The sequence below is a fragment of the Orcinus orca genome, chromosome 3 (assembly GCF_937001465.1).
Source record: "Orcinus orca chromosome 3, mOrcOrc1.1, whole genome shotgun sequence".
Classification (NCBI taxonomy): domain Eukaryota; kingdom Metazoa; phylum Chordata; class Mammalia; order Artiodactyla; family Delphinidae; genus Orcinus; species Orcinus orca.
The window spans coordinates 23,502,078-23,574,166 of record NC_064561.1 but is presented as its reverse complement, the minus strand read 5'-3'; the positions used below and the strand labels follow the sequence as shown (position 1 = coordinate 23,574,166).

The following is a 72,089-nucleotide window of genomic DNA, read 5'->3' as shown; positions in this document are numbered from 1 at the left end:
AAAGTTTCGGAAACTGATTAGTTTGGGCCGGGTTGCAAAAATGCAGGCAAAAGAATGATGCTTGGTATCCTCACTTTCTACGTATGACCCGGGTTCCACCGCCCTCGATCTCTGAATTATAAATGTGGTGGAACTGAAAACTTTTATTGCAAAAGCTGGGGATGTGAAACTACCGGGGATACTAATTGGAAACCCACCTCAACTTGGGATTTTATTACTGTAACGGCTAATTATTCTCATAATGAGGATACCGGACACCGGAGTAAATGTTCAGGATGGTGTCATCCCCTTAAAATTTCCTTTAGTAATCCCGGAAAAAGAGATAAAAAATGGGTAAATGGCCACTCATGGGGCATTAGATTTTACAAGAATGGATATGATTTGGGAATATTAATGACTCTTAAGCTAAAGATTGAGACTCCTGCTCCTATATCAATAGGCCCAAATCCCGTACTTGGCCCCCCTTTGCTTCCCCCGGCCCCTTCAACTACGTCAACAAAGAATGAGACTAATGAAACCTCTGGATCCAAAGAACCCACAGTTAAGCCTGGGACTCCTCAGGATAGGATGCTTTCTTTGGTGCAGGCAGCCTTTACGGTCCTTAATGCTACAAACCCGGAGGCTACAAAATCATGTTGGCTCTGTTATGCTGCCCCTCCCCCTTATTATGATGCTATAGGATATAGTTCTAATTATATTAATGTCAGCTCCCCGGACCATTGTCAATGGAAACAGAAAGGGAACAGTAAATTAACTCTGTCTTCGGTTTCTGGAAATGGTACTTGTATAGGAACACCTCCCCAGTCCCATCGACACCTTTGTCATGATTTCAGCCTCCCTTCAGGCTCGGGATATCTTGTACCTCCCCAAGATGGATGGTGGGCATGTAACACGGGGCTAACCCCTTGTGTCTCTCTAGAGGTTCTCAACAATTCAGCTGATTTTTGTGTGCTAGTGCAATTAGTTCCTAGACTTATCTATCATTCAGATTCGTCCTTAGATGAATACGAGGGAAAAACAAGAAGGAAGAGAGAACCTGTAATCCTCACATTGGCTGTCCTTCTAGGACTAAGAATATCTGCCGGGATAGGAACAGGAACCACAGCCCTCATACAACAACCCCAGTATTATGCAAGTTTAAGACAGGCTGTAGACATCGACCTTCGAGCATTAGAAAGTTCCATAACTGAACTAAAGGAATCACTCACCTCACTTTCAGAAATGGTGTTGCAGAATAGAAGAGGCCTAGATTTGCTGTTTCTTAAAGAAGGGGGATTATGCGCCGCTCTAAAAGAAGAATGTTGCTTTTATATTGATCATTCAGGAACCATTACCAAAACCATGGATAAACTCGGGGAACGCTTAGATAAAAGGCAAAGGGAGAGAGAAAACGAAAAAGGATGGTTTCAGTCATGGTTTGATAAATCCCCCTGGTTTACCACCTTAATCTCTACTCTGTTGGGACCTCTTATTGTTTTATTGTTGATTTTAACTTTTGGACCATGTGTTCTAAATCGCTTGATAGCATTTATTAGAGAACGTGTCAGTACTGTACAAGTTCTAATGTTAAGACAACAGTACCAAAGTTTACGAACAGAAGGTTGAGATTCCATGATTGGAATCAATAGTCACAAGAAAAAGGGGGGAATGTGGGACTCGAGGGACATTGTTCCAGCTAATGATTAAGAACTCTCCAGACAATAGGGGCTTCTTAGACAATGGGTGAATTTCCAGGATGTCCGGCCCCCTTCCGAGAAGGAGGGAGATAACAAAATGTAAAAAAGGTGTCTGTCAAAGACCAATCAGGCAGCTGGGGACAAGTTCCCTCTCTGATCCGAGCCTAAGCCGGGACCAATCAGCAGGAGAACACAACCAAATCTATAATTTACATACGGGGAAGTGGGAACCTATAAAACTGACATATTCGCGCCCAAAAGGGTTCCTTCTTCGACCTCCTGCGTGAGGACCAAGGAACCCCGGTGCACCGGCCTTCAATAAACCTTGCGTTTTGCATCGACTTCTGACTCTTGTTGTTTCCTGGGCGAGTCGAAACTCCTAGGAGACCGCGCAGGTCTAACACGGCCACTTGGCTTTGTGTTAATACTACCCACAGTCATGATAGTTACCATTGTCCAAGCGTTTGCTACACTGGCCGAGCCCTTTACATGCGTTTTCTTATTTCAACTCAGCAGTCGTAGGAGGGAGGCACTATTGCCCATTTTATGGATGAGGAATCTGAGGCTGAGAAGGCAAGGGACTTCACGTAACAAGTTTCTGTTGCAGCTGACATTTTAATCTTAAGTCTTTCTGTCCCCAGAGCCCGTGCTCTTAACCATCCCACCAGTAACACTCAGGTCTTGGCGCAGACCCCGACCTTCTCTCAGGGCCTCAGTTTCACTCTTCTGGAAAATGGATGTGCGGTGGAGGAGTGAGCACCATACGTTCTTCAGCTCTGACTTGGGTGGCTTCAGGGGCTCCTCCAGTTAACTGCCAAAGCCTCACCCCATCTGGCCCAGATTCTAGGTGACACCCCTGGACTGGAGAGAGGGCAGGGCTTAGCACTGAGGGAGCGGAGCTGAAGGGGGGATGCCTGGGGTATCCAGACCACTTCCTGCATTGTGTGGTGGGGAGGCTGAGGCCTGGAGAGGAGCAGCAAGGGCCCAAGGCCACACACCCTGTAAGCTGTAGGGCCCCGTGGGATCCCAGGTCTCCTGGCCTGTTGGAAGGGCGGGGCTGGGAGTGGTGCCAGAGCTGGGAGGTCACCTCCTCCTGGACTCCACCCACCAGCCTAGCTTCTGCCCTGGAGGTTGTGAGCCCCTACATCCTGGGAGGGGGCAGGGGGCTGTTGGCCACCTCTTTAGGGCCATGCCCCTTCCCCGTCAGTCTGGGCCCGTAGTGTCAGTTGATCTCCTCCCTTTGGGACCCATTGGGGTGGAAACTCCCTGGCAACAGCTGATGGATGGGTTAAGGCCTTGACATTGGCCTGGGGCCACAGCATGACCCTGGAGGGACCAGGCTAGGGCTGGGGGGCTTGGAGGGGAATTTAAGGGAGAAGAATTAGGGTCATAAATCTTGGAGCGTCTGGGTTCTCTTCTCCTCGACCTTAATCTCTTACCAAACCTGCTCTCCGGCTGCTCATCCAAGTCTGAGGGTTGAGGGGGGTCCACCTGCCCATTCCCCTCTCCCTCCAACTGATGCCTCCCCCCTCCCCCGAAATTGCACCCCCTATGGGGAAGAACAAGTTGCAGCCACTGCCGCTGGACAGAATTAAGAACTTGTGTGTCTAGACTACTGGATTTGGCCTCTGATTCATAACGGTAGGCAGGGCAGAGAGCTTCACTGCCTCAGTGTCCCCAGCCTTGGGTTTGAAATCCTCTCCTGGTGCCTGACTGCTCAGTCAGGAAGGAGTGCTAAGACCAAGAGGGATTTCACAGCTGCGGGACACATGGCCCTGTCCTCAGAAGCCCCATTCTGAGATAAGCAGCACAGTCCTGGCCTTGAGAGCCCTCAAACCCAGAGGTGAGGTCTTGAACTCAGGCTGGGTGTGCGCTGAGGCTCAGGTAGGGAGTGGGTGGTGCTGGGTGGCTGGTCTGTTTTCTGAAGCAAAGGCCGAGGCTGGGGAGAGGCCAGAAGAAGGGTGGAGGTTTGCCTGGGGGCCTGAGGAGCCGTCTGTGGTTGGGGGTGGGAGCCTGGAAGGGTCTGGCTTTCCCATAGTCCCGGGCAGCTGTAGCCTGAAGTTCTGGGGCCCTCCTAGCTCCCCAGGGAACCCGCTGCTGCCCGGCCCTGGGGACCCAGGCGTCCTGGCGGGTGAGGGCGGGTCTCCGGCAGGCGCCCTGCCAAGCCTCGCAGCCTGCTCACCAGGAATCTTGCTGCTGAGAGGTGGAAGATCCAGGTCGGGCCTGCAGCTCATCTCTCCCTTCCGGGAGGAGCAGGGGCCCAAAGATTCCTTCCTGCACCCGCCCTCCCATCTGGGGCAGGGCCCTCCTCAGCAGTGGGTGGGGCTGGGGTCCCAGGACAGGCCTCTAAGGCTCCGTCACATGTCCTGGAGCCTAGCCCAGCCAGCAGTGGGCACCGGGGCACTCTGGAGGCAGAATGAGCCTGGTGTGGCAGAGGAGAGGTGGGGGTAGGGTGCTGAGGCCACAGGGGGCCCTGCATAGGGGCCTAAGCCTGGCCCTGGCCCCCACTGGCTCCCCCAGGGCGGAGGGTGAAGAGTTGGTTCTCTTCCATTATGGGAGCGTGATTTTATTCCACGTGTCACGGAGTCTGAGATTAACTTGCTCACCAGTCTGTGACAAACCCCTCACACCCAACACACACATACACACAGGCAGAGACACACGGAGATCCTTGGTCTCACAAACGCACCTTCCACAGACACACATAAGCATTTCCATGCTACAACGCATGGCAGACTCTCACATGCAGATGCACAAGCACACACCGAGATACAGTGTGTAAAGATACACCGAGATCTAGATCCACAGTCTCCAAAGCACAACGTTCTCCCACTCACACTAAGGCCACACAGACAGAGATACAAACAGGCGGTCCAGGGGGATGCTCGCAGCTCTACCTAGACATGCACAGATCAAGGACGCCCGGTGCCCCACAGGCACAGATACACATAGACACACACAACCCCAGACACAGTCTTGTGGGCAAGCCTAGACCAACCGCCACACACACTGAGACAAAGGCCCAGATACATACAAAGACAAGCACAGACACACAGCCGGCAGCACGCACACAAGCACAGGCGTGCACACCCGGACACAGACAAAGACAAATAAATGCCCAGAGGTTTTGCTGTGGACAAAATGTGAGGCGCACACACACATCTGGGCCTCCTGCTCGACCTCTCTACCTGGGGACGTGGTGATCTGGCGCCCGTGGCTCCAGGGAGAACTCTGAGGAACCTTCTGCTTGGTCAGAGCCCCCCACCCTGGGCCCAGGGCCAGCCCGCACCTCTGGCTCCCTGCCCGTGGCCGAGGCCATGCAGCCACACCCTCAGCAGCGCCCTGACATCCTACCTTACCCTCCGTGTCGTGCACACTCACGGTCACACCGTCTCCTCCTGCACGTGCTCACGACACCCTCCACGCCCGCACACTTATGGTTTCTCCCTCACACCCCCCTCAGGTGTCCCCTCCTTGTTGTCTTTCTCAATCACTGTCCCCACCCCCTCGCCCCGCAGACATGCACAACCTCCAGCACAGCCTTCGTGGCCCACACCCTCGCCTTCTCACGCAGACCCCCATGCACAAATAGAACGCACGGGCTCTCCGCCACAGACCCACAAGCCACGTACACGCGCTCCTTCACATACTTCCTCAGCACCGCTCTCACAGACTGATTCACAAATGCAGCACACTCACACACGCACACTCCCCCGCATACATCCCCACCGCCTTCTCACATGCGCGTGTGCGTGCACACACACACTTTCAGAGCCTCCCTCACACCATCACTTTCCTTCCTCTGTCTCTCACAAACACTCCCTCTGCCAAGAGCGTGGCTCTGCTGCAGAGCAGCCCCTGAAGTACTTGTCACTGTACTCCACCACGTCCTTGGCCTTCCTGGCCTCAGTCTCTTCCCTTCCACCTCCAGCCCTGCATACTGTGGCCTTGTATTCTTTTGCCATTTCTCTGTTTAGTCAACAAGAATATAGAGAGTATTCATTTATTCATTCAACAAATGTTGACTGAGCACTGATTATGGGTTAAGCATTGGGGATACTATGATGACACAGGTCCTTCCCTCGTAGAGCTCTCAATTTTGTGTCCAATTCGTTTGCTGCTTGTCTCATCTGACTAGAATGGAAGGTAACCCTTGATCTTGGATGTTGAGAGATGTGTAGGAGTTCACAGGAGGAAAAGTAGGGGAAGGGTGTTCTAGGCAGAGGGCAAAGAATGTGCAGAGCCTACAAGTAAATCAAGGTACAGTAGGCTGGAAACTGAGATGATGCTCAGAGACTAGAGGAGAAGCTGCAAAGAGGGAAGAAGCCAGATGTCACAGAGTTTAGATGCCATGCTCAGGGGTTTAGATTTTGTCTAGTGGGCCACAAGGAGTCATGGGAAGTCTTTAGTGACAGGACAGGGTGAGGAAATGATGGTGGTCTGACCTAGAAGAGGTGAGTGGGAAGGAAAGGAGACTCATTTAGGCACAAGAACCAGTGGGGTTCCAGTTCCAGAGCTGTGACCTCAGGAAAGTCACACAACCTCTGTGACCTGGGTCCATCACATGAGGATGGGAGACAGTACCAGAGCCGGGCTTATGGTATATGCTCGGTAAACAATAGGCATTATTGTCAGTTATCGGTAGGACACGGCAGGGCATCAGATGAGGAGGAGATTTTACTGAGCACCTACTGAGTGCTGGGTACTGCGCCAGGTGCTGGGGCCCAGAGGGGAGGTGGTCTGCGGCTTCAGGAAGCTCACACACCGTAACCACAGCTCACGTGGACAACAGAGCGCGGGGTGTGAGGGTAGAGGAAGCACCTCGGAAGGTTAGAGGAGCATGAGGACTCTGGGTGGCTCACGAAGGAGCTGGCATTGAGCCGGACCCTAAAGAGGCTGGTTGAACTTGGGCAGGCAGAGGTGGGAGAAGGAGCTTCGGGGAGAAGGAGCCCTGTGAACGACAGCCTGAGGGCAAGGGGTCTAATCCGGCTGTTGTGCGGGACACAGGAAGGGGGTGTCGTGGGATGGGATTATGGAGGCGAGACCTTGGTGGCCAGGCTAAGAGGGGGGGTCAGCACGGGCTGAGCTGCACTCTAGAAATCCCATGTTTTGGTGGTAACATGGAATGTGTCCATTAGAGACTCTGCTCCAGGCTCCGCCAGTAAGCCGTTGCCCTCTTCGACCTCAGTTTCCCCATCTGTGTGATGAGTTCAGTCTTGTTTAGGAGGGAGTTCCGGTATCATGTCCTGGGGCTGGCCTAGCCTACTTTGTTGGGCATCTTCTGGCCTGGGATTCTGGGTCTCAGCAGTGCTTCCTTCCTGAGCACCCTCAGCCAAAGAAAGGAGCAAAATGAGGGGTTCCCCAGAGGCAGGTTTTGGGCGCTGCAAATGAGGGGCCAGGAGCTCCACACGGAAGGGTGGGGTCTTTGCCTGGATCTGACTCCAAGCCCCAGAGGGAAACCAGAAGAGAATGTCAAGGTCCCTCTTCCCTCTCGCCCTGACCCGTGTGGTGGCAGATGTGGGCCATGTGCCCAGTCCCTGGTCCCAGGGGGTATCAGGACTATTCTGCCCACTGACAGAGGAGCAGGGCTTGGGTTCAAGAATGTGGCCCAGGGCTTAGAGTCCCCTGGGGTTAAGGAGCCAGGAGGCCAATCTTAGGGTGGCAGAGCCAAGTAAACGCCCATGGGTAACAGGGTTCATTTATATTTGGTGTTGCCAGGAGTTGTGGTCTAAGGCAAGTCCTGATGACACCCAAAAAAATAAAAAAAGAAAAAAAATGCTGATTTTATAAAGACTGCTTTCTTCCATAGTTGACAAACTTATGATGGTACCGATGGTTGGATACTACTCTTAGAGATGAAAAAGGTCTTAAGGAATCTTCCATATTCCATTCACCAATCTGTGTTCTTGTTCAAAGCAAAATTAATTCCTTTCAAAATTAACGTATTAGCTTAATAATAATTTTTAATCTTAAAATAATCTATCTGTGAGAATGGGAATTTTGGGTAGGAAAAAGTGACAGAAGATGGGACAAAACGAGAATTCATAGAAGGACAAAACAGAATTTTTTAAATGGTGGGTACAAACTTCTGTTTCCAACTATATCAGTTTACCTTAGGAAAACATACTAGAAAGGCCAGATAAATCATAAGCAACATTTGACTGTGAGCGTTAGAAAGCTACTGAGGTAGCCATGACCTAGAAAAGTAAAATAGAGAAAGAAACTCACTGAAGTGAGAACAACATTCTGCACATGCGTTTCTAGCCCAGTCACTTAGAAACTACTGATGAAGAGCAAAAGTCTGAGAAACCAAATGTGGCTCCTAAGAGGTAGAAAAGCCAGTAGAACGTAGGACAATGTCATAGGACTAAGGAAACCAGAGTTGGAATTGAGAAATAACAAGGCAGCTAGAATTTTAAGGACCAAAATCACAGAGAGAGTAAAGATTCAGAGAACGGAGCTGCATTCAGCAACAGTGTTCCCTTGCAGTATTTTCCATGTATAAAAGGTAGACAAGACAAGATGCTAAGAAGTCAAACAAAAGCTAACTGAAGTCAAAGCAAAGACTTAGTTGGCTCATAATGCTGAAGAGACAAAATTGGGGTTCAGAACCTATGAAAGATTTGTGGCCCAATGGAAAACTAATGATACGAATTAGGACACTGGAAGTCTCTACATATGTGTGTGTGTGTGTGTGTGTGTGTCTGTCTGTCTGTGTGTCTGTGTGTTAGGAAGGTTGATGCAACATCTACATTGAACCTTATAAAGAAGGAAAATGAGTATGAAGTTGGTCCAGGTGACTGAGGTGATCTTCCCCTACCTAAGAATAGGAAATTCTCTCCTCAAGAAAATACAGTTGACCCTGGAACAATGTAGTATTTAGAGCCGCTGATTCCCTGTGCAGTCAAAAATCCACATACAACTTTATGGTCGGCCCTTCTTATCTGTGGTTCTGAATCTGAGGATTCAACCAACCACAGCTCATGTAGTACTGTATTACTTATTGAAAAAAAAATCCATGTATAAGTGGATCTGTGCAGTTCAAACCCAGGTTGTCCAAAGGGCAACTGTAATGTCATTCAGATTCTCTACAACTTGTCATATCCCAAGTCTGGTATTCACTGAAGAACCACCAAGACTACCAAGAAAAGGAGAATTAGAATAAAAAACAAAACAGAATCAGAATCATAGATGACCTAAACATTAAATTTCATACATATTTTGGTAAATATTATCAAGTTCAAGAAAATAGATGACAAGGTGAAGAATTTAACTTGACAACTAGAAACTAGAAACTGATTGAAGTTGAACTGATAGAGTTAAAAATTATACGAAATTTAAAACTCGGTAGTGGATTGGACACAGGTAAAGAGAGGTAAGTGAACTGGAAGATAGAGTAGTAACAATATAAAGACTAAAGCACGGGAAACGAAAAGAATAAAAAGTACACATAAGCGCATTTGAGACATATGGCCACAGTAAACATTTTTATCATATGTGTAAACTGGAGTCCAAAGAAAAAAGGAGAGAGAGATTGGGATGAAAACAATATTTCAGAAATATTAACAGCTGAGAGTTCTCTAAAACTAAAAGGAATATATGGAGCCTTAAATTCAACAAGCACTAAAAAAAAAGCAACAAGAACAAATACAAAGAAAACCACACCTAAGATCACCACAGTACAATTCATGAACAGCAAAGAAAAACATGACATCTTAAAAGCAGCCCGACGAAAAAGAGAGAGATTACTTTCAAAGGAACAATAGGATTAAGATTACAGTTTACTTCTCAACAAAACTGAATGGATACTAGAAAATAATGGAATAACATTTTTAAGTGCTAAAGAAAAGAGCTGCCCGTTGGGAATTCTAGAGGCAGAGAAATTGTTGTTTGGAAGGAGAGATGCAATAAGGAAATTTGCAGACAAACAAAATTTAGAAAATATTTTCTCATCAGAACTGACTGAATTAAATTATAAAGGGAGACCTGCAGGCAGAAGGAAGATTATCACAGATGAAAATAAGGACTTTATAAAGAATTATGTATAACAGAAAGGATAAATAAGTGGATAAACCTAAATAAAATCTAACAACACAAAAGGGTAATAATAAAATATATCAAAAATTAGAATGCATTAAAACAAATGGAAGAGGAAAATATAGTAAAAGAAATTTAAGATTTCAGCATTGCCTGAGAAGCAGTAAAACAGCTAATAAGTCATGATACATGTGTAACTGCTACTTATATAAAAATAACAAGCTAATACAAGGCAAAACGGAATTTGAAGAAATCTCAAAGGAAGAAAGAAGAGCAAAAGGAACATAACAAGGTGGGACAAATCGTAAACAAGGAGTAAACGATCTGTAAGAAAATACATTAACTGTAAATACTCAAATGACAAGGATTATTGAAACAAACAAAAAACCTAATTCTATGCCACCTACAAGAGACAAGAGTCAGATTGAAAATGAAAGGATTCAACAATTACGTCATAACAACAATAAGTAAAATTGAAGAAGATTTTTTAATGTTAACATAGATTTGAAAGCAAAAAGTATCACTGGCGATAATGCAGGATAATAAAACCCACTGTTACTTTACAAGGAATATATTATAAATCTAAACTTCAATGCAATATATGAAGGGAAATTCCAAAAATCTAAGTAGAAATAGAAAAATCTGAATTGCCTAGATCAGTAACATAGAACCACAACAATAAATCAGCAGATTATAGAAGATCTGAATACCATCATTAAAAACTTTGGCCTAAATTTACGTAAAACACTGTACCAACAATGATGGAATATATATATCCCGCAGAAATTTTTAGGTGCACGTGGCACATTTATAAAATTGACTATATTCTGGTTATAAAACAAGACTCCGAATAAGCAAGAAATTTAAAACTATATAACCAATATTTTAGCAAATAGTTGGATATTAAAGACATACTTCTGATCATTATGTAGGTCAAAGATAAAGTTGCAATGGGAATTAGAATTTTATTAATTGAATGATAATGAAAACATGCCATAACAAAACCTGTGGGTTGCAAATAAAGCTGTGGTCACAGAGAAGTTTATGTATTCCAATTATACTCTCTAAATGTAAAAGGGAAAGGAATAAAGCAACTAGAAGATAACCTATCACCCTGAGGTAGGCAGCTCCTGAACTGTACCTGGTGGGGAAGGCAGGGCAGAACTTCAGGAGGCCAGCTGAGAGCACGGTGAACACCATGTCAGGAGCAGTCTCCAAGAAAGAGAATTTAATGTACAAAGGGATGACTAAAATATATTTAAGAGCTAGCACCCTGACCCTTCTTAAGGATGACTTACGTTGCTGGGGAAAAAATAAGAAGTGCTCGATGTAGCAGGTGAATAGCTTTATAATTCCCAGGAGAATCTTGGTACCAGGACCACACAATGAAGAACTTGGAGTCCCCATGGCTAATCCAGCAGAGAAAAAAGGAGGAACAGAGATGCGAGAGAAAATAAAGGGAACTCTTGGTGCAATTCGGTGCTGCTGCAGGCCCAAGTCCAGGTATGTGCTCTGTATCTCCACATCTTAAATAAAAGCCACCATGTTCCTCAGTCTTTCAGGTACTTAGAATTTCTCTTTAGAACCTGAAAATGGGGTCACGTTTCCGGTCTGCATTGCTAGAGTACAAAATAGAGGCAGGATGTTTGAAATAGTTCTCCATCTGGCAGAGGAGGCCTTGAAGCTGTGAGCCACTCGCTGCAAACCAGCAGGACATGAAGGATTCTTGAGCAGATCTGAAGCTACTGGGAGGCCTTTGAGGAGTTAAATCCCATAGTAAATACTGTACCTTCAATGGCCCCTTCTCCCTCTCTGTCCAGCCTTCCTCCACTCCCGTGGGGGCCCAAAGGGGTTAAATGAGCACTCTTTGACTTGTACTTGGTGGTCCCAGAACTTGACTTGGGCTTGGAGACTTCCAGGAAAAGTCTGCCTTCCATCTACTGGCTTGGGTTTCTTGGGCTCTCTGCTCCAGGCTAATCCCTTCAACCTGCTTTTCCCATTTCTGCCAATAATCCCCCTCTCCAGACCTTCCTAATGCTCTTCTGGGGCAGGGGGGAGACTTACTGAGGGCAATATTTATTTCTAGAGGGAGAGGTGACCACATGACTTCACACTGGTCGTCCCCTTGATTATTCAGTTTCTGTCTAGATTAGTCGTGGGTGTTTGTGCACCCCAGCCTCACCCCCAGGAGGCTTTAGAACACTGTCCTTATCTCAGCACTGAGCCTCTATCTAGCCTCCTTCCCTCTCTCTCCTTACCCATCTTTACCCACAGACTCGCAGGCTTTCTGGACCTCAGAGGAAGATAAGCACTTCACAGAACCTCTGCTACAGAACCAAACATATTGAAATGACTCTTTACGAAGATACTGAAACAACAGAAAAAGAATACATGATGATTGTTTCTCCTGAGGGTTCAGTTACCTAGGGGGCCTTTAGCAAACTTTGACTGATAAATCTAACCTTTCCTTCCTTGGCAATAGTTGATAACACTGTGAGGAAAACAAGTTAGAGAATGGAAAAACAATATTTGGATTTCAACGAAATAATAAAGATGCAGGGGCTATCTTTGACTTTTGCAAGGTGAGAAGACAGTTTACATTTTGATTATTTGATGGCAGGAATCCCATTTAAAACAGGGCCAGTCTGCATGATGCATTTAAAAATCAACCTTTTCAAATATAGCCATAACCCCCACAAGATTTCTTGATTTCTCTGGGGTCAGATAAACTGTCACATTTCACAGTGGTGCCCTGTACATGAAAATGATAAACATAACCTGGAAGCACGGCAGTGGCTAAAACTATGGAGCTGGCAGCCATTCGCTGAAAGGATTTTTTGCTTTTAATTCATTGCATAAAATGCTAATGTCCAAATTCAGGCAGGTAGATCTTACCAACCATCAAGAGCTTCAACCCTGCTAACAGCTAAGTATGCACTTTTAAACCCTACTTTGACTGCTCCAGAAACTTACTGGGTTTCGTTAATGCCTCTGTTACTATTTCCTTTGTGTCGTTTTGTTTTTCTTTAAAAACACAGCTGTGTGATCTTGGGGAAGTTATATTATTTCCTTGAGACTTGGTTGCCTTCTCTGTGAATATCTGGGTATAATTTTAGTATTGCTCAATAGAATTTTTGGTGATAATGAAAATATTCTATATCTGTACCATGCAATGCAGTATTCAATAGCTACATGGAGCTAATAAACATCTTTGAAATATGGCAAATGCAACTGAGGAACTGAATTTTTAATCTTATTTTTAAATTTGTTTAAATATAAATAATGCCATGTGGCTAGCATCTGTTGACAGTACAGATCTACATAATATTTTAAGGACACTCTCCACTCAAAAACTCTACCATTCATTAACTCAACCTAAATATTTTTGCCCTCTGACAAACAAAAAATAATTTATGCTTCCCTTGAAATTTTCTGTCAAGACCTTTATCAGTTCGGGGACATTATATTCTTAAAATTGACTTTGCTTTATGAAACTTTAATAATGCTGGAGTTTCCTGCCCTTGGTAACACCTTTGTGTTGATGGGAAATATTGTGGATGATCAAGGACCATTTCAAGAGACCATGGAGAGAAACCTCCTTCTGGATTTAATTTCATTATGAGGATGTCAAAATGCTACATTACTTAAAATAAAACCCGTACCGTTTTTATGCTAAGTTATATTCTACATGTAGATGGAAAAATGTTAAAAAGATTTTTAAAGAACTGCGCATCTGTTTTTGAAGCTGCTTTGCCTCTTCAAGGCTTGCTAGCACTTTATCCATCTCAGTACTATTTCACTTAGTAAACAAATGCAGTTGCCATAATTGCTGCTTAGGTGTCTGTGTTCCCTTCTAGGCTATATGTTTTTGAAATTAGATACAATATTTATATCACAGGCCCTATGTATAGCACAATACCCATTGCTAATTCAGATTGTGTTTTAAGATATGAGACAAAATGTAAGACTTTTATTTTAGTCATAAACATCTAGCAAACCAACCAGAAAATAAAAGCTAGTTTTCAGTTGGTTGGCCGAGAACAAAAAAGTGAAGAATACCTAATGCAAAACCATATCTCTAATAACTACTGTTGGATTTAGAGCACACACATGCTAAAAAATATCTTCTTATCAAAGATTTGAGGTTGGACCTGAAAAAATTATATCAGAAGTGAAAATAATCATGTGGTCTGACCAGCGTGGATCACACAAAGTAAGTGTATACTATGTATAAAGTAGATAAACTATGAGGTCCTACTGTATAGCACAGGCAACTATATTCAATACCTTGTAATAACCTATAATGGAAAAGGATCTGAAGAAGAAATACATATATCGGAATCACTTGGCTGTACACCTGAAACACAACATTGTCAATCAACTATACTTCAAGTAAAACAAAACAAAACAAAAAACTAAGTGTAAAGGGAAGTATAGTTTTATAAATTCACCTCTGATATCCAATGGACCAACTGAAAGACAACAGAAACTACAACTATCTAGGAGACAGGACATGGCCGGCAAACCAGGCCGTTACCCTTGGTAACGGTCATACCTGCCAAAAAATATACAGACTAGCCTGCATTCATGAATACATAGGAATTCTTCATTTATCTGGCATTGTTAGGCAATGAGGTATTGTATGTTAGGAGAAGTTTTTTTAAAATGACAAATTGAAGAGGAGTTATTTTAACCTTCACTCGGTAATGTTTTTCTAAAATTAAGAAATGTATCTACTGGTGTATCTAATGTTTCCTTGATAACTCGGGGTCATCAGTTCAATCAACGTTTGCATGAATAATGCAAATGGAAACAAGACAGGCATGCTTACTGAAACTGAAAATGACATAGCAATGGCTGGAATAACTGATGAGAGAGCAAGAAAAAAGCAAAACTGAAAACAAACCGTGATCAAGAAACAATCAGTCAAGTTCTGACTTTCCGTACTTAGTTTCAAAAAGAGATACCACAAATCCCAGCGAGAGACTCCAGCATCATTAGCTGTCTTTCTGCTTTGTTTCCACCTTCCTTTCCTTTTCCTTCTACCCTAGATTGTTCCAGGAAGTGTTTATAGCTCCTTGCAAGACAAATTCTAATACTTGCTTTCTCTCACACAAACTTCACAATATGTCCATGTGACAAATAGTGTGGAGGTAAAAGACAATTCATCACAGGGACAGCTCCTACGAAAATAAAATTAGAAACTAGCTTCTAAACATGCAGAGAGAAGGGCGTGGTGTCAGGCACTAATTTCCTTGCGAATTCCTCTCCATTTCTAATAGACGTTCTTCTTTACCAAGATCCCTTTTTATTGGTGTCCTGTTCCAGACTGCTCCACTCCGCCCATCCTCATCCTGTAAAATACATTCACACTCTTTTGTGACCCTACTTATTTGCCCATTAAATAATCAATCATAGAACTGTCGGAATTAAATGTAGAGTGAAATTAAAATACTGGAGTCACTTGGAGGGTTTAAGCAGCTCCACCAGAAAATACTGGGCATGGATTTAAAAGAGGCTGCGTGGGACTTGCTCTTGTGCAAGTTCTTTCTCAAGAAGTATCTGAAATAAGCCTAAATTCAGAGTTAATCAGACTGGCCTGCTTTCTCAGGTGGACTGGAATTCTGCTCTTTCCTCTCAACTCCCTGATGTCAGTGGTACTTTCCGGAGAGGAGGTGGACTTCTCTGCCTACTGCAGAAGCTCAGTTCCCCCAGGACCCACTCCCCGTCTGAATCCCACACTGGAGGCCAGATGCCAGCCTTCCCAGAACATTCGTGGCCTCCTTTCAGTTTTTGACCTGCTCAGATTGAGTCCCTCTAGACTCTTTCTGGAAACCTGATCTTCAACCCCTTTCCCTGACCTCGATGGTTACCTTCCTACTTTAGGCCTCAGGTGTTTTAGCTATAAAATGATATAGTTGCCCTTAATTCTAAAGTCTTCTTTCTAAAGCGCTACAATGTGGTGGCTCCTTGAAAATGTTTCTCTTTGCTGGTTTTAATTTTGTAGAGAATTAAAACCCCAGCCACTCTAAAAGACAGTAAGTTACATTGGATAAGGAAAGTGTGCTTTTGTAGTTAGATTAACAGGGATGGAAGACGACTTAGTATGTTTTAAGATACTCATGATCCGTTCTCGTGAGAGTCGGGGAAGAAGGGGAAGAGAGTTAATAAAATACCAAACAATTGTGACAAATTAAGTTCACCAAGATGTAGCTGATTAGTTACTACTTGAATAAGCCACACAAATCCAATTCAAGTTGTCCTTTATTCTTCTAAGGATCCCAGTGAACTGAGTCCCATGTTCCGTGACTCCACGTTCAATGGCTTAGTCTTTAAAAACTGTTATGTTGCTGGAAGCAGAAATATTGCCCAGCAGTCCTAATTGATGTTTAGCTATCACGCACATTTGAAATAAATTTATTACTTTGCCTGATCTCAGTGTAATACATTCTAAAGGGGCAAAGAGCACACGAAAAGTTATGGAGTCTCCATCTTCTACACTGAAGTGTGCAATAAATTACATATTATTTGGCCGTGAAATTCACAAGCCATAGAAACCACACCATTAGCAATGTATACAGTGGTAAACAGCATGTAATGAGAATGATATAAAACCAAACAGACTGTGTAGGTTGGCACTGCTGCCAATAAAGCAATTATTAAATGCATTCATATGCATCTACGCTAGGTAAGCTCTTTAGGGCAATTGCTATGAGTTCTACATACCTATCAGGATATTATATATAGCCCAGTTTCTATGGCGTTTATTCAAAGACGCTGAGAAAGGGTTACTCTGGGTAAATTCAGACCTTTTCTGAATATAGAATTTGGTCAACATGCATTCTGAACAGCAAAATTTCACAGTATTTTCCTACACTAATTGTCACCTCAGCAAATGCAGGATTAAGTATAATGGATTATAAGAAGTTAGAAAGGAAAGATGGAAGAAAAGAAGGAAGGTAGAAAAAAGGTGGATATGGAGTACTTCAACATTTATGTAGAGTGGACCTAAAACTAACCTGAGGTTTCCCTGAATTATTAGCATACGCTATAGAAACTTAAATGAAAAAATAAAAAAATCCAGCAAGGGAAACTCAAAGATTCTTTGCTTTTTCACTTTACTGCATATCCACGTCCATCTTAAACAATCTATATGCTTATATCCAACAAGAGAGCATTGTTTTGCAAGACTGTTTGGGTTCTATCAGCATGTAAAGGTCAGACAACTCAACTTTAGCAGAGTCAGCTTTCAGGTGAATAACTGTTTCTTTCAGGTTGCGAGCATTTGAATTCTCCAGAAATGTTTCCCAAAATATGAAAATTAAAAGAGTCCTAGGACAGCGTCCTTTAGAAGTTTTATAGTATCAAGGTTTTTGGAGGAGGAGTATCCTTGTCCATTATCAACACAATGATTCCAAGCAGGTCAATTTTTGCTGAGAATATCATATAACAGAACCCACTTCACCTCCATTATACTGACAATGATCTTCCTTACTTCAACCTTGTGCTTCTTATAAAGTTGAAAATACTGAGCCAAGAACAGACAGTGACAATGCCAGAGACTCAGATGTACCTATAGGTGCCTTCAGACAACATCAGCCACCCAGGCTAAAGTCCTGGTTTAAAACATCCCAACATGAATGAATCTCAAAAACCATATGCTGAGCAAGTGAAGCCAGATCAGAAGGGCACCTACTGTATTATTCAACTTACATGAAATTCTAAACTGGGCAAAAGTCATCTCTAAAGATAAAAAACAGATCCGTGGTTGCCTTGGGGTGGGAGATGGGGATACTTTTGCAAAAGCCTAGGAGGAAACTTTCTAGGGTTTTAGAATTGTTATCTATCTTTATGGGGGTGCTAGTTATACAAATGTATACATTAATTAAAAGTCACTGAGCCGTTGACTAAAAATGTCTGCATTTTATTGTATGTAAATGATACCTTAATAAGGTTGATTACAAAATGAACCAAAACCAAAACAAAGCAGAAGAAAAACCTCTCAAGACCTTAAAGAAAATACACTGTTTTCTTCCAGGGTACCAGATTGGAAATGAGGCATTGGTCTGTTCTACCCTCAGATTATCCCTAGGATTATCTAGTCTATTTTAAACCACTAGAGTCCCCTATCAGGAAAACTCACCCCACGTTTAATTACTTTGATTTCTTCTGTGCCTCTTCTCCCAACACAGTGAAGCCATTCACGGAAGAAAAACCAGCTTTTTCCAACTTTGCATCACCATATATTATTTGCAAAGCTATTATTTATAGAATAAAATTTGGCTACACTTTGTAAAAATCTAGCTTTTTGAGGCTTACAAATCTTAACAGTTAACCTATTGCCTCCACTGGAATTTGGAAAAAAAATTATATTGAAAATGAATAGCTGAGAATTGACATTTTTGCTTTTTGTGATTTTCTCTTCCCCTAAGATAGAAGTGAGTAGGAATGAGAAACACATACATAAAGAAAAAAAAATTGTCTTGCTGCCTTTGCATGGTTATAATTTATAGGAGGCCCTTTTCAACAATAATCTATTATCAGAATCAATAAAATATAATCTCCATGAAGGCCAGGCCAGGATATTTGTCTCTTTTTCAGCACATTGCAATACAAACCACATTCATGGATATGCTTCTTGATGATCTTTGTAATACTGGAACAGTTGCCCATTTCCTCATGCCTCTTCACCTTAACTTCAACCTGGTTTTTCACTGATGACCTCACATTTCCTTCCCTATCACTTGTTTGTGGGCCTCTTTTCCAACTCCAACTCCAACTCGCATTTCACTCTGGAACCAAAGGAAGACTCACACCTTCCTGCTTTTTAGTGATACCTCAAGGTCATTACCGTATTGTGATCACCCTGAAGAATAGCCAGACAATTGTTATTTCAGAGCCATCTGACAGTTTGTAGCTCTAAAAATTAACTAAGAACCGCATTTGTCAAAAATATCCTAGTTTAAGATTTTGGTAATACAGCAACAGTAATTCCGAAGTCATTTATGACAATCAGTGTGGGAAGCACCCTCCTTCAGGAAGATCCTTTGCCATACAATACTCTTTCCCTGTCGGGTAATAAGGAAGAATGGCCGTGGAAAGTAACCTTTTGTGGAAAGAAATACTTGGCTTCGAGAAGGCTTGCAGTTCATATCTTTTTCTTAAATTAGATTCCCCATTAATTACTTTATCCACAAAGAGGTAATTATCAGAATTATGTAAGCAATTAAGGAGATGCTACTCCACATCCTTTCAGCTTGTTGACCTTTCTCACTTTATTTCATGTGGCTATCTGAAACATCAGTGATTTACATGTCTGTCTTTTTTTTAACAGATTTCTGTGTGTGTGTGTGTCCCCATGATGAAAACATCATTAAAGTAAAATATCATGAATAGACTCTTAAGAAGCAGAGTCTACTGAAAGTCCTGGAAAATATGAAAGCACTAATATTCATGGACAGCTCTACACTCTGAAAGTTACTCCAAATTTTGTTGATCTCTCTTTTGTCTAGGAGTTTTTCAAATTTTCTACCATGATCATTTGTTAGTTTTATAATTACATAATAAAGGCATTACATCATACAATCTTTTGTTATCCATTGCAGTTTTAAAACTATTCCTTTCTTTGTCCTCAGCAGATATGTCATAGATTATTAGTACACAAGCAAAGACTTTCAACGTAACAGTACTTTATAGTGAGAAGAACTGTACTGAGCTATCTCTATCCTAAGACAATGCACTAGGAAAGCACTAGGAATTCTTAAGCACTAGGAATACAGAGACGATCAAGTGGCAAGTTCCTTGCCTTCGAGTATACATGATCATTATAGCAAATGCTTAAATAGCACTTAGTATGTAACTCACCACAGCAGTCTTATTATCCTCCTTTTGAATAGGTGAGCAGAGGAAGCCACAGGGAAGTCATAGGGTAAAGCCAAAATTTGAACCTAGGTAGACTAGTACACTCTCCACGGCTTTAACTACTACATTTATATATATATATATATATATATATATGTTTTTTTAATATATATATATATATAAACTCCAAGTATTCCAAAGTTACAAAACACTTATCTACCAAAACTCAAAAAGGAGCACACAAACTTGCATAGAAAATAAACATGTAAAGGTTCATAAATAAACCACAATATAACCTGCTCCACATAATATACTGACTGCAGTGTCCTGGGCCTCTCCCATCCTTAGGTAGCTGGAAATTACAACAAAATAATACTTTTCACCTTTGGAAGCCACACCATCTCCCATACCAACCAACCAATTACTTCCTTAGAGAGAATAGGAAATTAACCTGAATATCATAAAATATATATATATATATATAGCATTACTGATATAGAATCTTTGTTTAAAGACAATAACTTCAATAGCAGAGGGAACGTTACCATTGCAGGCTTCCGATAACCTCTATATTTCTCAGATTTCATGCTAAATCATAAAATGCCATATTGTGTCTGAAGCTATTTTTTCAATACTCCATTTTCTTAAATGGACTAGCAATGCCATAAATACTGAGGAACATTTTGGCTCCCAAATCCTAAAGCCATTCTGATTATGCCTGGGTGATCATGGGGACGTCATCGGAACTACCAGAGGACTGGCTGAAATACCAGTGTTCTGGCCAGCTTACAAATTAGAAATTATACAGAATCCAATTTTATTTTTTTGTTAAGTAATTCCTATGAGGCTGTTGGGATGTCAATGTAAAGTCCTTTCATGTGTAATCTTTATCCATTAGATAGGGAACAATGCCAATCCCCGTCATAAATACTTTCACAACCTGACGTTGAAAATCCACTGTAGGGCATAGGACCTGCAAATAGGATATGAATCACACACATCCACTCATTCAGACAATCCACAAATATTCATTTTTAAGTCTACTATATGCCAATAATGTACCGGCCTCTCAGATGCTAGACCATGCTAAATGCTGAAACAGACATACTCAGTTCGGGCCCTCCTGGAACTTATTACCTACAGAAGTGCCTTCATTGTAAATGGTCAGGTCTCAGCCAATGCTATTATCATCAGCAGGTGACCAAATGATACAGCTTGCTTTCTAAACAAGCTCCACACTGTTTGCTTTCAACATATTTGCTTTCCTTCAAGGCACATAATCCAGTGGTCAGTTTCTCCCAGTTAGTGAGGTTTGGGGAAAAGGTACCCAGTGAACAATTCCTCGTGGCCTCACTCTTTCCTCACACTCTCCTCTGTGCTTTTGAGCTAAAGAGACCTGGATTAAAGTCATTTGTTCTAACCTTATTATTTTAAAATACGGCTGCTCCTGCTTTGAGGATTTCCACTGGACCAACAGAGCAGCAAAGCAGCACTGAATCAGAAGCAGGTAAATTTCAAAATGACAGCTCTAAACATATCCACTCTCCTTTTGTTCTCCTCCTATCCCTTTGCTCTGAACACCTCTGCCCTGAGGCTTTGCCTTTACCCTTCTCTGATTACTGCTCCAAAAGGGTTTCCAAGAGCAGGGAGTATTTATGGCTTCATTTGCTCCCAAGTCCTTGGTGGAAAAGGATGCTTGCTTCCTGATTCTTACTAATTCCACACTCACATCATCAACACAAAAATCATCATTAAAAAAAAATTTCCTCAGCTTCATATTTCTTCTGGGCCAACACTGAAAGAATATTTTCAAAGAAACAATATCCTCTCTCCTTTGCTCTTCTGAGTTTCACGTTCTTACCTCCAGTCTCATTTTCAACCCTTATTATGGGATGCATCACAAAAACAGAAGAAAGTTCATTGTGCTTTCCTGTACCAGCTAATTATTCTAATTTGTTCTGTCTCTACCGAACAGAATGCGAAATCAACACAAAGCCTGATTATGCGACCTCTTCCAAGGGAATGGTCTGAGAGTTGTCTATTTACTAATGAAGCTCAGTGTGTATTAAGGGTTGACTGAAGCAATCATCAGGAATTTTCATCCCTTAAATTAGTCTTTTCTACCAGATGCACATCTTTCATTTCGGATAATATAACTTTTAAGTTCAGGATACAACTGGACAAAAGAAAAGAAAAAAAGGTAACCAACACAACATTTGCAGTAATAACACAGTAACAGCTATCATCCTTCCCTGAGGAATTCAGCCTACTTTATGGACACAATTTAGTACAAACTCATAAGAAAGCTAACAAAGCCCCAAACCACTTCACAAGAGCGTAGAGAGGTAAAGGTCAGAAATTATTACCGCCAGACCCAGCAGACAATGGCACCTACCGGAAAGAGCACAGGACAGGAAAACCTGGAAGCCTGTGTTCCAGTTTCGGTTATTCCTTTAAGCACTAGTACGATCTGAGTGAACTCAGCCTGCCCTGCTTTTTCCGTTTATAAAAACCTACATCATCCTCTCAGTAGAATGAAATGCCACATCTGAAAAGTTGCAGATCTCTTTAGGAAAGAAAAAAGCTCATGCTTTCCAACCAAAATGGAATAATTCAGTCAATGGAGACTTGATAAAAATTTGCCATAAAGCAATTGTTTACTTGAAATCTATCTTTTGTGGTATATTTATTGGGGTAAGGAGTGTAAGCAAATCATAATTAGAGTTACCGATTATTCCAGAAATCAAGGTCATTGAGTTCAGATTCCAACTTTGACCCTGACCCAGGCTTACAGAGATGTAAGATGTCCCAATACCTCATACCCACCATACATGGGAGAAACAAGGTATGCAGACAGATCCTCTTATAAATATCCCATATGTAGTGGTTTTAATACAGGGTCTCAGATTCACTGCCATTTTTCGCATCCAGATGTGGGTGTTTTCCCTTGAATTTAGGCAGGCTTTCCATGGCTTCAAACAATAGAGCAGGGGTCAGTAAATTATGGCTGGTGGGCCAAGTCTAGGCCTCTACCAGCTTTTATAAAAATGAAGCTTTATTGGAACACAGCCATGTTCCTTAGTATATGTATTGTTTGTGTCTGTTTTCACATCACAGCAGCAGAGCTAAGTAGTTGCAAAAGAGACTGTATGGCTTGTAAAGCCTAAAATATTGACTGTCTGACACTTTATGGAAAAAGGTCTCCAACGCCTGCAATAGTATATAATGAAAGTGATGCTATGTAACATCTAAGACTAGGTCATAAAAGGTCATGCAGCTTTTGCATGATTCTCGTGGAATGCTTCAACCCTGGACACTCATTCTCTTGGGATACTCTATCTTGAATCCTAACTACCACGTTATGAGAAGTCCAAGCCACCTGGGCAGCCATCTATAGGCACTCCAGTCAACAGTCCTTGTTGGGCCCAGTCTTCAAGGGCCAGACATGTGAATTAAAATTATCTAGATGATTCCAGCTCCAGCCATCCGAATCCTCATGAGCTGAGGTTTCAGATATCAGTCATGGAGTAGAGACAAGCCATCTCCTCTGTGTACTGTTTGAATTGCTGACCCACAAAATCTGGGCACATATTAAAATTTTTGTTTATTTCACCACTAAGTTTGGACTTCTTTATTATGTAGCAATAGATAACTATAGCACTGTGTGTGTACACAGGATATCTACATTTCACAGAGCACAGATTTTTAGATGTGAATGTTGACTGCTCAATTTCTAAGAAGAACGTATACACACACATAGGTACAAAATGTTTATGCATATGTAAATATTAGACCTATATAAACTAATCTATATTATCCATAAAATGAGGGGGCCTTGATAATGGCTAACATTATTTTTCGGTATTTATTGTGTTCCAAGAACTGATAAATTCTTGCATTGTATGAATTTTCTCTTTCACCCTCATAGCAACTCCCTGAGAGAAGTAATGGTATCTCTATTTTATAGATGAGAAAACTGAGGCAAAAACAGATAACATGCTCAAGAGTACTCAACAAGTAAATTTTAGAATCAAGATTTGAACCCAGGTTCTCAAGTTTTAGATCCCTTACTCATACTCACCAAGCTATATACTGAGGAAGGGGATGAAAGCTGACACCATTACCTCATGCTCAAGAAGTTAGACAGAAACTTAGCAGGTATGGTTGAAAGAAGACAGAACTTGGAGTCGTAAGTCCAGAGCCTGAGTTATGAGATGAATTCTCCTCTCATCTAGATATAGGTTTGTTTTTAGAAAATGAAGAAGGTCACTGCATATTTTGATTGTTAATTTCTGTACTTAATGATTACCAAAGAATGGAATTTTACCAGGGAGCTATTTTGCAATGACATAAATTATTGATTCAAACTCAAACTTTTATTATAAATTATTGATTCAAAATCAAATCTTTATTAAGTCTCCCTTGCATCAGAAGTTTTTCCCACTCTTCATTTCTTTGAAACCCTTTCCTGTCTACTCTTGGCCAAAGCTTGAAGCCTAATTTAACACTTGGAAATAAAATAATGAAATAGTCATAACACAGCAATTCCAATGCCTACTGAAATGGAAGCTCTAAATAATTTTTCAGATAATTTAGGAGATTAAAAATATTTACATCATAGATGCAAAGACAGAAGTTAACTTGTGTAATAAATGGTGAGACAAAAAGTTTCTGGTCAAGTAGATTTGTTTATATATGATCACTAATCTGAGTTCTACCCCTGTGCTAAAACCCAGTGACAGGTTGCATACAGCTTCTAAAGGGATACTGCAGTGCATTGGGTCAAATTCATGCCATAAGATGTGGTATTAATAGTAGTACTAGAAGACAGAGTGACTGTCTTCTTTGGGACATAGATGAAGACCCCAAGATAGACAATATCAAGGACAAATTATGTAGAATAAGATATTATCTCAGTCCTTGGAACATGTCATCCAGGATAGAACAAGAAGTAGATTTATTATCAAGTACATGAAGCCAGAGACAGTAAGCAATGAGTGGTAGTTGGTTAAAATAGACAGGTTTTAGAAGTAGAGGCACGGATGTAGAAAACAAACTTAGGGTTACCAGGGGATTGTGGCGGGGAGGCTAAATTGGGAGATTGGGACTGAAATATACACACTACTATACATAAAATAGATAACTAGTAAGAACCTGCTCTTCTTATTAGCCCAGGGAACTCCATTCAGTACTCTGTAATGGGCTATTTGGAAAAGACTCCAAAAAAAAAATAAAAGTGGGGCTTCCCTGGTGGCACAGTGGTTGAGAGTCCGCCTGCTGATGCAGGGGACACGGGTTCGTGCCCCGGTCCGCGAAGATCCCACATGCCGCGGAGCGGCTGGGCCCGTGAGCCATGGCTGCTGAGCCTGCGCGTCTGGAGCCTGTGCTCCACAACGGGAAAGGCCACAACAGTGAGAGGCCCGCGTACTGAAAAAAGAAAAAAAAAAAAAGTGGATATATGTACATGTATAACTGATTAACTTTGCTGTACACCTGAAACTAACACAACACTGTAAATCAACTATACTCCAATAAAAATTAAAAAAAAAAAAAAGGTTTTAAGAACCATAGTCAGGGAGCAGTGTGGATTGGAAAGACCTGGCAAGAAAAATTTCTGCATCCTCAGACAATGCTCCCCAAGCTGGCTATTGCAAGGGTGAGCATTTAAGAGATCTTTGACCTAAGGAGGACATGAGATTAACAATCTATCCCAATGTGCATGAATTATTCTCCTCAGTGCTATCAGAAATCAGATGGCATCCTAGAGCAGGGGTCAGCAGATCTTCTTTGTAAAGGGTCAGATAGTAAATATTTTGGATTTTCTGTACCATACGTCTCCATTGCAACTGCCCATCTGCTGCTGTAGCACAGAAACAGCCATGCACAATACGTTAATGAATGAGTGCGGCTGGGTTCAAGCAAAACGTTATGTACAAAACCAGGAGTCAAGCGAGATCTGATCAGTGGGCCAGAGTGTGCGGACGCCAGTTCTGGGTCAGTGTTCACAGCTGAATGAATCATGAGGCCTTAAGTTCCAGTTCTCATTGTACTACTTTCTACCTGGGTGAACTTGGGTTCATCCTTTTATTTATATGGGCCACTGTATTAGTCAAGGTTCTCCAGAAAAATAGAACCAACAGCATGTGTATACAATGTGCCCATATATACTGACAGATATAGATCTAGATATCGATATTGATACCTAGATCTATATCCATATCTATATAAAGATAGAGAAAGAGAGAGAGATTTTAAACAATTGGTTCACACAATAATAGAGGCTTGGTAAATTCAAAATCTGCAGGTTAGGCTGTCTAGAGACTCGGAAGAGTTGCAGTTCAATTTCTGTAAGTCTTCTGGCAGAATTCCTTTTTGCGACAGGGAGGTCAGTCTTTATTAAGAGCTTCACCTGATTGGATGAGGCCCATGCATATTATGGAGGATAATCTGCTTTACTCAAAGTCCACCACAAATTTAATTATGAATTTCATCCAAAAACACCCTGGTGGCATAGTGGTTAAGAATCCGCCTGCCAATGCAGGGGACACGGGTTTGAGCCCTGGTCTGGGAAGATCTCACATGCCATAGAGCAACTAAGCCCATGCACCACAGCTACTGAGCCCGTGCACCTAGCGCCCATGCTCTGCAACAAGAGAAGCCACCGCAATGAGAAGCCCGCACACCACAACAAAGAGTAGCCCTCGCTTGCTGCAAATAGAGAAAGCCCATGTGCAGCAACGAAGACCCAATGCAGCCAAAAATATAAATAAATAAAACATAAAAATTTTTAAAAACACAAAAACACCATCACAGAAATATCCAGAATAATATTTGACCAAATAACTGGGCATGGTGGCCCAGACAAATTGACATGGAAAATTCACCACCTAAGCCATAGTTTTGTCACCTTTTACTGAGAAATATGACTTATCTGAGCTATTTTGATACCTAGAAGATACCTTCTAGAGGTAATACCCTCAGTATTTTACATGGTAGGCAGTAGAGGGAATGAGCCCATTTGCCCAGTCATATGACACCTAAAGGATAAAATTCTGTCTTCTCTCTCCAACCCACAAGGATGAATGCCAAAAATACATCACTTATATCTGCTTTAGCTAACATAGGATAGGTCTGGAACAGACCTATGCTCCCAGTAAGTCTCATGAAATGCTGTTTCACTAAGGAGAGACTTTATTTGCTAAGATTAGAAGCAAAAGAGGGTGGTGGATGAAAAACTGCCCAAGGATATAAGCTCATGCAAGGAAGCAGGAGAGAGAATGGGTATCCGAAGATGTGCGCTCTGAGCCAACACTAATTCCACAGCATCAGGTTATAATTCAGGGAGCCCAACCGCTGGGGTTTTTTTCCCCTTCTTCTTTTCCCCCAAAGAGGGACAAGCATACTGACAAAGGAAGAGCATCAGTCACCACAGATAAATTGCTTTTTAGAGCTGATCTCGCAAATGATTTGGCTCAGTGTAGACTATGATTTGGCTCCCCAAACCATAAGCTAGAGCATTTCATTCCAGGTCCCTCCTCAAATATCCATGATAGGTAAAACTTTGGCATCAAGTAGGTCTTGAAATCTCCCCAGGTGATTATAATATGCAACCAGGGCTGAGAATCTGGAGAGGTAGAGCAAATTTAAATTGAACTTTAGTTAAACAGTAAAACAAGCTCTGACTCTACTGGCTGGAGCTAGACAAGGGATATGGATTTAGTGGGATGAGAAGATAAAGGACACCAGGGAGTAAATCAAATGCTTTACACCTGTGCTTAGCTAATTGTTACTCAGATAATTCAGACAATCTTACAGCACCTGAACCCTGAAATTCCTTAGTTCTGTTTAAAAAAAAGTAACTCTTCAAGTAACTGAACTCTGAGAATCATGCCAATCATAAAGAAAAAGAAATCTTATTTTTTGAATTAGTTGATTTCATATATACTGTTTCACTTTCATGATATTAACTAGTTATCTTTCTTTCCATTTTATGTTTGAGGAAAGTAAGGCTTTAAAGTCTCAGTAATTTTCTCAAGGTCACTTGTTAAGGGTGTGGTAGGCAGCATAATGGCTCCTAAAAATGCCCTCACCCTAATCCCTAGAACCCAATAATATGTTACCTTACATGGTAAAGAGGACTTTGCAGATATGACTGAAGTTATAGGCCTTGAGATAGAAAGGTTATCCTGGATTACCTCATGGAACAAATCTAATTGCATGAGTCCTTAAAAGCAGAAAACCATTCCCAACTGTAGAAAGAGAAAGAGAGAGATGTCCTAATAGAAGCAGAATCAGAGAGATGCAACATTTTGGGGTTTGTAGGTGGAGAAAGGGGACTCTGAGTCAAGGACTACAAGTGACCGCTGGAAGCGGATAAAGTCCAGGGAACAGAAACACCCCTAAGAGCCTCCAGAAAAGAATGTAGCTCTGCCAACACTTTTTTTTCTTTTTTAACCATCTTTATTGGCGTATAATTGCTTTACAATGGCGTGTTAGTTTCTGCTTCATAACAAAGTGAATCAGCTATACATATACATATATCCCCATATCTCCTCCCTCTTGCATCTCCCTCCCACCCTCCCTTCCCTATCCCACACATCTAGGTGGACACAAAGCACAGAGCTGATCTCCCTGTGCTTTGTGGCTGCTTCCCACTAGCTAGCTATTTTACATTTGGTAGTGTATATATGTCCATGCCACTCTCTCACTTCATCCCAGATTACCCTTCCCCGTCCCTGTGTCCTCAAGTCCACTCTCTATGGCTGCGTCTTTATTCCTGCCCTGCCCCTAGGTTCTTCATAACCATTTTTTCTTGTTTTTTTAGATTCCATATATATGTGTTAGCATATGGTATTTGTTTTTCTCTTTCTGACTTACTTCACTCTGTATGACAGTCTCTAGGTCAATCCACCTCACTACAAATAAGTCAATTTCATTTCTTTTTATGGCTGAGTAATATTCCATTGTATATATGTGCCACATCTTTATCCATTCATCTGTTGATCCTGCCAACACTTTTACTTAATTGAGACCAATGTCAGACTTGTAAGGTAATAAATTTACGTTGTTTTGAGTCACTAAATTTGGGATAATTTGTATGAAAGCAATAAAAAAAAAACAGAGGTCCTACAAGAGCCAGGCTATATATTTATACTTAAGTATTTCTGAAATGAATTTAACCTTGTGATTGACAGCAGCAGCAGCAGCAGCTTCCAAGGGATCCCACCACACACCTGAGGCAAAAGGAGCCTAATACAAAGTAGTGACAGCAGCAGGTCACTGCCCCACACTTGGGGTAGAGGGGGACTTGATCTACTGTAGCAGCAGCATAGCCTGAATGGGAACCCATCCTCCTGTGGCACTAGTCCCATCAACATTAGTCTAATCTGCTAGCATCTGCTGTGCCAACAGGCCCAACGTATACAAACCCTCCAACTCAGTAGCATTAAGTGAGCCAGGCTCAGTGTTTCCTGAAACTCATATCCAGTTGCACTGGAAATCCAAGATATCACCTACTGTTATGAAAACATAAACAATAACAGAAGACTGGGAACTTCAGAAAGAAAAGGGGAACAATGGAATGGGTGAAAACAAATGGGGTAAATATAAGAGACTATCATTAGCCTCATGAGTTTCTTAAATTCTATATGATGGTCAAAGCAAAAATGATGACACCATCTGATGGGGTTCTCAATGTAGAGAAAGGAAATACTACAGAAAATCATACTTTAAAACTGGGGAATATTAAGAGACCTAAATGGAAGTAAAATTTTGAAACTTCACTTGAAGTAATGAAACGCTGATTCCAGTAGGCTATGATAAGTTACATATGTATACTGTAATGCCAAAAGCAACCACTAAGAAAACTATACAAACAGTATACACAAATGATTATAAATGAATTAAATTAAAATGGACTTATTAAAAAATGTTTAAGTAACCCACAAGAAGGAAAAATAAGGGAAACACAGGATTGAGAAACTAAGGTAAAAGACAAAACAAAAAATAACATGGTAGACCAAATCTTTGACATGGCAATAATTACATTAATGGTAAATGATCTAAATAACCAAGTCAAAGACAGAGATTGGAAGAGTAGATTAAAAAATCGCAAGCATGATCCAACTATATACTGTCTATAAGAAGCTTACTTTAAACATCATGATATAGGTAGTTCAAAGTAAAAGGATGAAAATGATATATCATGTGAACATTAATCAGAAAAAGCAGGAATGGCTATATTAATATCAGACAAAGTAGACTTCAGAGCAAAGGAAATTATTAGGGGCAAAGAGGGTCATTACATAAAGATAACAGGAATAATCCACCTAGATGACCTAGTGATACTAAATGTGTGTGCACCAAACAACAGAACTTCAAAATGCATGAAGCAAACACTGAAAAAGGTAAGAGGAGAAAGTTTTAAATCCACAATTATTATTTGAGACTTCAACACAGCAATTTATACAACTACCAGAGAGAAAAATCAGCAAGGATATGGAAGAACTGAAAACATCATCAATCAACAGGATATAACTGACATTTAAAGAACACACTCAGTAAGAGCAGAATACATATTCAAGTGTCCATGGAACATTCACTCATATACCATATACTGGGCGATAAAAAAACATTAGCAGATTTAAAAGAATTAAAATCATAGAGAGTATGTTCTCTAGCCATAATGGAATCAGACTAGAAATCAATAAGAGAAAGACAACAGGAAAACCTTCAATCACATGAAAACTAAACATCACACTTCCAAATAACTCATGGGTAAAAAAGACAGCATCAAGGAAAAAATTTTTAAATGCATAGAATAAAAGAAAATGGAGATATAACAGATCAAAGTTTGCGGAATGAAGTGAAAGCAATGTTGAAAGGGAAGTTTATAGCACTAAATTGGGAAAGAAAATATTTCAAAGCAATAATCTAATTTTCTATATTAAAATAGTAAAAAAGGAAGAGGAAAAAACACTAAACAAGCAGAAAGAAGGAAATAATAAAGATGAAACAGAAATCCATGAAACTGAAAACAGGAAAATAGGGGGGGAAATCAATGAAACAAAAGGCTGGTTCTTTGAAATAAGCAATCTAACCAATAAAGATCTAGCAAGACTGATAAAGATAAACAGAGAGATGGCACAAATCACAGATATCAGAAATGCAACCAGGGATACCATGACATATCCTGCAGGTTAATGAGGGACAAGTTACTATGAACAAGTCTACACTATAAATTCAAAAATGTAGATGAAATGGGCCAATGTTTCTACAACCAAAACTACCAAAACTCAGCCAAGATGAAATAGATAATCTCAATTTTCCTGTAACCATTAGAAACACTGGTTTTTCATTTAAAAACTCCCAAAAGAAATGTTCAGGCTTAGATGTTTCACTTTTACCCAAGACTTAAAGAATTAACACCAATTTTACATGATTTGATAAGAAATAGAAGTAGAGGGAACAGTTTCTAATTAATTTTATGAAGCCAGTATTACCTTGATACCAAAACCAGACAGGGATAGTATAGAAAGAAGAAACCTACAGACCAATATTTTTTATGAAATTGGCTGAAAAACCCTCAGCCAAATATTAGCAAATTAAATCCAGAAATATATGAAAAGAATAATATACCATGACCAAGTGGGATTTATTCCAGTTATGCAAAGTTGGTTAAATATTTGAAAATTAAACAGTGTAATCCACCATATCCAATAGATTAAGGGGGAAAAGTCATGTGATCCTATCCATTAATGCAGAGAAAGCATTTGACAAAATCCAATCCCATTCATGATTTTAAAAAAAGAAGAAAAAAAACTCCAAGCAAACTAGGAATAGAAAAGGAGCATACTGAAACTCATAAAGATGATCTACAAACAACCTATACCGACATGATATTTAACTGTGGAAGACTGGATGCTTTCTCTGTAAGATCAGAAACAAGGCACCGATATCTGCTCTCACCACTTTTATTAAATATATCACTGGAGGGTCTAGTAAGAAAATAAAGCAAAAATAAATAAATACATAAATTTAAAAGTTAAATTTTTAAAAAGTTTATTTAAAAGATAAAAGGACTATTCCTACTACGTTGCATAGGAAGGAACATATCCTACTGAATGTTGAATAGTAATATATCCTATTATACTGAATAAGGAAAAGTAAAACTGTCTGTATCTGAAGATGAGATGTTAATCTAAATGGAGAAAATACCAAGGAATCCACAAAAAGCTTGAGAAATAATATTAGTTTGTAAATGATTTAGAGTACAAGATCACCACAATTTTATCAAATTATATATTAATAACAAATGTGTAGAAGCTTAAATAAAAATATGTGATGCCATTTACAACTGACCTAAATAAATACCTAAATATAAGCCCAATAAGACATTTATAGGACCTCTATACTGAAAATTACAAAATGCTGATGAAGAAAAATTTTTAAGTCCCAAACAAATAGGGAGACATACCTTGTTCATGGATTAGAAAACACAACATGGTAAAGATGTCAATTCTCCCCAAGTTAAGAGGCTTAACACAATTACTCTTAAAATGCCCTCAAGGTTTCTGTGGATATAGACAAGCTTATTCTAAGATTTATATGGTAAGAAGAGGCTGAAGAATAGCTAAAACAACTTGTAAAGGAAGATGAAAATGGGAGGAATTAATCTACCCAATTTCAAGATTTTGCAGTAATGATGGAGGGTAGATACATAGATCAATGGAATGGAATAGAGAACCCAGAAATAGACTGACATAAATACATATAACTTGTTTTTGACAGCAGTGCAAAAGCTATCAAGGAAGAATAGACTTTTCAAAAAATGGTACTGAAACAGTTGGACATCCCTCGACAAAAACAAACAAAAAATGAACCTTAACCTCCACACCTTACACAAAAATTAAATCAAAGTGGATCATAATCTTAAATGTAAAAGCAGGGCATTTTTAGAAAAAAAATAGGAGAAAATGTTTGGCATCTAGAACAAGGGGAATAATTCTTAGACTTGACACCAAAAGTATGATCAATAAAGGCAAAACCTGATAAATTGGATCTCATCAAAATGAGTTAAAAATGCTTCATAGAAGATCCTTTTAAGTGGATGAAAACTCAAATTACACAGTAGGAAAACATATTTGAAAATCCCATATGAGACAAATGACTTGTATCTATAATATACAAAGAACTCTCCAAACAACTTAAAAAAATCCAACTAGAAAATAGGCAGAAGACAGGAACAGACATTTCATGGAAGAGAATATACACACGGCAAAGGAGCACATGAAAAGATGCTCAGCATCATTAGCCATTAGGGAAATGCAAATTAAGACCATAATGAGATGTCAGAGAGTAACTAAAATTAAAGTATAGTGACAACATCAAATGCTGGCGAGTACATAGAAAAATTATATCACATCACTGGTGGGAAAATAAAATGGTTTAGCCACTCTGATCAACAGCTTGACAGTCTCTTTTAATCCTAAAAGTAGATTCACCCTACAACGCAGTAATTGTACTCTTGAGCATTTATCCAAAAGAAACAAAAACTTAATTAAGTTCCCACAGAAACTTACACATAAATGTTCATAGCAGTTTTATTTATAATAGCCAAAAACTGGCAACTACTCAAATGTCTTTCAGTGGATGAATGTTGAAACAAATTGTGATAAAATCTGATGATAGAACACTACTGAGCAACAAAAAGGAACAAATTATTTTTTTAACATCTTTATTGGAGTATAATTGCTTTACAATGGTATGTTAGTTTCAGCTTCACAACAAAATGAATCAGTTATATATACACATATGTTCCCATATCTCTTCCCGCTTGCGTCTCCCTCCCTCCCACCCTCCCTATCCCACCCCTCCAGGCGGTCACAAAGCACCGAGCTGATCTCCCTGTGCTATGTGGCTGCTTCCCACTAGCTATCTACCTTACGTTTGGTAGTGTATATATGTCCATGCCTCTTTCTCGCTTTGTCACCGTTTACCCTTCCCCCTCCCCATAGCCTCAAGTCCATTCTCTAGTAAGTCTGTGTCTTTATTCCTGTTTCACCCCTAGGTTTTTCATGACATTTTTTTTTCTTAAATTCCATATATATGTGTTAGCATACGGTATTTGTCTCTCTCTTTCTGACTTACTTCACTCTGTATGACAGACTCTAGGTCTATCCACCTCATTAAAAATAGCTCAATTTCGTTTCTTTTTATGGCTGAGTAATATTTCATTGTATATATGTGCCACATCTTCTTTATCCATTCATCCGATGATGGGCACTTAGGTTGTTTCCATCTCCGGGCTATTGTAAATAGAGCTGCAATGAACATTTTGGTACATGACTCTTTTTGAATTATGGTTTTCTCAGGGTATATGCCCCGTAGTGGGATTGCTGGGTCATATGGTAGTTCTATTTGTAGCTTTTTAAGGAACCTCCATACTGTTCTCCACAGTGGCTGTATCAATTTACATTCCCACCAACAGTGTAAGAGGGTTCCCTTTTCTCCACACCCTCTCCAGCATTTATTGTTTGTAGATTTTTTGATGATGGCCATTCTGACTGGTGTGAGATGATATCTCATTGTAGTTTTGATTTGCATTTCTCTAATGATTAGTGATGTTGAGCATTCTTTCATGTGTTTGTTGGCAGTCTGTGTATCTTCTTTGGAGAAATGTCTATTTAGGTCTTCTGCCCATTTTTGCATTGGGTTTTTTGTTTTTTTGTTATTAAGCTGCATGAGCTGCTTATAAATTTTGGAGATTAATCCTTTGTCAGTTGCTTCATTTGCAAATATTTTCTCCCATTCTGAGGGTTGTCTTTTGGTCTTCTTTATGGTTTCCTTTGCTGCGCAAAAGCTTTTAAGTTTCATTAGGTCCCATTTGTTTACTTTTGTTTTTATTTCCATTTCTCTAGGAGGTGGATCAAAAAGGACCTTGCTGTGATTTATGTCATAGACTGTCCTGCCTATGTTTTCCTCTAAGAGTTTGATAGTTTCTGGCCTTACATTTAGGTCTTTAATCCATTTTGAGCTTATTTTTGTGTATGGTGTTAGGGAGTGATCTAATCTCATACTTTGACTTGTAGCTGTCCAGTTTACCCAGCACTTATTGAATAGGCTGTCCATTCTCCACTGTACATTCCTGCCTCCTTTATCAAAGATAAGGTGACCATATGTGCGTGGGTTTATCTCTGGGCTTTCTATCCTGTTCCATTGATCTATATTTCTGTTTTTGTGCCAGTACCATAATGTCTTGATTACTGTAGCTTTGTAGTATAGTCTGAAGTCAGGAAGCCTGATTCCTCCAGCTCCGTTTTTCGTTCTCAAGATTGCTTTGGCTATTCGGGGTCCTTTGTGTTTCCATACAAATTGTGAAATTTTTTGTTCTAGTTCTGTGAAAAATGCCAGTGGTAGTTTGATAGGAATTGCATTGAATCTGTAGATTGCTTTGGGTAGTAGAGTCATTTTCACAATGTTGATTCTTCCAATCCAAGAACATGGTATATCTCTCCATCTATTTGTATCACCTTTAATTCCTTTCATCAGTGTCTTATAATTTTCTGCATACAGGTCTTTTGTCTCCTTAGGTAGGTTTATTCCTAGATATTTTATTCTTTTTGTTGCAATGGTAAATGGGAGTGTTTTCTTGATTTCACTTTCAGATTTTTCATCATTAGTATATAGGAATGCCAGAGATTTCTGTGCATTAATTTTGTATCCTGCCACTTTACCAAATTCATTGATTAGCTCTAGTAGTTTTCTGGTAGCATCTTTAGGGTTCTCTAGGTATAGGATCATGTCATCTGCAAACAGTGACAGCTTTACTTCTTCTTTTCCAATTTGGATTCCTTTTATTTCCTTTTCTCTCTGATTGCTGTGGCTAAAACTTCCAAAACCATGTTGAATAAGAGTGGTGAGAGTGGGCAACCTTGTCTTGTTCCTGATCTTAGTGGAAATGCTTTCAGTTTTTCACCATTGAGGACGATGTTGGCTGTGGGTTTGTCATATATGGCCTTTATTATGTTGAGGAAAGTTCCCTCTATGCCTACTTTCTGCAGGGTTTTTATCATAAATGGGTGTTGAATTTTGTCAAAAGCTTTCTCTGCATCTATTGAGATGATCATATGGTTTTTCTCCTTCAATTTGTTAATATGGTGTATCACGTTGATTGATTTGCATATATTGAAGAATCCTTGCATACCTGGAATAAACCCCACTTGATCATGGTGTATGATCCGTTTAATGTGCTGTTGGATTCTGTCTGCTAGTATTTTGTTGAGGATCTTTGCATCTATGTTCATCAGTGATATTGGCCTGTAGTTTTCTTTCTTTGTGACATCCTTGTCTGGTTTTGGTATCAGGGTGATGGTGGCCTCGTAGAATGAGTTGGGGAGTGTTCCTCCCTCTGCTATATTTTGGAAGAGTCTGAGAAGGATAGGTGATAGCTCTTCTCTAAATGTTTGATAGAATTCGCCTGTGAAGCCATCTGGTCCTGGGCTTTTGCTTGTTGGAAGATTTTTAATCACAGTTTCAATTTCAGTGCTTGTGATTGGTCTGTTCATATTTTCTATTTCTTCCTGATTCAGTCTTGGCAGGTTGTGCCTTTCTAAGAATTTGTCCATTTCTTCCAGGTTGTCCATTTTATTGGCATAGAGTTGCTTGTAGTAATCTCTCATGATCTTTTGTATTTCTGCAGTGTCAGTTGTTACTTCTCCTTTTTCATTTCTAATTCTATTGATTTGAGTCTTCTCCCTTTTTTTCTTGGTGAGTCTGGCTAATGGCTTATCAATTTTGTTTATCCTTTCAAAGAACCAGCTTTTAGTTTTATTGATCTTTGCTATCGTTTCCTTCATTTCTTTTTCATTTATTTCTGATCTGATTTTTATGATTTCTTTCCTTCTGCTAACTTTGGGGGTTTTTGGTTCTTCTTTCTCTAATTGCTTTAGGTGCAAGGTTAGGTTGTTTATTCGAGATGTTTCCTGTTTCTTAAGGTAGGATTGTATTGCTATAAACTTCCCTCTTAGAACTGCTTTTGCTGCATCCCATAGATTTTGAGTCGTCGTGTCTCCATTGTCATTTGTCTCTAGGTATTTTTTGATTTCCTCTTTGATTTCTTCAGTGATCACTTCATTATTAAGTAGTGTATTGTTTAGCCTCCATGTGTTTATATTTTTTTACAGATCTTTTCCTGTAATTGATATCGAGTCTCATAGCGTTGTGGTCGGAAAAGATACTTGATACAATTTCAATTTTCTTAAATTTATCAAGGCTTGATTTGTGACCCAAGATATGATCTATCCTGGAGAATGTTCCATGAGCACTTGAGAAAAATGTGTATTCTGTTGTTTTTGGATGGAATGCCCTATAAATATCAATTAAGTCCATCTTGTTTAATGTATCATTTAAAGCTTGTGTTTCCTTATTTATTTTCATTTTGGATGATCTGTCCATGGGTGAAAGTGGGGTGTTAAAGTCCCCTACTATGAATGTGTTACTGTCGATTTCCCCTTTTATGGCTGTCAGTATTTGCCTTATGTATTGAGGTGCTCCTATGTTGGGTGCATAAATATTTACAATTGTTATATCTTCTTCTTGGATCGATCCCTTGATCGTTATGTAGTGTCCTTCTTTGTCTCTTCTAATAGTCTTTGTTTTAAAGTCTATTTTGTCTGATATGAGAATTGCTACTCCAGCTTTCTTTTGGTTTCCATTTGCATGAAATACCTTTTTCCATCCCCTTACTTTCAGTCTGTATGTGTCTCTAGGTCTGAAGTGGGTCTCTTGTAGACAGCAAATATATGCGTCTTGTTTTTGTATCCATTCAGCCAATCTGTGTCTTTTGGTGGGAGCATTTAGTCCATTTACATTTAAGGTAATTATCGATATGTGTGTTCCCATTCCCATTTTCTTAATTGTTTTGGGTTCGTTATTGTAGGTCTTTTCCTTCTTTTGTGTTTCTTGCCTAGAGAAGTTCCTTTAGCAGTTGTTGTAGAGCTGGTTTGGTGGTGCTGAACTCTCTCAGCTTTTGCTTGTCTGTAAAGGTTTTAATTTCTCCATCAAATCTGAATGAGATCCTTGCTGGGTAGAGTAATCTTGGTTGCAGGTTTTTCTCCTTCAACACTTTCAATATGTCCTGCCACTCCCTTCTGGCTTGCAGAGTTTCTGCTGAAAGATCAGCTGTTAACCTTATGGGGATTCCCTTGTGTGTTATTTGTTGTTTTTCCCTTGCTGCTTTTAATATGTTTTCTTTGTATTTAATTTTTGACAGTTTGATTAATATGTGTCTTGGCATATTTCTCCTTGGATTTATCCTGTATGGGACTCTCTGTGCTTCCTGGACTTGATTAACTATTTCCTTTCCCATATTAGGGAAGTTTTCAACTATAATCTCTTCAAATATTTTCTCAGTCCCTTTCTTTTTCTCTTCTTCTTCTGGAACCCCTATAATTTGAATGTTGGTGCGTTTAATGTTGTCCCAGAGGTCTCTGAGACTGTCCTCAGTTCTTTTCATTCTTTTTTCTTTATTCTGCTCTGCAGTAGTTATTTCCACTATTTTATCTTCCAGGTCACTTATCCGTTCTTCTGCCTCAGTTATTCTGCTATTGATCCCATCTAGAGTATTTTTCATTTCATTTATTGTGTTCATCATTGTTTGTTTCATCTTTAGTTCTTCTAGGTCCTTGTTAACTGATTCTTGCATTTTGTCTATTCTATTTCCAAGATTTTGGATCATCTTTACTATCATTATTCTTTATTCTTTTTCAGGTAGACTGCCTATTTCCTCTTCATTTGTTAGGTCTCGTGGGTTTTTATCTTGCTCCTTCATCTGCTGTGTGTTTTTCTGTCTTTTCATTTTGCTTATCTTACTGTGTTTGGGGTCTCCTTTTTGCAGGCTGAAGGTTCATAGTTCCTGTTATTTTTTGTGTCTGTCCCCAGTGGCTAAGGTTGGTTCAGTGGGTTGTGTAGGCTTCCTGGTGGAGGGTACTAGTGCCTGTGTTCTGGTGGATGAGGCTGGATCTTGTCTTTCTGGTGGGCAGGTCCACGTCTGGTGGTGTGTTTTGGGGTGTCTGTAGACTTATTATGATTTTGGGCAGTCTCTCTGCTAATGGGTGGGGTTGTGTTCCTGTCTTGCTAGTTGTTTGGCATAGGATGTCCAGCACTGTAGCTTGCTGGTCGTTGAGTGAAGCTGGGTGCTGGCGTTGAGATGGAGATCTCTGGGAGATTTTCGCTGTTTGACATTATGTGCAGCTGGGAGGCCTCTTGTGGACCAGTGTCCTGAAGTTGGCTCTCCCACCTCAGAGGCACAGCACTGACTCCTGGCTGCAGCACCAAGAGCCTTTCATCCACAGGGCTCCTTAATTTGGGATGATTCGTTGTCTATTCATGTATTCCACAGATGCAGGGTACATCAAGTTGATTGTGGAGCTTTAATCCGCTGCTTCTGAGGCTGCTGGGAGAGATTTCCCTTTCTCTTCTTTGTTCTCACAGCTCCCAGGGGCTCAGCTTTGGATTTGGCCCCGCCTGTGCGTGTAGGTCGCCGGAGGGCGTCTGTTCTTTGCTCAGACAGGACGGGGTTAAAGGAGCCGCTGATTCGGAGGCTCTGGCTCACTCAGGCCGGGGGGGTAGGGAGGGTCACGGAGTGTGGGGCGGGCCTGCGGCGGCAGAGGCCGGCGTGACGTTGTGCGTTCTCCCGGGGGAGTTGTCCCTGGATCCCGGGACCCTGGCAGTGGCGGGCTGCACAGGCTCCCCGGAAGGGGGTGTGGACAGTGACCTGTGTTCGCACACAGGCCTCCTGGTGGCGGCAGCAGCGGCCCTAGCGTCTCATGTCCGTCTCTGGGCTCCGCACTTTTAGCGGCGGCTCGCGCCCGTCCCTGGAGCTCTCCCAAGCAGCGTTCTTAATCCCCTCTCCTCGCGCACCAGGAAACAAAGAGGGAAGAAAAAGTCTCTTGCCTATTCGGCAGGTCCAGACCCCTCCTGGGACTCCCTCCCGGCTAGCCGCGGCGCACCAACGCCCTGCAGGCTGTGCTCACGCCGCCAACCCCAGTCCTCTCCCGGCGCTCCGACAGAAGCCGGAGCCTCAGCTCCCAGCCCCGCCCGCCCCGGCGGGTGAGCAGACAATCCTCTCGGCTGGTGAGTGCCGTTCGGCCCGATCCTCTGTGCTGGAATCTCTCCGCTTTGCCCTCCGCACCCCTGTTGCTGTGCTCTCCTCCGTGGCTCCCAAGCTCCCCCACTCCGCCACCCGAAGTCTCCGCCCGCGAAGGGGCTCCTAGTGTGTGGACACTTTTCCTCCTTCACAGCTCTCTCCCGCTGGTGCAGGACCCGTCCCTATCCTCTTGTCTCTGTTTAGTTTTTTCTTTTGCCCTAACCAGGTACGTGGGGGGTTCCTTGCCTTTTGGGAGGTCTGAGGTCTTCTGCCAGCGTTCAGTAGGTGCTCCGTAGGAGTTGTTCCACGCGTAGATGTATTTCTGGTGTATCTGTGGGGAGGAAGGTGATCTCCGCGTCTTACTCTTCTGCCATCTTCCCGGAAGTTTCTGGAACAAATTATTAATATATGCAAAAATTGAAATGAACTTCAAGGGAATGATGCCGAGGGAAAAATTTTGAAAAGCCGATCTCCGAAGATTAAGTAATTCATGATTATGTTTACATATTTTTCTTAAAATAACAAAACCGTGGAGATGGAGAACAGATTAGAAGTTGCCAAGGGTTAGAGATGGGGGTAGAAGGTACAGCGGGGGAACTCTGTGAGGTTTTTGTGGTTCCAGTACAAATAATACAGCAATCTTGGTTTTAATCCCTAAAGATTTCTAAAAGCAATTCCTAATAAGAGGTGTCCAGATATTTAGTAATGGCAGATTAGAGGTATAGCTCCCCAACATAACAACTTCAAAAGAGAACATACTAATTCAATGCATATGTTAATTTCAAAAAAAGGCCAGTCACAATACTTAAATGGTATATATCTTAACTATATTATTCTAAGTATCCAGCTATACCAGATGGACTAGCAAGATTTTCTGTACATTCAACCTTATTTAAGACAGTAAATCTTATAATAAGACAGTTAGAAAAAGAAAAACAAACAAACCTCAACTACAGTTGGATATTCTCATAGGAAGATGAGGTGCAAATATGCAGCAGCGGTTCAAAAGCTTAAGCAGTGGCACCTAAATTTGGTTGTGCATTAGAATCATCTGAAGCACTTTTTAAAAACCCTCACACTGACGGTTGGTCATCGTAGACGAATAAAATCATTTTAAATCTCCTCAGACGATGCCAATGTCTAGCCAGAACTGAGAACCAGCGGACTAAGCAGAAGGGGATGTTTCTACAAAGATCTCTTTAACAATAAGTCCTTTCACCCAATCAGATTTACCTCCCCGCAAAGGGCTAAAGAACGCTAGTGTTGTCCATACTTGCTTAGCTTTAATTAGCACTTGTGACTTGCCCAAAACCTAGATCATGTTTCCCCTAAATTTCATGTTATTCCCTACGTTTTTCAAACCCAGGGCTAAGGGGTTTGCCAGGATGAGATTTTAAGTGCTCACACAGGGGAAGTCCCTGGCAAACCAGGACAGCGGTCCCTCTACATTGAAATGTAAAGCATCCTAAATAACCCTGCCACTGCTCCCAGATCCTAGTCTGTGCCAACCAGTGGAGAAAAGGCATTCTCCATTACTACCACGGCAAATGCTGCTGTACTTGCCTTGGCTGGTCCCTATCTTTTCCAGGCACCAATCCCCTTCACCTGCTGGTGGACGCTTTGGCCAGCTGACAATGCAGATATTTTCAAACTTTAAGGTGAATAAAAATCATCTGGAGGGCCTGTTATAACAGAGATCACTGAGCCCCACCAGAGTTGCTGATTCCATAGGGCTGGGACAGGGCCCTAAAACTTGAATATCTGACACAGTATCAGGGGACGCTGGTAAAACTGGTCAGGTTGTTACCGAATGCAGGTCCGTCTGTCTGAAGCACAGTGAGGCCAAACAAACCTAAAGGCTGGAGTCTGGAGCAGAGAAAGGTTTATTGCAGGATCGAGCAAGGAGAGGGGTGGCCCGAGTTCCAAAACACCCTGAAATCTCCAAAGGATTTCAGCAAAGCATTTTTAAAGGCCAGGTGAGGGAGGGACGTCCCAAGGAATGTGATCAGCTCGTGCACAATCCTCTGATTGGTTGATGTTGAGGCCACAGGGCAGGTAACATTATCCATCCTTAGGTGCCAGAAGGTCTGGGGGCTACGTGCTCATGATCATCAAGGAGTTAATTTCTTCCATTGGGTGGTGGTTTTTAGCATCTGAAAACTCAAGAAATATGCCTGAGATACTATTATCTGAGTACTTCAGAGAGGAACTACAGCAGAGGATATGGGGGATGGGTCTGTCCTAGGAAGGCTCCATAGGGTACTGCTTGGTTACAAGGTGACCATACTTTGAGAACCACTGCTCTAGTGGCTTGGAATGTTCAGAAAGTAATGGAAGAATCCCTTCCCAGATCTAGATTCTAGTATCGCCAGCTATTTTGGTGGGGGGAAGGGTAAGTTTTGTCCTTGCTTGGACTTCTTGTTCATTTATATCAAAGCCTATTTGAGGCAGTGCGCTCGGCAGTCCTGCAGTTCTGTCTTTTGCTTCAACAGTGTTTGGAATGAACAGACCCAGGGACGCTCCTTGCTCCAGCCCCCGACCACCCTCCAACCTTTCTTCCTGTCGCAACCTTTGGAATCAGCCACTCAGCTATCCTCAGCCTCCAGGACAGGCCAACACCGTTTTTTGAGCTTAGCTCCTTATCACTGATCAACCACGAGTTCCCAGGTTCGTCAGAATTATTCCATCGAGGTGGAGGCCGCCGTCCACCGCCTGTTCAACATGCATCTGGGGACACTTACCTCTCTCTGAGCTTCTATTTCGACAGCAACAATGGGACTCTGGACAGTGTGGGCCACATTTTTCGCCAACTGGCTGAGGAGAAGTGTGAGGGCGCCCAGCGTCTCTTGAAAATGCAAAACCAGTGCTGTGGCCGCGCCCTCTTCCAGGATGCGCGGAAGCCTTCTCAAGATGAGTGGGGTAAAACCCAGGACGCTGTGGAAGCCGCCATTCTTAGGGAGAAGAGCCTGCACCAGGCACTATCACATCTGCGCGCCCTGGCTTCCGCCCGCGCAGACTCCCACCTCTGTGACTTCCTGGAGAGCCGCTTCCTGGAGGAGCAGGTGAAACTCATCAAGAAGATGGGCGACCACCTGACCAACCTCCGCAGGCTGGCTGGTCCGCAGGCTGTGCTGGGCGAGTATCTCTTTGAAAGGCTCACCCTCGAGCACAAACAGGAGTCTCTGAAGTCCAGCCGCCTCTGAGGAGCCGCTCTGGCATCAGAGCTTCTGCCTGAAGCCCTGCTCTGCAGCTACGAGGCAGCTTTGTAACCGCCCTGGAGCCCTCTCCCAAGCCTTGGACCAAATGGAAACACTAACGCTTTTTGCAGAAGGAAAAAAAAAAGCCTATTTGAAACACAAACAGAATAAAGAAAAAAAGAAATATATATATATATATATATATCTATAAGTATATATATATATATTCATGTTTTTTTTCTTTTTTAAAAAATTTATTTTACTGAAGTATAGTTGATATACAATGTTGTGTTAGTTTATGCTGTACAACAAAGTGATTCAGTTATACATATATATAATTTTTCATATTCTTTTCCATTATGGTTAATTACAGGACATTGACTATAGTTCCCTGTACTATACAGTAGGACCTTGTTGTTTATCCACCATATATATAATAGGTTACCTCTGCTAATCCCAAACTCCCAATCCATCACTCCCCCACCTCCCCCTTCCCCTCGGGAACCACAAGTTTGTGTGCTATGTCTGTGAGTCTGTTTCTGTTTCATGGATAAGTTCATTTGTATCATATTCTAGATTCCACATATAAGTGGTACCTTATGGTATTTGTCTTTCTCCTTCTCACTTACTTCATTTAGTATAATAGTCTCTAGGCCCAGCCATGTTGCTGCAAATGGCATTATTTCATTCTTTTTTATAGCTGAGTAGTATTCCATTTTATATATATCACATCTTCTTTATCCATTCATCTGTGAGTGGACATTTAGGTTGTTTGCATGTCTTGGCTATTATAAATAGTGCTGCTGTGAACATAGGGGTGCATGTATGTTTTCGAATTATAGTTTTGTCCAGATATTTGCCCAGGAGTAAGATTGCTGGATCATATGGTAGCTCTATTTTTAGCTTTTTGAGGAACTGTCATAGTGTTTTCCATAGTGGTTGCACCAATTTACATCCCCACCAACAGTGTAGAAGTCAGTCAGAAAGAGAGAGACAAATACCGTATGCTAACACATATATATGGATTTAAGAAAAAAAAATGTCATGAAGAACCTAGGGGTAAAACAGGAATAAAGACACAGACTTACTAGAGAACGGACTTGAGGATATGGGGAGGGGGAAGGGTAAACTGTGACAAAGCGTGAGAGAGGCATGGACATATATTCATGTTCTTTTAACACATGAATTGCCCCACTTTATCTGTGTGAAATAAGTTTGTTCCCGTTATTGGGCTGCTTCTCAAGCTTTGCTGCTCACTTGAATGACCTAAAGAGCTTTTAAGAAAAACATTGGTGTCTGGGTCCCAGCCCCAGAGATTTTGATTCAGTAGGTCTAGGGAGGAGCCTGGGCACAGGGAGGGCTCAGAGTTCCCCAGGTGATTCTAATGTGCAGCAACTTTGGGAACCACCTCTTGGCTTCAATCCAGCTAGTGATCAGATATTAAATCTAAGACACATGGGCTAGTGCGTGAGCTCTAGGAAGATTCGTGCCAGGGAAAATGATCGATAGTTGTGTTACTTCTCTGAAATGGATTGAAATTTCCAATTAGCATGAAGAGGGGAGGGTGAATGGGTGAATGCAATAAGGTGTATCATTTACGTATTGCCCTATGTGTATGGCTAGAAGCTTTTGCAACTGAGGTCTGCCCTACTTTTCATGCTAATGGTAATGCTTGTCCTCCTAATGCAGCTGTAAACTTTATAAGCCCATAGGTAGACAGCATCACAAAATATTTACCCCTCCCCACTGGCCCACTCTCAAGCTTCTCTCCCCTTCCCCAATACACAAATGTACGTCAATGCTCTTGAGACCACTATCAACATATTGACCTTGAATTCTTCTACTTTGCAGCTTCCCTCTTATCAGGAGATGTCAGCATTTAGTGCAAGGACAAATGCTTGCCTCTTGGTGAGTAATGTAGGCAATGCCTCCAAGAGACAAATAGCCCTTAGGGAGGGGGAAAAAGTCTTTCAAAAATGTTGATGCCCAGAGGAGGCATTTTCAGTCATCTCAGCTTAGAGGTCAAATATCCAAAATTAAAAAGGTTAAAAAAAAGAAAAAGAAGAAAGCAAGGAAGAAAAGAAGGAAACAATTTTCTTATCTCATAGTAATAAGGCAGTTTTCCTTAAAAAAAAAAGACTTAAGCCTTAAATTCTCTTTCCTAATCAAAATGTGCTTTTCCGTCTTTAGACTATTCCTCTTATATCCTGTATTATTCATGACGTTTAATTCTTGAAATAGCACATGGCTGAAAACAGAAGCTAACCTCTTGTCCACTATGAATTAAATCTTCTTTTCCTAGGACCTGTCTACAGTGCACAATTTGGGGTTTGCCAACATAATTATTTTTTCTGAAATAAGTTACAGCATTTTGCCTTTTCAATATATAGTTATACAATATATTGTTAACACAACATAGTTAATATAGTCAATATAGTAAATACAACTATAACACACGTGATATGATGCCACTGGTGATTTTCTTCATCCATGTAATTCTGAAATTTGACAGTATAGTTTTCATATTCTAATGAGCTGAGTATTACCTTTGCAAGGATAGAACAATAAAATAAATTCATAATATTCTTGTGTGGTTTGCCCCTGGGGTGGATTACCATAATGGGGGGATATTTGAGCCTTTCCCCAAGTCATTAAAAAACCTCCAGCGAGCAGCCCCTTGTCCTCTCCAGGGAGTGGGGGGAAAGGATCTTTAATCATAATAATCCTGGGGGGAGAAATCTCAGAAATAAGACATCTGCTTCTGTGCCTTGTTGTTTTGCAGAATAGCAATGATTGCTTTAGCAGCTTCTATTGCCATGTGTGTACAATAAGTAAATGAACATAAAATTGAATGAACGCATAAAAGAAGGATAAACCCACCCAGCTTAACAAATCCACTCTCTCACCTGCTGTGCCCTGAAACATGAAAGAAAGAATCACGGGATCATAAGGATTAATAAAATAACAGTCTCTGTTAACAATATTGACAGAAGGTATAGGAAAATTTGTCTGATGTGGGACCAACAGCTTAACTGCTTAATCCTTTTTTTTTTTTTAAGGGCAACTCATTCATTTATTGTTTAAAGATTGCAAGACAACTTCTGAATTTCTGTAGCACAGTTTAAATGTTTTACTTTTTTGATAAATCAGAGTATAATAGAAAAAACAATTAGTTTCCAGTAATATCTATATCTCTATTCAGAATTAAGTCTTCCACAGACATGTAACCTGGAAACAAAATCCTGTTACAATAAGCAAAGCTTCAACAGAGCTGCTACTTTTCGGGCCAGGGAAAGGTTCATCCCTATAGGAGGAGGATGTGCTATGTAAAATGGCTGCAAGGTCACAGCCTTGAGGGCGCTGGAAGTCTATTATCCTATCCCACATTAAGTAGTTTGGTGAACTTCCAACGTCCGTTCATCTGCAACCAAGCTGGCAAACTTTAACTGATATTTCAAGCAGGTAAAAAATAAATTAAAAGAAATCCTTACACTGATGTTCCTTGATTCACACTGTTAAATGGTTCATTAACATGTAATTCTGGCTAAGAATTACATTTGAGACTCCTTGCTCAGATTTTCGTTAACAGTACAAATCTTTGAGAAATTCAAGTTCTTATTAATCAATAATTTGTCAGCTAGGCTACATTCAGGCATCAGCTGCAACTACAGAACAGGTGCACTGCCTCAGCGCTTTGGAAAGACATAATCTAGAACACTACTAGCAGACAAAATATCTGTTACTAGACAGCACAGGTGCAGTACAGCAAGACAAAAACATATATTCATGTGTGCCGCGGACCAGCCGGAGAAAGAGGATTTCACCGCCCAGGGTCAGAAGGGAAGGGGTAAGGAACTGAAGTAGCACCGACGAATGGGGTCAGAAGGACCAAGACAATTGATGGTTGCAAGGCAAATTTTACTGCGCTACAGTTGCAGATTATCTAGACTAGAAAAAGGAAGGTTGCCAGATGGTGGTTTACATTACCTACAGACTGTCTCGGCTCAAGGTTAACTTCCCTGGGAGGAAACCCATAAACCCAGAAGCATCAAAAATAACCTGCATGTGCAGGGGGAAGACAGCTTTGCTTGTCTCATTTTACATTCTTTCTGATCTCTGGGCCCTATGATTTATCTCCCATGGAATGGAACAAGGAGGGGAACAAGTAGGGACAGTCCCTTCGAGCAGCGGCGGCATGCCTGGCATGTCCTTACCTGCTCTCAAGGCTGACTGCTTCCCACAGGTCTTTTTTATTTTTTAACTTTTGCTGCAAAATAATTCCATGAAGTTTAGTGCCGAGAGTAGTGTACTGTTGCATGAGGATACGAAACAGACATGAGAAGATTATTATCAATAATAGGCAAATTATGGCCAGGGTAATAAATCCTGACAACCTTCCAGTAATCCAAGACTGAGGGTTTAACCACTTTAAATGATCCAGTAAAGTTTGAATTACATCTTCTGGCGAAACATCATCAAGATGTGTATTTTGTATATCCTGAATTTCAGCATTTAATTTCTTAAGATCAAGACTAATATTATTATCTGACCAAACACTCAGCAGATGCATTTTTACTTTTTCCCATTCCCAAATACAGTCACTGTACTTTTAAGGAGTAACACACATCCATGTATACTTTGCATGACAAGCTAAACGCATCCTCAATTTTAATGCTGTCATCTGATCTCCAATCCCCAAAATTGCGTTTTTAAATTCATCTAACTTGTTATTAATCCGTAAATATATGTGACTTTGTAAAGATAAAGCAAGACTGGTATGTGGAGATAACTGATTAGCAAAGTGAGCATGATGAATACTCTGTGAAAGAGCAAGACCGGCAGTAGCCACAGTAGCAGACACAGCAGCCGACGCAAGTAAACTTACTATTAGCCACCCAAGAAAGCGTCTCCTCTGCAAGGCTTTAGAGACTTCCACCCATGCCTGTACTCCAGTATCTTCATACCAAGGTTCTCTCAGATGTACAGGCACCATAACATACATGGGTTGCTTTCCTGCAGAAGGGAACATACAACTGCTAAAAATACAATTAACACAGCTAATATTATATCCTCCTTTGGAAGAATTACCAATGTTAATAGAACCACACAAACGTGTATATGGAGGAGCAACACAAGTTATAACAGGTGTATTGGAATAAGTTAGAGCTAGTTTCCATATATCCCAGTTCTTTTGAAATGTGATAAACCTATCTATGATGGGAAAAGAAGAGATAAGAATTGACACCTTGGTATAATCTATAGTACACCATATTTGGTTATTATTCCAAGATGCATTGCAATGTTCAAAATTGGATCCAGGAAAGTTAACGGTCGTAAGGGGAGGCATTTGATTTTTTGATTTTCTGTTAAGCATAGTAACCTTACGTCCAGCTATAAGTATCCCTTGTCCTCCAAGTAAACGCTTCATACAGAAATAATTTCCTGAATCTTCACCTGTAACCTTGGCTATAGTAATAGCGGAATCCCTAAGTGGTGAGGCGTATGAGATTTGACCTCTAATATTAATAGCTTGCCCATTTTATACCAAATGATGGTATCCTTAAGATCCTCTCGTCGGCTGGTAGCCGGGCATGTAAGAGTAATGTTGGTTCCTGTAAAACGAAGGATGCCTGGAGAGCCTGACAAACTAATTGATTGATCCGTTCCCTCATAAACATCTGTATGCTCATAACTAATAGCCTTTACACATCCAGTTTCCAGAGTCAATGGGCTAAGACAGACAGGATGGGTACTAAACCAGTTAGTATAATTTACAGACATATTGGTTTGTTTTATATTCCCAATAAGAGGCCCATAAACACTTATCATTGTAAAATACAGGAAACTCTGCTTCAGACCAAGATATGGGTTGTAATAGTGGAGGATAAGGTACATAGATAGGCCCAGTCAGTTGCTGCATTAACAGAGGGAACACATGAAATGGTTGCCAACATAACCAAAAATAAAGTTACAGGTGTAACAGGATTATTCTGTTGTTTCACTGACTCTTGAGCTCATGAAACCAGTTGTTTAATTTGTCCCCAAGTTGGAACATCACTCCTTTGAGTCGTCCTGGCAAGTGCTCTCCTCTTCTTCTTCTTTTTCTGAATCAACACTGTCAAATTTTCCGGAGAGGTGCAGAGCTTCTTCATCTTCTGAACTAGGTGAGCTGTGGCGAGCCATCTATTTGCTTGACTAAGCGCTCAGGAAGCCAGCAAGGTCCAGGCACTGATCTGGGAAAGATACACACGTGACCACGTCCCCAAATCAACACAGGATCAGGACCACGCCAAGTGCTGGTTAACGGATCTTTCCAGAGGACCTCCGGAGATTGAGAGGCCAATCTTGGCTCAGCCACCAACCTTCCCCCTGCAGAGCAGCCAAATTTGTCAACAGTGAGAACATTTAAAATAAACAGAGCATGATTTATAAGGTTATGTGGCGTTGTTCTATACAATTCCCCCCTTTTTATTTTTTCAATAGTTAGCTTTAAAGATCTATTTGCACGTTCTATAATACGTTGTCCTTGAGGGTTATATGGAATGCCTGTAATATGGGTAATTTTGTAATGAATTACAAAATGTTGCATAAGCAGCGGGCCCATTATCTGTTTTAATAATTTTGGGAAGGTTCATGAAAGCAAAACAGTGTAATAAATGAGTGATAACATGTTTAGTAGCTTCTCCGGTCTGTGCTGTAGCACAGAGGAAACCAGAATAAGTATCGATAGTGACATGAACAAACTGTAATTTCCCAAAAGACGGGATACGAGTAACATCCATTTGCCATACATGTCTAGGTAATAATCCACGAGGATTAACAACATAATGTGGAACAGGAAGGTGAGGTAAGCATTGTGGGCATTGCTTAACAATTTGTGGGGCGGCTTCACCAGTAAGGGAAAATTGTGTGTGTAATGTAGCCGCCGACTGACGGTGTAAAGCGTGCAACAGCTGTGCTGCTTGTGAAGCAGTTTGATCATAACTTACCATAATATGAGGGTGTCCAGGACATGGACCATGAGTATCAAGAGTATGAAGATAATGAATGCAGTACATTAGCCATTCTTGACAGCATGACGAACGGAAAGGAGGAGTACGGTAAATTGGGACCTGTCCTGCTTTAGGGAAAAGAGATTGAGGAGGAGGAGTAACTTCAACTCTATTCTTGGGAGGAAAATGTACAGGATAAAGATCACGTTTAGATCGAGTTAAAACATCTGCAGTCGCATTAAGTTTAGTCAATGGACCAGGCAAGTTAGAATGAGCACGGATATACAGACCTGCAACAGGACCATCATGGGAACGAATAAGCTGTTGAAGCAAACAAAAAGAGGATGATAATTCAGGGTCATTAGTATGTCCTATGCTCGCAGTCTCCAGAAGAAATCACAAGCTAATAAGATATTTACTATCAGAAAACAAATTAAAAGATATAGAAGGCAAATGTTTAAAAGACATAATGACAGCATACAGTTCAACACGTTGAGCTGAAGTCAAGGAAGTTTCTTTAACGAGGTCTGTTCTGTGGTCAATGATTACAGTAGCCACTCCTGAAGAAGAACCGTCCGTAAAAACCAAAGGTACATGAGGAACAGGCTGTTGCCTAATTATAGAAGGAAAGATATGAGTTAAGTTTGCTGAATTGGATCAATTTATCAGCAGGGTAATGGCGTTCCAAGGTACCTGAAAATCCTGCAAGAGCAAGACCCCATTCATTACTATGTTGAAAAAGCCAATTTTGTTGACTAACTGAATAACGGATAATAATTTGAGAAGGTTCTATACTTATAGGTTGTAAGCATCTAGTTCTACCTTGCATTATTAAATTACTAATAAGTTCATAATAAGGGTTAATAACTTTAGAGGGTGTAGTTTTCATATGAATCTATTCAATAATTCCAACAGTTTGCCATAAGACGGCAGTAGTCACATGAGGAGTTGGACAAATTATTAAGAAAATTGGAAGGTGAGTATGAATTCTAGTTAATTGTGTAGAACTGATAGATCTACTGACTATTTGTAAAGCTTGAAATCCTTCTGGAGTCATAGAGCGTGAAGAAGAAGGATCTGAGTCACCTTTAAGAATATCAAACAAAGGCTGTCATTGAGCAGTAGTAAGTTTTAAGGAAGGCCTTAGCCAATTAATATCTCCAAGTAATTTTTGAAAAGCATTTCATGTTTTTAAATTATCAACTCGAATTTGCAGTTTTTGAGGCCTAATAGTAGTGTTATCAATATATTTTCCCAAATATAAAAAATGGAGATTGTCTTTGAATTTTTTTTGAGGCAATGACCAAGCCAAATGATTGTAAGGACTGTTGTAAAAATTGAAAAGCAGTCTCTAATAAAGAAATATTATCAGTGGCTAAAAGTATATCATCCATATAATGTATGAGATATAACGATGGAAACCTTTTTCTCACAGGAGTCAAGGCCTGAGCCACATATTTTTGGCATAATGTAGGACTATTTGCCATGCCCTGAGGCAATACTTTCCATTGAAATCTCCTCATGGGTTCCTTAAAATTTAAGGCAGGCAAGCTAAAAGCAAAATGTTTTCTATCTTCAGGAAACAAAGGAATAGTGAAAAAACAATCTTTTAAATCTATAACTAAAAGATGATAATTGTGTGGTATGGCTGTTGGAGAGGGTAGGCCTCGTTGAAGAGCTCCCATTATTAGCATAGTTTTATTAACAGCTCTTAGATCCTGTAATAACCTATATTTTCCAGATTTTTTCTTGATAATAAAAATAGGAGTATTCCAAGGACTACTGGAAATTTCTAAATGCCCTAATTGTTCCAGTACTAATTGTTCTGCAGCTTCTCATTTCTCCTTTGTGAGGGGCCATTGGTCCACCCATACAGGGTCATCAGTCAGCCAAGTAATTGGATCAGCAGTGAGTGGAGAATCCAAGGCGCCTAAGAAAAACCCAAACCTTGTCTATCATTTTTTATTTTCACATCAATAGGACTGACAGTTCCTTGTTGATTTGTTCCCAGCCCTTTTGTGGGAAGAAATCCTTGATACAACATCATATTAGAGACTTGAGAGTTTGGACTATAAAGTAATACTCCCATTTCTTTTAATATATCTCGGCCCCAGAGGTTTAAAGGCAGCCCAGGCAAAACATGAGGCTGGAAATATCCTGAATGACCCTCCCTATCTTGCCATAAAAAAAAACTGACTACTTTGCATAGGAGAAGAACTTTGTCCTATTCCGTGAAGTTCTGTAATAGTAGGACTAATGGGCCAACGTTTAGGCCAGTGTACCTGCGTCATAACAGAGACATCAGCTCCAGTGTCTAACAAACCTGAAAAAACCTTTCCATTAATGGTTCATTTCATTTCTGGACGTTCTTTCCCTATCTTCTGAATCCAGTAGGCAGCATTAGACGATCCAAAAGCCTTTGTTTCTCTCTTTTGATGTTGTAAAATTTGTCCATGAGGTACAAAGGGCAAAAGTAGCAATTGTGCAATTTTATCACCAGGAGAAATAGTTATTATATTTTTAATAGTTTGTGCCATGACTTTTATTTCTCCTTTGTAGTCAGAATCTATGACTCCTGGCATAACAGTTAAACCTTTCATGGCGACACTACTTCTTCCCAATAATAGTCCCATCAAACCCTTGGGTAAAGGTCCACAGATGCCCGTAGAGAGGGCCTGAGGACCCATTTCAGGAGTTAATACATATCGGGCGGAGGTACTGAGCTCCAGTCCTGCGCTTCCTGGTGTTGCTCTGGAGAGCGAGGATATTGTATGTTTTTGTTTTTGGTTAATGTCTGATTGATAATTTGAGGAGGATACACAGACATTGCCCTTATTATTTGTTGGGGCCGGGGAAGGCCCCGGGAGGAGTTCCCCGACAGTGGTGGCCCATCCTTGTGGGCCACTGAGCAACAATCTTGTGCCCAATGTTTTCCCCTATTGCATGTAGGGCATAAACCAGGGATTTTCTGACCATCTGGAGGTTTCTGAGTAGGGAAGGAAGGACTAGGGTTAGAATTAAAAGATCTACATTCTCTAGCAAAAGGACCTGCCATTTCCGCATTTAAAACAAGTCTTTGTTTTCTTTTGATTGTTTTTAAACCCCACGTTAGTTAATGCTGCAGCCACAGCAGCACCCTGTATATAAGTAGGCCCAATGCCTGCACAAAGGCGAATATAAGCCTCCAATGTTCCCCGTTTTCTCCAAGGTCGAATCGCAGCCTGACACTCATTATTAGCATTTTCAAAAGCAAGTTGCTTAACTACAATTGTACCAGTGAGTCCGTCCACAATGAGTCTCCCCACCGCCTGTGACAACCTATCTACAAAATCAGCGTATGGTTCATCAGGTCCCTGTCTAAGTTTTGAAAGATCTTCAGTTTTGTGTGTAGAAGGACATTTCCTCCAGGCTTGTAATGCCAAATGATTTATTTGAGGATAAGCAACAAAGGGATAAGTTAATTGATCTTGTAAAGAAAGATATTGTCCTTCCCCAATCAGCATATGATAATCAACTGGAATATTATGGGCAGCATTCTTTTCTGCTTGTTCAGCAGCCCGTTCATAAAAATCAAACTTCCATATTAAATAATCTCCACCATTTAAACAAGCTCGTGCAATAGACTTCCAATCAGCGGGGGGAAGAGCTTCTCCTGTCAACCATAGCAGTAGTAAAAGGAGCAGTGGGCCCATATTGAGCACAGGCAGATTTTCAATCTTTCAAAACTTTCAAAGGGAGAGCCTGATGCTCCCTAGTAGCTTGTTGAGGATTATTAGGACCAGGTCTTTCTATGACGGGACAACAGAAAATAGGATCTTCTCCTCGTTGTATTGCTCCTTGTACAGCGCGCTGCAAGGGACTCAGCATTTTTACAGATGTAGATTTTTGAGGAAGACAGTCCTTATTAACCTGCAGCTTTTTCACTGACTTATCTATCACAGCCATTAGAAAACCATCCTCAGGATAGTTCTCTCTTTTATGTTTACAAGCCTCATCTGTTAAGTCAAAATGTTCCTCTTCATCTAAACTATTGAAATTAATTAGCTCTTTCGGTTTAGGAAGTGGCGACACAGTAGTTAATACAGTCTCTCCTTCTGTCAGAGGCTTATGTTTTTCTGACTTTACATTCAAATCAACACTATCATGAGAAGAATCTAAACATATTTTTATCAGATTCCACAAACTATATGTAACAACAGGAGTATGAGTAGGCCCTCGAGACTCGTAATAATTTTTTAAATCTTCTCCAACTTTCTGCCAGATTTCTGTCACCAGAGCCACCATCAGGAAACCAGGGAGATACACCATGGATATGCTGTAAAAATTCAGTCAACAATAACGTTCAGAAACTTTATTACCCCGAGCTTTAAGCATCAAAAGTAAAACCTGAGCAAATAATTCATACATCTTTGAGCCCTTTTGCCCCATCTTATTTTACTTCTGACTATTGCCTTCTGCCTCTATTCGTTTCACTTTTACTGGTGGCCACACATATTTTGCATAAGGGTTCTCTTACCTGCACTTTCTTTTTCTTTTAATTGCCTTCACGCTTCAGGTCCCTGTTCGAGTGCCACTTGCCGCGGACCAGCCGGAGAAAGAGGATCTCACCGCCCAGGGTCAGAAGGGAAGGGGTAAGGAACTGAAGTAGCACCGACGGGTGGGGTCAGAAGGACCAAGACAACTGATGGTTGCAAGGCAAATTGTATTATGCTACAGTTGCAGATTATCTAGACTAGAAATCGGAAGGTTGCCAGATGGTGGTTTACATTATCTACAGACTGTCTCGGCTCAAGGTTAACTTCCCTGGGAGGAAACCCATAAACCTAGAAGCATAAAAAATAACCTGCACGTGCAGGGGGGAGACAGCTTTGCTTGTCTCATTTTACATTCTTTCTGATCTCTGGGCCCTGGTGATTTATCTCCCATGGAATGGAATAAGGAGGGGAACAAGTAGGGACAGTCCCTTCGAGCAGCGGCCGCATGCCTGGCATGTCCTTACCTGCCCTCAAGGCTGACTGCTTCCCACACGTATGTTGCCTTGTTTAAGCCTCAAGCCCTCGATCCTTTGTTGAAATACAATAATTTCATTCCTATGGTTTTCAATACCAAAAACTCAACCTCCAGGAGGGCTAAAGTCTAATTTGTACTCCAAACCAAGTAACAGTGCAGTTCGCTACTACTGAGACTGAATCCATAAAGACTTCAAGACCACGTCCAGAAGACAAGTTATTATATATAATACCCTAGAAGGTCTGAAACATAATTATCATATACATAGCTGGTCCTTCAGAGCTTTTTACCTATAACATGTTTTTTGATGAAAGTTATTTAATGTACTGGAGATAACTGTGACTTACTGATCAAATATTTGAATACTTATACTTACCTGGGATTTCATTTCTGCTGAAAGAAAAAGGAAGAACAGGACTCACTAAAACAAACAAACATTAGAAATGAAAGTAAAAATCTTAACACACACTATCACTTTTGGAAGCAGCATAGAGGGGCAGTCAACGGTAAAACACTGGTGAAATAGGTCAAAACTCTAGGCCAAAAATCCATTCTTATTATCATCAGTGACAGTACCACAACTGTGCCCTTCAGAATTAATAATCACTCCTAAGAATCTTCATTTGGCACCAGATGATGCGGTTAAGAGAAACACTCTGGGAGGTTTTGAATCAGACTTGTTTTTTTGTTAGTCAAGTTACAGGAGAATTTTTAAAGTGGGGGGAAGGGAAGAAGGAAACGGACCAGGAAAAGAATTTAAGCCATCATCTATAAACCAACAAAGCACTGATAGTTCCGAACATTATGTCAGACACTAAAATGACTGATATAAGCTCAAGTGGTTTACAAAACCTATAAAAAGACTACACCAGCAAAGTCCCCATTTATCTGTAGAGTTCAGAAACTAAAACAAGGAATATTTTAGCTTAAAAGCTTATCTCAAGAGAATCATACACACTTCACATGAATAAAAATACCTGAAACCAAACATTTTTAAAAGCTCCAATACCCAAAATATAAAGAAAAATATTAATTCAGAAGACTCAATCAATCCATGATAATCACAAAACGGCTGGGCAATCTCTATCTCCCTTCCACACTAACCATCCATCCCATGGAAGACCAAGGGAGATCAGACCTTCCAGACTTACCTTCCAGACCTTCCAGACACCTGGCTGCTGCAAAATTCTATGGAGACTCCTTGTGGAACAGCAGTTTCCCATCTCTTGTGTCTCTCCCTATCATGATCATGATCATGTAGGAAGCAAGTCTGGCAGTGCTATTTCTTATCATTGTCTGTCACCCATCTGCAGCATGGTATTGTACAGATAAGGAAAAAGTAGTTCCCTTTCCCCCAGAAGGTTGAGGCTCAGGTACAGGGTAATTCTCCTGTGCACACAGTCATTATTTAGGCCGACTCAGTGACTTCAACAGGCTTAATCATGTGATCAGGTTTGTTGCCAGCTGCGTAATGCACCCACATCTGTAGATAGAGCCTCTCTAGGTCCATCGTGTATTGTTTGGTGTTGAACAGAGGGCTAGATGTTCTCTGCTTCCAGACTTTGCCACGAATTTTCTTCAGGTATTCTAGATCAGTTCCCACTTTCACAGCTATGTCTTCATATTCTTGTCTATTTTGAGCAATAAGCTCAAGACAGCCTAAACAAGTGAGCTGGGAAGCTGCAACTCGGGAAGCAAGAGTCTCTCCTGGCATAGTCACCACGGGTGTCCCTGACCAAAGGATATCCATCCCTGTGGTGTGTCCATTACAGAGTGGAGTGTCCAAGCAGACATCAGCCAGCTGGCCTCTCCGAACATGTTCCTCTTTAGGAGCAACAGGTGAAAAAATGATACGGTTCTGGGGAAGGCCCATATTTTGTGCATACTGTTGAATATTAGGTTCTCCTACTGCTGGAAAACGCAACAGCCACAGTACACTATTGGGAACACGCTTCAGAATATTTGCCCATATCTGCAAAGTAGATGGGTCAATTTTATATAACTGATTAAAGTTACAGTACACAATGGCATCTTCCGGTAACCCGTACTGAGAACGTGTGGTTACAATAATGGTACGGGGAACCTCCTCTCCAGTGGCAGCCTTAATGTTGATCTGGGTAGTTGCCAGTCCATTGCTAAGACTGAATCCATTAATTGTTATCTGAATTTGTCCTCTGTTAATCATTTCAATAACTGCCTCTGCAATAGTATTCATAGGAATGACAGGCATATTAAGAGCCGTATTACTGCTGTCTGCGTTGTCTCCTCCATCAGGACATTTCATCTTGACAATCTGCACATCTGGGAGACTATCAAGAAATGCTTTGAGGTCGATGCCATTCAGCACAATCCGATTGTCATAAATGTGCCCTTTGGACTGAAAATCGATGACTGCCTTCTTCTTCAGGTGAGGGAACATATTAGCATGATCGCCAATAAAGAAAGTATGGGGCATATAAGCCAGTTTCTCAGAATACTGCTCAGCAACTTCAGCAGGTGAAGTTTCCTGATCAGTGATGATATAATCCATGAAAAGCACGCCACTGGTCCCAGGGTAGCCCAGCCACATTGCCTGAATAGGAGCTGGCCTGAGAGCAAAGAGTTCATTTCGAGCACCCCTGGTATAACCATTCATATTTACAAGGATGTGTATACCATCTTGATGGATGCGATCAGCTGCTTTCCCATTGCATGGAATCTGAGAAAGATCAATGAAATGATGGGCTTCTGCCATCACCTTCGCTCGGAAGTTTGTGCCATCATCTGGGCTCAGGGCATAACAGAATACCTCAAATTTATCAGGATTGTGCATGCCTGGAATAGACTGCATAAGATGAGAAGTAGGATGATTCCCAAAGTCAGAACTCACGTATCCTACACGCAGTCGACCATCACTGAGCTTCAAGTCTTTTGGATGTTCGTACGGTGGTTTATGAAGGACACTGATCTCATCCAAGCAGAGGTTCCCATGGCTCTCAGCAATAGCCTTCCTGAAGCCATGAGAAAGAGGATAGAGCATACTATGATGAGGCTGCACAGAAGGCAACCTATTCCTCTCCAGCTGGTCAGCCACAATGCTGACCAACTTCTTCATTCGCTCATCATAGTCTGTCCAATCACAGACAATCTGCAGGCAATGAGCCAAATCACAATAAGCGTCAGGAAAATCAGGTTCAAGCTTCAGAGCAGTGCGATAAGAAGCAATTGCTTCTGGAATATTCCCTGAATACTTGTGAATGGAAGCCAGATTGCTGTGGGCATCCGCAAGTGCAGGGTTAATCTGAATGGCACGAGTATAACACTGCAAGGCTCCCTGAACATCCTGCATCTCCTTTAGAATGTCTCCCATGTTACAGTAGGCATCAGCAAAGGTAGGACTGATTCGAACAGCCTCCTTATAATGCATCAGAGCTTCCTGCAGTTTTCCCTGCTGCTGCAATACACTTGCTAAATTTGAATGGGCAACAGCAAACTCTGGGAAGACTTCTAATGCTTTACAATACAAGCGAACTGCCTCTTCAAAGTTTCCCTGGTCTCCTTTGATATTGGCTAGGTCATTCAGAGAGTCTGCATGGGTGGGACACAGCCGCAGAGCTGTATTATAACACTCTTCTGCTTCGGCAACACTGCCCTTCTCTTCCAGAGCCTTGGCTAGGTAGCAGTAAGCATCAGGGAAATGTGGTTGCAATTCAATAGCTCGCCTGTAGGTGTCTATTGCCAGATCTATCAGGCCTTGCTCATAGTATACACAAGCCAGGTTGGCATGTACCACTGCATGATTTGGGCTCAAGCTTAGGGCACAAAGGTAAGCTGCCACAGCTCTGTCAAAAATCCGTGCCTCTTTCAAGACATTTCCTAAATTGATATAAGCATCCAGAAAATTGGGGTCAAGCGTGACAGCCTTTTCAAAGTGATGAATTGCAAGCCAAATCTCCCCTTGTGCATTGAAAACACAGCCAAGATTACTCCAAGCTACTGCAAAGTTCGGTTGCGTCTCCATTGCTTTCAAATAACATGCCTTGGCTCCTTCCAAGCGACCCAGGGCTTTGAGCAGGTTCCCCAGGTCACTGCGAACACAGTACAAATCAGGATTGCACTGAAGAGCAGAGACGTAAGCTTGTACTGCCCCTTCCATGTCGCCTGCTGCTACCAAAGCGGCTGCCAGGTTAATATAACCATCGATGAAATCTGGTTTGAGATGCAATGCATGCCGGTAATGCTCAATTGCTTCCTGCAACTGCCCTCTTTCCTTGTACACATTCCCCAAATTCGAATAGGCTTCTGCCAGAAGAGGGTTCTGTTTAATTGCCAGAGTACTAAAGTGGGCAGATCTGTCCAGCCTTCGACACTGGAAGTGTAGAGATGAAAGTAATAAAAGTACTCCAGTATTGTCTGGCTCTTGTCTCCACAGCTGCATGCAGTGTCTCTCAGCTGCCTCAAAATCACCTGATTGATATTCTCGATGTGCCAACTCAGCTAACCCTTGGAAGGAAAGCATACGTTTCGTTGGTTCTGTGCTGTCGGCCACGTTGCCCACAGAAGACGCCATCTGGAGCTTCTGGAGAGAGTGAGAAAAGGGGGTAATTGAGTCCCGCTGCCGCCACTACTGGCAAGAATGTTTCTAGAGGTAGCAAATACAAGGGCAGCAGCCGTACCACTGCTTTGGCAGGCTTAAGCGGTGGCAACAGTTACAGGCACCGAACCTTAGGAACTCTGGTTGGCCATCTACGTCTCACGCTCTTGAAATCTTAATTCTTAACCCTGCCCTCTTCCACCATTTTTCTCCTAATCAGGGAATAAAAATTACCTATACACTTGCCTTAGAAGAAATCAGAAGTCAGTAGTCCAAACACTTTTTAAAGTTTTGTTTTCTGTCCAGTTGGAAAGGAAATACATGATTGACTTTACTTCATCATTCATATAGTCAATGTGGAAAACATTAGGGCCGTGAATTTCAATACAGTAAGATCAGAAAATTTTAAATTGGCCTTCCCAAACCACTAATAAGTAACCAATGTTGTATATAATGCTAAAATCTTAGAGACTGAGTTTGATATTTTAAAAGTTCTGAAAGGATTAGCTAATTTCTCTTCTCATGCCTCAAACCAGAGTATTACTTTTTTAAAAATAAATTTATTTATTTTTATTTATTTATTTTTATTTTGGCTGCATTGGGTCTTCAATGCTGCGTGTAGACTTTCTCCAGTTGCGGCGAGCGGGGGCTACTGTTTGTTGCGGTGCCTTGGCTTCTCATCACAGAAGCTTCTATTGTTGTTCCACAACTCTATGGGTTCCTTTTTAGGTCCTATGAAGAACCCTAGAAATTAATTCATGGAATTATAGGTTTTTGCAAAATTGTCAAAAGTGAGATATTTTCACTTCCATCAGGTAAGACCAGCGTCTCTTTCTTTGCCAATTTTCCTTCTATCATATTCCGCTATGTTGGATCATATTGGAATGGCCACAGGCTTTTTTGAAATCTGGCTAAGGAGATTTTCTTTTGTTCTGTGGTTCGCGGACCTCTCACTGTTGTGACCTCTCCCGTTGTGGAGCACAGGCTCTGGACGCACAGGCTCAGCGGCCGTTGCTCACGGGCCTAGTCGCTCCGCGGCATGTGGGATCTTCCCGGACCGGGGCACGAACCCGTGCCCCCTGCATCGGCAGGTGGACTCCCAACCACTGCGCCACCAGGGAAGCCCTAAGGAGATGTTTTAAGTGAGGCTATTATGTGATATTCAGACATCACCATATGTAATTGACTATATACTATCCCATTACAGGAATAACTTCCAGTACTCATACTGACTACTCTACTGACTTAACTAGCACAAGACACAGAAGCATAAGGACAAAAACCACCTTACAATATAGCCATGTCTTGCACTTCACAGCTCTCAAAGCATGTGCGTTTGAAGAAGAAAAAAAGAACTGAAAAGTACAAAACCAGAAGCTATTCTGTGGGAAATTATTTCAATCATCAGGCATGTGAAAGATAAGTCAAAGATTCAGTTCTCATCAATGCTTAGTCAAAACGGAAATTTTCTTCTGTCAAGAATATACTCCAGGGGCTTCCCTGATGGCGCCGTCGTTAAGAAGCCACCTGCCAATGCAGGGGACAAGGGTTCGAGCCCTGGTCTGGGGAGATCCCACATGCCACGGAGCAACTAAGCCGGTGTGCCACAACTATGGAACCTGCGCTCTAGAGCCCGTGAGCCACGACTACTGAGCCTGCGAGCCACAACTACTGAAGCCTCCGTGCCTAGCGCCCGTGCTCTGCAACAAGAGAAGCCACCGCAATGAGAAGCCTGTGCACCGCAACGAAGAGTAGCCCCCACTCCGTGCAAGTAGAGAAAGCCTGCCTGCGCACAGCAACGAAGACCCAACACAGCCAAAAATAAATAAATAAATAAATAAATAAATAAATAAATAAATGAATATACTCCATGAACAATGTGTGTAATGGAATGGTGTGAATGAGTATTTTATCAGAATCCCTGTAATGCACAAACCTATAGCAGTACTGAAATCAGTAATGCATTTATAATAGTAAATATTTATGAGGAAGTAATCCTTAGAGGTTTTCTCAAAAGTTAACAATGAAAATTAATGTGACATTATCAGTAATAAATTGTGAAGCTGAAATAAACTTTTCTAAACTATTAATAACTAGAAGCAAATTCTAATCAACCATGTTACAAGAAATCTATGTCTAAAAACTACAAAGTTTATTTCTTAAAATTTGATTTCGAAAATACATAAACTGTCGTATGAGGAGGCAGTTAAAGAATATATAGCTAAAAGAGTGGGGGAAAAGTTTTATAGAGACACATCTGGCAGTAGTTCATTTCTAAATGTCATTTTTCTAGATTTTGTGACACCTATAGTATTGATATTTGAAAGCATTTAAAAAATTGTAATTTTAAGATTTGCTACTTCCAGGTAGAATAAAATATTTGGAAGCAAAACAACGTTTCCACTGAGAAAAACAACAAAAAGCCAAATAAAATAGCCAGCATTCAATCAAAAACTTCTAGACAAACCAAGAGATAGAATCATATGGCTAAAATTCTAAGAAAAGAACAGATAATACAAAAATATTTATATAACATATTGTGTATCTTTATCAGGAAAAGTCTTTATCAAGAAAAGACTTTAAAATCATCAGAATTAATATTATATTTTATTTATTTGTATATTATATTTATATATAGATATTTATATAAAGAACTTAAAGATAAAGCCCTAGTTAAGGCAGTGACAATAGCAGTAGCAGTGGGAGTGAAAAGAAATGGTTATATTCAAGCATATTTTGTCAGGAAAAGTCCATGATCAAATGTCTGACTGCACACATGGGATGGATAGACGGAGTTGGAAAAATCAAAGTTAACTATAGAGGTTCTAGTGAAGATGGGGTTGCCGTCACCCAACCCAAGGGGCTGCGATCATCCCCAAGGTCTAGGAGACTCAAAGGGAAGGTCATGGTCAGAGGCAAAGTTAATTGGTGGGAAAATAAGACTCCCAGTCTCTCCATCTCCTTATACCAGTTTTTTTTTTAACATCTTTATTGGAGTATAATTGCTTTACAATGGTGTGTTAGTTTCTGCTTTATAACAAAGTAAGTCAGTTATACATATGTCCCCATATCTCCTCCCTCTTGCATCTCCCTCCCTCCCACCCTCCCTATCCCACCCCTTTAGGTGGTCACAAAGCACCGAGCTCATCTCCCTGTGCTATGCGGCTGCTTCCCACTAGCTATCTATTCCTTATACCAGTTTTGTTTTTCTGCTCATATACGTAGCAGCATTTCATTCAAGGGGAAAGTCATTGATCTGACTGGTCAAATTAAACAACATAGTTCAAGGCACATTTACAGTGGTTAGTTCCTCCACAATTTAGAAAGTCACATTCACAATTTCCCTCTTCCTACACCGCGGAACACATTGGCCATTCCTCCAAAGTTTCCACTCCACAGAGTGGACCAGAGATGACGTTAGCCCAGAACTGAGAGCTTGGCATGAGATGGTGTCAGCCCCACGTAGAGCTCTGGCATAAGTTATAACCCAACCCAGCTCTACAGAGAGCTCTGCATGGAATCCTGGGAGTAAACTCAGCCATAATAATGGGATTCTGTTTTTCATTTGCTTTTCTTCCTTGCTTAACTTTCCCTGGCCACTCTGACAAACAAACTTTCAGGCATTCCTGGGCCACTCACTAACTTTATTCCATTTAATCTCATCCAGATTCCCAAGAAAATTACTAACTATAAGGAGGGAAATTTGGAACATGGTGATTTTTAGATGCCTGAAATATACAAGTCATTGAATCCAGTTAACTAGCAAATTATCTGGATCTCAAATATGCCAGTAGAATAGCAGACTAAGCTCAATTTAATGTACTCTTACTGGAGACACATGTAAATTCTGGGTCAATTTTGAAAAAGTTAAAAGCACATAGCTGAGATTAAAAGAAAGAAAGGAACACCTGCATGTTTCAGAAAGTAACAGAGAAATTAAATCCAGAGAAAGAAGAGCGGACTGATGTCTGTGGGTTCCGTTCCTTAGTATAGGCCTTATGTAAATAGGGGCTGGAGCTAGAAATCTAACATTACCTTGAGGCCAGGAATTTAGACTCAGGATGGAACAATATTGAGAAGTTGGTACAGATATCCCACAGAAATTTCATGAGGAACTGCTTAGTCCATTAAGAGGGCCAAGGGCGGTGGTGAGGAAGATTGATATCTCTTGAAAACCTTCAGGTACAGAAGACATCAACACCTCTGAAAAGTAGGCCTCTCCTTCCCAGCGCTGTGATGGCCAGGTTGTCACTAACCTGTAAGGCCCTGTATGAATCAGAAACTGCAAGGAGAGTAATTCAAAGAAAAACAGATGCAGGATGGGTGTGGCAATAAATCCTAGGACCCTATCAGAAACAAAATTAAAACCACTCTAAAGGGAAATTTTAAGAAACCAGAGCAGATAGTATCCTAACCAGAATAGAATAATAATTCTGAGGAAGTTACTTTAGTTATTTAAGTAATAGTCAATGCATTTCCATGGCCAGGCCCTTTTGAAGAATTCTAAAACATATACAAACAATTCGTTTACATCTTATATATCCCACCATCCAGAGCCAAATTCACTTAAGTACTGTACTGGTGGAAAGTCGGCAGCACTATGGAGACAATAAAAAGGTGTTTACCATCAAAAAACATCAAGGTAAGAAAGATAATGTCTAATTTTTAATTATCCTGTGGTTTATTGAAATCTTTTGGAAACCCAAAATAGAGAAAACCTAGGAGGCAATGAAGACTTAAATCTTTAGAGATTTATCAACTCATCTATAAAAGCTTTATTAATCTCTTCTTTTAATACCATTCCGGAGAGGTATAAATGTGTCCAGTGATAGGGTTGAAGAAGCCTGAGAGAATTTCAATTGTTTACTATTCTTGGTCAGCTATTAAGACCTTTCAGGAGCATCTTGATTTTCATGGCATCATCCAACAAAAAGCAGGATATTTTACAGAAAGTCCTGGTCCACTTTTTGGCTTGCTTTTGTGTTTATGTTTTTGGTTTTCTCACATTGGGCGGTACATTAGTCTACCTATTGCATACTCCCTCATTCATGCATGCATTTATTCAAACAATATTTACTGAGTTGAGATATTTAATTAACACCCAATAAATGATGTTTAGATGAATGAATGTGCTTTTTATCAAAGTAAGTGTAAGTACTGAGAAAAATTACAGAATGTATGATCCCAGCCCCACAAAAGTGTATAATTGTGTTGAGGATATAACATATGCTGGTGAAATAACTAATATATCATATTGGACAGTCTCTAAGTTCAAAAATGAGTTTTTATAAATAATCAGAGCCTAAGGAGGACAAAGAAGGGACAGTTCATTATGGGTTGAATCTATCAATAAATGTACATTTCAGATGAGATTTGAGATTGACCGTAAAGAAAGAAGAGGACTTAGATATATGAACAGAGAACAAAAAAGGCATGGTGATAGCATGTGCATAGATAGTGGGGCCCATATTTATGTTCTTCATTAAAGACAGTCAGAGATAACCCAAATATAACTGTTTCCATGGGTCCATTCTCAGTATCCAAACAAAACGGCAAATCCTATCTTAGTAAAACTAATGAAAAACACAGTCTTTAACAAAGACATTGTGAAGGAAAGGGGGAGAGGAAGGCTTGCATCCCACACCACACAACAAAACTTATTTAATTATTTGTTTCATTTTCTCCCTCTGAAAATTTCCTCTCCCTCTCTCTGTACGTCTCTCTTCTCCCACATCTGGCCACACTCTACCAGCCACCTTTCCAGATCTTTCCAGAACTCTCCATCCTACTTTCACTATGCCACAAGTTAAACATCTCACAGGTCTCCAGGATGCATCCTCATCACTTATTCCACAAAGACAAACAAAGGACACTTCTCAGGATCACGTTTCTTGGAAGGAAGAAGTCACGAGGAGTGATTATAAATAATATAAGGTGGAGAGCAGTGACTTAAAATACCATTTTTCCTCTTAGAATGTGAATACAGGGAACTTTGGGAAACTAGAAAATCTAGAAAGGATTCCTTGATAATTATTTATTTTCAATGAATAAAATAAAATGTAATCATACGGCTAAACTCTGACAGATTAACTTTTTCAAAAGTTGCTTTCACACACCTTCACTATTGGGATGTTTGATAAACACATCTTTCTTCTTTCTTTGCAGATACTGGCACCAAACTTTCAAACCATAAGAACCTTCCCATAAGTCCCTTTCCAGGCAAGATTAAGGTATAACAATCCAAACAGATTTTTGAAGAAGATAACTGGTTGAAAGCACAGGAAAAGAGCTGGGTTGCTCTTTTTCAACGGTCACATAATGAGTAATGTGGGAACTGGTTTACAAAGTCTCTCTCCATGAGGGGCTAAGGTTAAGATTAGAACTTCTGAGGCCAGAAGAGCAAAATAACTACAACAACACACATATTTTCAAGAGCCGCCCTTTGGATGTGAGGGATTGATTTTTCCCACTCTTTTTTCAGCAGCCCACCTGGTGTCTTTAGTAAATGACATAAGAGAATACCGTGTGGCCAAGAAGGCTTAGATTTCCTTAGCCCCAAGTCAGATATTCTCAAGTGACTGTCCACTCAAATTAAAAAGAGAGATTTACAAGAGGAAACTGGATACAACTGAGTGTACTTTTATTTCAGCCCTTTACCTGAATGTTTTGTTTTGTTTTCAGTTCTCCACTGAAGTTGCCTACATTAATATATTTTTAAGAACATTTCCTTACGTTGAAGTATTCATTCAGTATATTCATTTACTATAATTGAGAAAAGCCAAATGACTTAGGCAAATTCATTTCTATATTGCCACAGCAGTGTATTGTGAACTAAATTACACCTGGCAGTTCTTTACTCAGATACTAACTCAGTTAGAAGGCAGAACAAGGATACCTACCCATTCAGGGAAGGAAAGGTCACTTAGCCTCTGTAGCTGTCTTAGGTCTCTTATCATCACAGTAACAAATTGAAGACTAAAAACCATACGATCATCTCAATAGATGCAGAAAAAGCTTCTGAAAAAATTCAATATCCATTCATGGTAAAAACTCTCCAGAAAGTGGGCATACAGGGAACATACCTCAACATAATAAAGGCCATACATGACAAGCCCATAGCTAACATACTCAATGGTGAAAAGCTGAAAGCATTTCCCCTAAGATCAGGAACAAGACAAGGATGCCCACTCTCACCACTTTTATTGAACAGAGTTTTGGAAATCCTAGCCACAGCAATCAGACAAGAAAAAATAAATAAATAAAAGGACTCCAAAATGGAAAGGAAAAAGTAAAACTGTCACTGTTTGCAGATGGCATGATACATAGAAAATCTGAAAGACACCATCAAAAAACTATTCGAGCTCAAACATGAACTTGGTAAATTTTCAGGATACACTAGATTTCTATATATAAATTTTGTATTTCTATACACTCACAGTGAACTATCAGAAAGAGAAATTAAGGAAACAATCCCATTTACAATCACATAAAAAAGAATAAAATACATAAGAATAAACCTGCCTAAGGAGGTAAAAGACCTGTACCCAGGAAACTATATGACACGCATAAAAGAAATGAAAGATGACACAAACAGCTGGAAAGATATACCATGGTCACGGATTGGAAGAATTAACATTGTTAAAATGACCATCATACCCAAGGACATCTACGGATTCAATGCAGTCTGTATCAACATATTAAGGGCATTTTCCACAGACCTAGAACAAATAATTTTAAAGTTTGTATGGAAACACAAAAGATCCTGAATAGCTAAAACAGTCTTGAGAAAGAAGAACACAACTGGAGGAATCATGCTCCCTGGCTTCAGACTGTGCTACAAACCTACAGTAATCAAAACAGTATGGTACCGGCACAAAAACATCCATCACTGCAACAGAATAGAGAGCCCAGAAAGAAACCCATGCACTTATGGTCAATGAATCTATGACAAAGGAGGCAAGAATATGCAATGGAGAAAAGTCTGGGCTTCCTTAGGGATGGTTTCATCAATTAATTTGTTTTCTTAAATGGACCATACTTTTCCATGTCTTTGTATACCTTGTGAGTTTTTTGGTTGAACATTTGGCTTTCAAATATTATAATGTGGTGTCTATGGAAATCAGATTCTCCCACTTTCCCAGGGTTTTCTTGGCTTTGGATTGTTGAAGGCTGTAGTAGTCTGTTTGTTTGGGGACCTTTCCAAACTAGTTTTGCAATGAGTGTACTCCTTATCGTATGTAGGCACTGAAGTCTCTGTTCCTTTAGTTCATGTTTAGCTAATGTTTTGACAGAGATGTCCTTGAATTCCTGCACCTAAGACAAACAAAAACAAATATACACAAGCACATCCACATGCACACTCAAAACCACACACCTCTCCCCATTGTGCAGATTGCTGGATCACTCCTTCAACATTTAGCTGACCTGCACTGAGTTCAGGGCTCAGCCCATGGTAAAAGCTTAGAGACTCCTCTGGTGTTTTCAGAACATGCATCTTATCTTGAGTATGCTTGTGGCTTTTTTAATTTCTCTGGACACATGTGTACTTTTTGTATGTTCTAAGTTCCCAAAGAATCTCCCCCAACTTTTGCTCCTGCATCTTATCTTGAGTATGCTTGTGGCTTTTTTAATTTCTCTGGACACATGTGTACTTTTTGTATGTTCTAAGTTCCCAAAGAATCTCCCCCAACTTTTGCTCCTGCATCTTATGTGGTCTATTGTATTTCAATGCACAGTCTTCTGCCCCAGCCATCTGTGCTTTGTTAGTTCACCTTGCACTTTTTTTGAGCAATGACCGCTGCTTTTCCAGACTGTGTTCCAGGTTAGCTAAGACAGAGATAAGCATCTTGTGTCAGTCCTTCAGGTAGCTCCCAGACAGGTTAGAACAGATACACATAATAATCCGAGAGTATGGTCTCTTCTGCTCCCTCCTGAAGCAGGATTGAGGGTCCCATACTAGGAATGGTCTGCTGCTACTTTAAGACTATCACTGCATTAAGACCCCACCACTTTAAGACCACCACTACACTAACAGTAGATGGGGCAAGGGCAAGTAAAAATGCCACAAAGCTTTCCTGCCATTTTCAAATTGCCTCTTCCCTGGTTCAGTATGTGTTTGGTTGCTGTAAATCTTTGCCTGATTTCAGGACTAAGAGAAACTCAAGGAACGCCACAACAAGAAACAATATAATCAAACTCTCAGATGCCAAAAGACAGAGAAAGAATCTTTAATCCCAAAGGAGAAAGAAAAAACAAATTTGTTACAAAGCAGGGATCCTCAAAAAGATTCATAGCTAATTTCCTATCTGAAACCACGGAAGCAAGAGGCCAGACATATATATTTAAAGTGCTGAAGGAAAAAAATTGTCCACCAAGAATTCTATATTTGCCCAAACTGGTTTCAAAACTTAGGGAGAAATTAACACATTCCCAGATGAACAAAGGCTGAGGGCGTTTGTTTTACAACTTCCTAACACTGCCCTATGACAAATGCTAAATTGAACCTTCAGCTTGAAATGAGAGGACACTAGACAGCAACTCGAAGGTGTATAAAGAAATAGAAATCTCCATGGGCAGATACTAAAGCCAGTATTGTGCTACTGGCTTGTAACGCTAGTTTTCATTTCTTACATGATTGAAAAAACAAATGCATAAAATAATCATAAATCCATGTTATTGGGCTCACAAAGTATAAAGGTGTAATTTGTGACAACAATAATGTAAGGAGGAGGAATGGAACTGTAGAGGAACAGAGTTTCTGTGTGCTATTGAAGTTGGTTCCAATTCAAATGATATTGGTTGAACTTTAGAAGGGTAAATGTAATCTTCTTGATAACCACAAAGAAAATATCAATAGACTATATGCAAAAAGAAATGAAAAAGGAATCAAGAGTTCACTACAACAAAATCGGCTAAGCACAGAAGAAGTCAGTAATGGAGTAAATGAGGGGCAAAAAATGCATAAGACATACAGAAAACAGCCAGGAAACAGACAGAATTAAGTTCTTCCTCATCAGTAATTTTTGAAAAAATGGATTAAGCTGTCCAATAAAACGATAAATATTGGCAGAATGGACCTTAAAAACATCCATAATCCAAGTATATGCTGTCTGCAAAAAACTCACTTGATTTCAAGAGACACAAGTTGGTTGAAAGTTAAAGCACAGAATAAAATATCCCATGCAAATAGTAACAAAAAGAAATAAAGAGAGAGAAAGAAAAAGGAAGGAAGGAAGGAAGGAAGGAAGGAAGGAAGGAAGGAAGGAAGATAGATCTGGGATGGCTATGTTAATATCACACAAAATAAACTTTAAATCAAAAACTATCACAAGAGGAAAAGGAGGCCACTATATGTTGATAACAAGTTCAATCTATCAAGAAGATATAACAACTATAAACATATATGTACCAAACATCCCCCAAATATGTGAAGCAGACATTGACAGAATTGAAGGAAGAAATAGATAGTTCTAAAATAATAGTTGGAGATCAATACCTTGCTTTCAATAATGGATAACACATCTAGACAGAAGATCAGTAGAGAGGTAGGGGGACTGAATAACACATTTAACCAACTAAACCTAACAGCCATATATAGATCACTCCACTCAACAACAGCAGAATACACATTTTTCTCAAGTACACGTGGAACATTCTCCAGGAAAGACCATATGTTACGCCACAATACAAGTACCAATACATTGTTAAGAAACTGAAATCATACAAAGTATCTTCTTTAGCCACAGTGAAATGAAGGTAGAAATCAATAACAGAACCATTGGTAGCCATTTCCCATCATGCCTGCCACACATGATATAAAGCAATGAAGGGAAAAACATACTTGACCATTTAGAAAAGTGGGAAAGAGGACATACCATTGACACAGAGTGTGTGCTGTTTCCCGTTGTCAGGGATAGAAATAAATTAGCATCATTTATTCATTAGTGTGTTAATTTCTTGGTCAATCATTGCGCAGCCAGTGTTTCTGCCTGATGGGAAGTTTTCCTATACTCAGTGTTGAGTGGAGACAACCTTGAAAGGGACATTTAAAAGGATTATACTGTGATGGGCTTAGCAGTACCCTTCCTCCTATGCCAGTATTTAGGCTGGGGTATTTCCATGCAGTGTGTACAATCGTAGGCCCCAGGTCACCAGAATTTAGTTGGATTCGTTTTGTTAATACATTCCCTCAGTACTTTGTCTTTTATTTGACTGGTGCATTTACTTCATTCTTTATTATCACTGCGAAACAACTTTGTTTCCTGTTCAGATGCCAAAAAGTGGATATCAATACCTCCTGAGTTTTACACATCACAGATCTGTTTTACATATCAGAGACAGAGACAGCAACTATTTCCAATGACTTTGAGACATGCTTTGAACATGTGATTAACATGTGGAGTGTTGAAATGTGTGTCGAGCTCATTATACTTGCTCTAAAAGGTTTCAAACTGCAAAGATTTAAAAATCTTTATCTTTGAATAGTTTTCCTGTGCTGTCCCTTTGTGTCAGACTGTTAATGTGCAGTCTGGCACCTTCAAATAATGTGGCTTTGTAACCAATTATTTACATGTTGTTTTATCCACAGAGAATCTTTTTTTTAATAAATTTATTTATTTTTGGCTGTGTTGGGTCTTTGTTGCTGCACATGGGCTTTCTCTAGTTGGGGTGAGTGGGGGCTACTCTACATTGTGGTGTGCGGGTTCCTCATTGCTGTGGCTTCTCTCGTTGCGGAGCACGGGCTCTAGGCGCTAGGGTTTCAGTAGTTGTGGCACGCGGGCTTCAGTAGTTGTGGCTCAGTGGCCCTAGAGCACAGGCTCAGTAGTTGTGGCGCACGGGCTTAGTTGCTCCGCGGCATGTGGGATCTTCCCAGACCAGGGCCCGAACCCATGTCCCCTACACTGGCAGGAGGATTCCCAACCACTGTGCCACCAGGGAAGTGCCCACACAGAGAATCTTAAGGTCAAAACATACAACTCGATTAACTACACTTCCTCCTGTTCACATTTCCCTCATCTTTTCTTCATCTTCTATGTTTCCTTGGCCCTGTTTATATTAAGTGCTTTTGCCATTATATTTGATTGTCTGTATTCCGGTGAGTTACCACAATGCTTTATGAGATATGGTAGGATATAAATGCATTTAGGTTATATATATATATATATATATATATATATATATATGTATGTATATATATGTAGTTTGCTTGAGTGCAGTGTTTTTTGTTTTCTGTACTGAATTCATTAGCATGGGTCGGTATAAAATTTAGCATAGGTCAATATGTAATTTGTAAACTAATAAGGTCTTAAAAGTGAGGAATTAAGTGTTTTAAATTTAATTATTTATTGTAAAGAGCAGAATAGCATACATCAACAGGTGCCTAAGGAAAATTTGTATTCTAATATGGAACTCTCATGAACACTTTTTTTTTTCTTCTAATGGTATGATAGGCCATTTTATTATTTCTATTTTCAATGGCTTTAACTTTAGAACAATGAAATATTTGTAAAGTTTAAAAAGTATTTTTCTTTATTTGATGCGGGTGGGATACTGGAGAAATGAAAGGTCAAACACCTATTGAGGAATCCATACTTGTCT

General features: G+C 40.6%; 2 protein-coding genes, 1 long non-coding RNA gene and 1 pseudogene across 6 annotated transcripts; 3 read left to right on the top strand and 1 right to left on the bottom strand.

The window, feature by feature from the left end:
• Positions 1 to 39,312: 39,312 nt before the first annotated feature.
• On the top strand, positions 39,313 to 42,460 carry LOC125963857 (palmitoyltransferase ZDHHC8-like). The gene is made up of 2 exons (XM_049707437.1): positions 39,313 to 39,707; positions 42,213 to 42,460. The coding sequence occupies exons 1-2, from the start codon at positions 39,401 to 39,403 to the stop codon at positions 42,347 to 42,349; spliced, it is 444 nt and encodes a 147-aa protein (XP_049563394.1). The 5' UTR covers positions 39,313 to 39,400; the 3' UTR covers positions 42,350 to 42,460.
• On the top strand, positions 42,370 to 42,923 carry LOC125963954 (ferritin light chain-like; annotated as a pseudogene).
• A 5,216-nt stretch (positions 42,924 to 48,139) lies between these two features.
• On the bottom strand, positions 48,140 to 59,543 carry LOC125963838 (UDP-N-acetylglucosamine--peptide N-acetylglucosaminyltransferase 110 kDa subunit-like). Of its 4 annotated transcripts, XM_049707397.1 has the most exons (5): positions 56,071 to 59,543; positions 54,426 to 54,590; positions 50,391 to 50,611; positions 49,907 to 50,230; positions 48,140 to 49,286 (listed from the first exon to the last, which is right to left on the bottom strand). In XM_049707397.1, the coding sequence occupies exon 1, from the start codon at positions 59,466 to 59,468 to the stop codon at positions 56,328 to 56,330; it is 3,141 nt and encodes a 1,046-aa protein (XP_049563354.1). In that variant the 5' UTR covers positions 59,469 to 59,543; the 3' UTR covers positions 48,140 to 49,286; positions 49,907 to 50,230; positions 50,391 to 50,611; positions 54,426 to 54,590; positions 56,071 to 56,327. The 4 variants fall into 4 exon arrangements, with proteins under 4 accessions (XP_049563354.1, XP_049563353.1, XP_049563355.1 ...); XM_049707396.1 differs by having other exon boundaries at positions 49,907 to 50,611; XM_049707398.1 differs by lacking the exon at positions 50,391 to 50,611.
• Positions 50,684 to 57,229, top strand: LOC125963870 (uncharacterized). Its single transcript, XR_007476294.1, has 3 exons — positions 50,684 to 50,885; positions 54,465 to 54,540; positions 57,194 to 57,229. It is a non-coding gene; the product is annotated as an uncharacterized LOC125963870 (long non-coding RNA).
• Positions 59,544 to 72,089: the final 12,546 nt, after the last annotated feature.

Coding starts and splice junctions, on each gene's coding strand:
- LOC125963857 (XM_049707437.1), top strand. CDS start 39,401: ATGTCCGTCTCTGGGCTCCGCACTTTTAGCGGCGGCTCGCGCCCGTCC. Junction 39,708..42,212: donor GCAGACAATCCTCTCGGCTG/GTGAGTGCCGTT, acceptor TTGCTTCAACAG/TGTTTGGAATGAACAGACCC.
- LOC125963838 (XM_049707396.1), bottom strand. CDS start 59,468: ATGGCGTCTTCTGTGGGCAACGTGGCCGACAGCACAGAACCAACGAAA.